The 71,553-nt window shown below is 41.3% G+C and overlaps 3 protein-coding genes across 6 annotated transcripts; 1 reads left to right on the top strand and 2 right to left on the bottom strand.

The window, feature by feature from the left end:
* Window positions 1–12,569: 12,569 nt before the first annotated feature.
* On the bottom strand, window positions 12,570–20,438 carry LOC101960165 (acyl-coenzyme A thioesterase 1). Of its 2 annotated transcripts, XM_078050498.1 has the most exons (4): window positions 19,719–20,438; window positions 17,174–17,376; window positions 13,958–14,145; window positions 12,570–13,845 (listed from the first exon to the last, which is right to left on the bottom strand). In XM_078050498.1, exons 1-4 carry the CDS (start codon window positions 20,302–20,304, stop codon window positions 13,467–13,469), a joined length of 1,356 nt encoding a protein of 451 aa, XP_077906624.1. In that variant the 5' UTR covers window positions 20,305–20,438; the 3' UTR covers window positions 12,570–13,466. The 2 variants fall into 2 exon arrangements, with proteins under 2 accessions (XP_077906624.1, XP_077906623.1); XM_078050497.1 differs by having other exon boundaries at window positions 12,570–14,145; window positions 19,719–20,417.
* Window positions 20,439–27,199: 6,761 nt separating this feature from the next.
* Heatr4 (HEAT repeat containing 4) lies at window positions 27,200–68,919 on the top strand. Its single transcript, XM_078050499.1, has 16 exons — window positions 27,200–28,135; window positions 29,572–29,762; window positions 30,255–30,395; window positions 35,805–36,008; window positions 38,297–38,440; window positions 49,974–50,135; window positions 51,342–51,502; window positions 51,932–52,036; window positions 53,966–54,084; window positions 56,520–56,700; window positions 57,326–57,395; window positions 58,664–58,853; window positions 59,467–59,545; window positions 60,317–60,476; window positions 62,144–62,202; window positions 68,595–68,919. The coding sequence occupies exons 1-16, from the start codon at window positions 27,270–27,272 to the stop codon at window positions 68,751–68,753; spliced, it is 2,991 nt and encodes a 996-aa protein (XP_077906625.1). The 5' UTR covers window positions 27,200–27,269; the 3' UTR covers window positions 68,754–68,919.
* Window positions 27,724–64,371, bottom strand: Riox1 (ribosomal oxygenase 1). Of its 3 annotated transcripts, XM_078050495.1 has the most exons (4): window positions 62,140–64,371; window positions 61,131–61,303; window positions 56,569–56,679; window positions 27,724–28,037 (listed from the first exon to the last, which is right to left on the bottom strand). In XM_078050495.1, exon 1 carries the CDS (start codon window positions 64,286–64,288, stop codon window positions 62,330–62,332), a length of 1,959 nt encoding a protein of 652 aa, XP_077906621.1. In that variant the 5' UTR covers window positions 64,289–64,371; the 3' UTR covers window positions 27,724–28,037; window positions 56,569–56,679; window positions 61,131–61,303; window positions 62,140–62,329. The 3 variants fall into 3 exon arrangements, with proteins under 3 accessions (XP_077906621.1, XP_077906622.1, XP_077906620.1); XM_078050496.1 differs by lacking the exon at window positions 56,569–56,679; XM_078050494.1 differs by lacking the exon at window positions 27,724–28,037 and having other exon boundaries at window positions 55,849–56,679.
* Window positions 68,920–71,553: the final 2,634 nt, after the last annotated feature.

Genomic DNA, 71,553 nt, shown 5'->3' with positions numbered 1-71,553 from the left:
AGGTCGCAGCCCTCATAACCCAATCGCTTCCTTAAAGCCCTACCTTTGAACATTGCTGCCTTGGAGAACAAACCTTCAACATATGAGTTTTTGGAGGACACTTTACATCCAACCATAACACTGCTTCTACAAGACCAATGCTCTTTAGCTTCCGCTTATGAGAACATGTGGCATTTATCTTTCTGTGCCTCGCTTATGTCACTTAACCTAATACCCTCCAGGCATATCTATGCTGCCACAAATCATAGGATTTCGTTCTTTTATAGATGAATAAAATTCCATTGTGCATATTTTTTTAAGAATTTTTTTTAATATTTATTTTTTAGTTTTCAGTGGACACAACATCTTTGTTGGTATGTGGTGCTGAGGATTGAACCCGGGCCGCATGAATGCCAGGTGAGTGCGCTACCGCTTGAGCCACATCCCCAGCTCTGTGCATATTTTTTTAAATATGTATTTTTTAGTTGTAGTTGGACACAATACCTTTATTTATTTATTTTTATGTGGTGCTGAGGATCGAACCCGGGGCCTCGCACATGCTAGACGAGCACTCTACTGCTGAGCCACAAGCCCAGCCCTCCGTTGTGCGTATTATATACCTTGACCAAAACTGGACATCACTTATTTATATATCTAAAAACTTGAATATATACATTTTTAGAAGGAGAAAAATTTTCTTAAAATTGATCGATTTTTAGTCCTTTAGAGCAGTTGAGATTTTTAAAGAATTGAGTGCAGAAAATAGAAAGCTGCCCTGTTTTCCTCATACATTTCCCCTATTATACACATCTTGCTTTAGTGTGGCACATCTGTAATAAATGATGGATCAGAATTGATACTCTATTAACCAAAGTTTATAACATATTCAGATTCATGTTTTATGCTGTATATTATGTGGGTGTTGACAACATATAAAGATGATGCTACCATAGTTTCACTGCCCTAAAATCACCTATTTCACCTATTCCTTCATTTCTTCCTCCTTTCACCCCAAACTCCCAGAAATCACTGATATTCTTACTCTTTCCATGATTTTGCCTTTTCCAGAATGTCATATAGTTGGAATCATACAGTATGTCTTGTAGCCTTTTCAGATTGCCTTCTCTTATTAATACACACTTAAATTTCTTTGATATTTTTGTGGCAAGACTAACTTACAAAATTTAAATGAGTATGTACAGACAATTATAATAACTGGTCCACATTCACGTGATGGATTGTTCCTAAAGGACCATCAACAAAAAGGAGACACTCCACATTGAAGACCATTATCTGTTGCTGTGGCTTGATTAAATGTCCCACCAAGGTCCATGTGCTAAAGACAGTCCCCAGCCCATGGCACTATTGGGAGGCAGTGGAAATGTTAAGAGATAGGATCTGGTGGGACATTTTTAGGTGATTGAAGTCTTGCCCTCGTAGGTGATTGAGGGACCTCAGTTTCTTCTTTCTTTCTTTTGCCCCGTGGCCCATTGTGAGGTGAGCAGTTTTGCTCTACCATATGCTCCCGCCATGATGTGCTGCTTCACCCCAGGCCTAAATCATGGACTAGAATCTCTGAAACCAGGAACCAAAATAGACCTTTTCTCTTTATAAGTTTATTATCTCATGTGTTTGTTATAGTAGGGGAAACCTGACTACCACATGTGTTGCTCCTTTGGAAATGAAAAGAGTTTGATGTTTGTAGGTTGGTGTTGCTTGATAAGTGAATATTTTAAGAAGACCTATTTAAGACATGAAATACATCATATGTTGAGGAAGGATGGTCAGGAAATCAGTCTAGCCAGAGCACAGGTAAACTTTAGAAACTGGGTCAGAAGTTTAGAAAAATAGTACAGAAGTAGTCAGATCTCCTGAAGTCAGTATCATTGATTTCTCTCATTAAAAGGATAAAATGGAGAGAGGTGGTAAAAATATAACATGGACAGATTATGCTAGCCATTTTGGTAGAATAGACCTTCACCCACTGTTCTGTTTATAGGAGTCTTTTGGGGATATCTGAGACAGTTCCAAATGGTGGTCAGCAAGTAAGATTGCAAGGAACAAAGAGGGTCTTAAGCTAAGACATGCAGTCTTGCTGAAACAAGGTGCTTGCACTTTTTTGCTCTTTCTCTTTTTGTGTCTCTCTTTCACTCCTTCCTCCCTTTCTTTCTTCTTTTCTTCCTCCCTTCCTTCTCTTTTGTATCACTTTTTTTAAAGTTAAACATTGAATAGAGTAGATAAATGTGTAAAATACACCAGCTTTAAAGAAAAATAATATGACCAACACTGGTATTGGAATTAGAATATTACCTTTACCTCTGAAATTCCTAATCCCACTTAGTAATCACCATCTTCAATTTTGTGCTTATTAATTTCTTAGTTTTCTTTATAGTTTTATCATGTTTGTAACTTTTTAAAAAAATATTTATTTTTTAGGTGTAGATGGACATCACACAATGCCTTTTTTTATGTGGTGCTGAGGATCGAACCCGGGTCCCGCCCATGCGAGGCAAGCGCTCTACCGCTGAGCCACAATCCCAGCCCCCACATTTGTATCTTTAAACAATTTTTTTCAGTTTTGCAAAAGTTATATATTTTTTCTCAACCTGATCAAAGTTTTTATTTAGCTGAATTCAAATGTTATTTGTGTGTCTAATTTTTTTTCAGTGCTGGGAATCACTGAAAAAGAAAGTCCTCATACGGGCTAGGCAAGTGCTTTATCACTGAGCTTTACCCTTGGCTTGAGCATGACTAATTTTTAAAACATCTTCATATGGTTTGATTTACACCATATAATTCACTTAAAGTGTAAAATTCTGTGTTTTTAAGTGTATTTCCAAGATTGTAGAACCGTCACCATTACCTAATTCTGCCACATTTTCATCACTCCAGAAAGAACCCTGTGCTTTTTAGAGGTCATGGTCACCTTGACCATTCAGTTCTCTCTGCTCCCAGCCTTAGGCAACCATTAATCTACTTTCTCTATACATAGATTAGTTTTTTTTTCTGTACATTTCTTGGAAATACAGTCAGACAAAAATGTAGTCTTTTATGTCTGGCTTCTTTGACTTACATGTTTTCAAGGGGTGTCTGTGTTACATCATATAGTTGTGTATCAGTGTTTCATTCCTTCTTTTTAAAAAAAAATATATATTTTTTTAGTTATAGATAGACACAATACTTTTATTTTATTTGTTTATCTTTATGTGGTGCTGAGGATCGAACCCAGGACCCCACATGTGCTAATCAAGTGCTCTACAATGGAGTTACTGTTATGCCAGATTCGTGGGACCCCAATAGACCTCTAGGAGCTGAATCCGATGCACTCACACAAGAGTCTTTATTGCAAGCCCGAGCCTGGACTCACAACCGTTCCCGATGCAGCGGTCCCAGGGAGTGAGTCCTGGTCCTTTGTTCAGTGAGATTTTATAGGTTTTGGGGGGATATTCTATGCGTCACAACATCACACAGCAAATCATTCCACAGGGAAGTCAAACAACAACTCTTAACATTGATTAGCACATTCAATGGTAGGAACAAGTTGGGTAAGGGTGATTGGTTAGTACAAGAGGGGGATTCCTTTGAACTGATTGGTTTAGGCCACCAGGGGTGTACGTGCTAACTACATGGCTTCCCAACATGTTATCAACCACCATAGAGTACTGGGGAGTCATCTGGCATTCCAGGTATTTTCCCTGTCTCATGTTGATTGGAGGTTGCTAGGGGGGTTGCTATGGGTCCTCACCTAGCCTAACTGAGTCAGGGACACCTGGCACAGCAGATCTCTCCTGTTATTTACAGACAAACAACTCAGCAGGGTGGGTATGTGCTTAGGAGTGCATGGTGGGTCTTTCCAAGGACAAGGGCAACGCCCCCTTCCTTAGGACAGGCCTTGAAGTAGAAGCTGCTGTTATTTATTTAATTTTAAAAATGGAGTCACATCAGTTTCTCACTACAAACCCAGCCCAATTAATTCCCTATTATTACCAAATAATATTCCATTGGTTAGATATGATATGCAACTTTTAATGATTCATTCATTGGTTGCTGGTCATTTGGGTTGTATCCACTTCTTGGTTATCATGAGCAATGCTGTGATGAACGTTCGTGTACACGTTTTTATACAGTCATGTGTTCTCATTTCTCTTGGATTTATACCTAGGACTAGAATTTCTGGGTTCTATATTAAGGTGGTGTTTAATCTTTGAGAATAATGGCAGATTTGCAAAGTGGCTGCAAAACATTGCAATCTCACCAGCATTGTATGGGAGGTATTTTGTCTTTTTTGTTAGACCAGGACGCAAGAAAAGACCACTGACTCCAATTAAAATCAAATTAAAGCAAGCTTATTATTTCGACCGGCCGGGCTGCCTCTCCCTCCCAAAATGGTGGGAACAAGACAGCAATTCTAGCTTTCTTGCAGCCCAGCTTTATAGCCCAGAAAGTTACACAAAGGGGGGGTTACAGATAACAGAACTCTGACGAGCTTAACACTGATGGTAGTTTACATTTTTTGCTGGCCCCAACATCAGAATTTATGAGAACCATTAGAGCCTCAGAGAGGGTCGTTGTCTGGCCAGGGAAGGCCAATATTTATGAGGCATCACTAAAGTTTCAGAGAAGGCTGCTATCTGGTCAGAGAGCCAGGCATGGGTGAGTTCAAGTCACGGGCAGACATTTCAAGCTGGTTCAGAATTTGCAGTAATTTATAGTAAAGTCGAAATTACCTTTTCACAGCTTTGTGGTGAGATGGCTCCCAATTTTAAGAAAAGATCAGGTTGGGTCTATCATTTTTATTACTGAGTTGTAAGAGTTCTGTATTGTGATATGATATATACTTGGGGAGGGTTGGTTCATCCATAGTTCCTGGCTTATAACTTCCTTTCCAAGATTGGACATAAAAACTAGAATTTCCCTTCACTGTGGCAGATCACTGAAATTCTCCCCTTGCCTTTCTGTCTTGGAGCTGACCATACAGACATTCTCTGACCTCCTTTGCCTAGTATAAGAGCATAAAACCCTCCTTTCAGAAAAGATCTTTTTCCTGTATCCTAGAAGGAGGAATGTTGTACAGAGAGTCTAAGAAGAATCCAAACAGACACACTACTCAGTCTGTTAGCATTAGGTCATACTGTTTTTGTCCAATCACATTTCAGCACAGTTTTCCATGCTCCTATCAAGTTTATGAAATGAAGTCTCCATAAAAACCTAAAAGGACTAGGTTTGGAGAGCTTCTGATAGCTGAGCACATAGAGGTTCCTGTAGGGTGACCCTACTGCAAAGGGCACAGAAGGTCCACTCTCTTCCCTGATTGCCTTGCTCTTTGTTTCCTTTATAATAAACATAAACATTTCCTTGCTTTCTATGGCCACTCAAGCAAATTAATTAAGCTCAAGGAGGCAGGGTGGTCAGAAAATTCCAGTTTATACCATATTGGTTGGAAGCACAGGGGCTTGTGATTGACATCTAAAGTGGATGATGACTCTTGAGGACTGAGCTTTCCACATGTGTGATCTGACACTGATGGTGTCAGAATTGAATTCCATCAGAGGACAACCAGGTGATTATGTCCACTGCAGAACTGGTAGTTTGCTGGGTGTGTAACGCCACACGCATCTGGTGTCAGAAATTGAGTCTGTGTTGGATTTTCCTCTATATTATCAGATTTATATATTCTATGTTCCTTAGCAGACATATGATCTGCAAATAATTTTTCCCATTCTGTGGATTATCTTTTCACTTTATTAATACATTTCTTGAAGCACCAAAATTTTTCATTCTGATGAAGTCCAGCTTACTTATTTTTGTGTGTTCTGGTTGTATCTAATTGAAGACAACTTTACTAATTTTTCTGAAGTTTGCTTTTTTTTTCTTAAAGAGAGAGAGAACTTTTAATATTTATTGTTTAGTTTTTGCGGACATAACATCTTTGTTTGTATGTGATGCTGAGGACCGAACCCGGGCCACATGCATGCCAGGTGAGCACGCTACTGCTTGAGCCACATCCCTAGCCCCAAGAAGTTTGCTTTTTTTAATTCAACAATAGTTTCCCATGATTCATCTATTTCATATTCTGGGTCACTGTAATTCATTACTTTTCACTATTTTATCACATTGTATCTTTTTAATAATCCACAATTTATTTATCCATTCTACTGTTAATAGACATGATAAGTCACTTGCTGGCGTAGTGTGTTATGAATATTTGTGCTTTTGCCTCCTGGTGCCATCTAAGAAGAACTCTAGAATGAATGTACCGAGTGTAATCTGCAGGCCTCTGGGTGAAGATCAAAACAATTCTCATAATGATCCTGTTATTTGCCTATTTCGTTGTGTTGCACTGGTGTTTAAAAAGCAATGATGGACAAAGCTATGGCTGCTTTAGCATGAACAAAGATGCCAAAGTCTGCATCCCTTACCAGCAGCATTGGTAGGGGAAAAGAAAAAAGCCAATTTTATTGAGGAATATTCTTGATGAAGGTGTAAAATTTACTGGTTTTATTAAAACTTCACCTTTTGGGATACATCTTTATAATGTTGTTTGGCAAATTAAGAAGCCCATGTAAGTCACTTCTGCTATACAGAATGACAGTAATCTTGATTAAAAGTGCTTGTGAAGTTGGATTGTAAGAGGAAATAGCCTCTTTTTCATAGATCACCAATTTACTTGATTGAATGATTGACATAAAGGCTTGGGTAGTAGGCAGGCTTTCCTCAAAATAGAACCCAGTGAGCTTGTTACTGCAAAGAAAACAACTGTATTACCAATGATGACATCTGAGCTTTCAAGAGAAAATTAGAATTTCAGAAATCTTATATCCCACATCATCATCTTGACAGACTCTGATACTTATGTTTATTGTTTTTCTTTTAATGAGATCAGTACTGCTAATGAGGATCAGGAATGAATATTAAATATGTGATTTTTTTATGTGGTGAAATGAAATGTTTCAGTTTAGCAATTTGGGGGTCATTTTATGCTCATAAGAAACAGCTGGCTGCCATGGTCTACTTATCTAGGCAATCCCACCTTTACTCACTCCCTGACCTGAGAATTTATTTTCTTTCTTCTCAGATCATCAAATGCTTTTAGACGATTTTTCATGGAAGAATTGAAATTGTTTTCTATGGGAGAATTGATCAAGATACCTTGTTGTAGGGACAGATGGGGCAAGGCATCAAAGATAGCAGGAAACAGTTTTATTTGGCTGCAGTCAGGTTCAGAGGGCACAGCTTTTGCTGTAATCAATCAACTCCCTGAACCCCAAGTTCAGATAGTTTCAGAATTTTATACCTAGCATGTAAAGGGAAGGGCTCAGAAGTTCACAGTCTGTAGAAGTTCACATAAAAGCAGCTTTTTCTTTCACTGTTCTTGGCAAGTTAACCCTTCAAGGACAACTCCTGAGAAGGGAGATCTTCTTCTCCCCTTTCTTTTTTCCAGCTGCCAGCTGTTACCATGGAGCCCAACTGGTAACTTCTCTTAGAAATGTAGACATCTCTGTGAAACCCAGCTCAAGTCCAAAGGCCTTGTTACATATTTCTACAAACTACTATACTGGATACATGTTTGTGAAAAACTAGTAAGGGGTGTCCAGCACTTGGAGCACCAATTTCTTCCAGGCTAGCAGCCAAGTAAAATAAGGCAACATGAAAATAGAAGTTCACCTACATTGAACTCTTTTGTAGAGACTCTTTTGTTGACAGTCCTAAAATCAGCCATGGTGAAGATGGAGAAATTCTGGAGAAACCCAGTTAAGATTTTCTGTGGAGAAAGGGGGTGCCACTACAACCTAACCCAGAAAAGGAAGCCCGTATATTTAAAAAAATATATTTTTTAGTTGTTGATGGACCTTTATTTTATTTATTCATATGCAGTGCTGAGAATTGAACCCAGTGCCTCACACGTGCTAGGCAAGTGCTCTACAACTGAGCTACAGTTCAAGACCTCATTTTTTAACTTATTAGTATTTAATGGATATATATTTTATAATTTAATTGTTAGACTGAATTCATAGCACATATTAACAGAAAATGAACATGAAAATGACAATTCAGTCTTTATTCTGTCACTTTCCAGTTTGCTGAGTATTGATATCCAGCATGTAAGAGGAGGGGCTCAGAAGTTCACAGTCTGCAGAAGTTCACATAAAAGCAGCTTTTTATATTCCCAGCCCAAAGGTGTCCTCAGAGATTCATTCCTGTAGACCTAATTGCCATTTGGCATCTTCACTTGGATGTGCAACAGGCACTCAAGCATAACACAGCAAAAATTGAAAGCTGATTTTTCTCAAACTTGCACTTTTCCCAGTATTCTCTGTCTCAGCAAGGAACACATCCATTCATCCATTTGTTCAGGGAAAATAAACTTGGAGTTAGTCTTGTTTTCTCTCTTTTCCATTAACATTCTATCCAAAAGGCAGTTCTGGAGCTCTACTTTGTAAAATATCTGACCACTTTCTTTTTTTTTTTCTTACAGGTACTAGGGATTGAACTTGGGGACACTCAACCACTGAGCCATATCCCCAACCTTATTTTGAATTTTATTAGAGACAGGGTCTCACTGAGTTGCTTAGTGCCTTGCTTCTGCTGAGGCTGGTTTTGAACTTGCGATTCTCCTGCCTCAGGCTCCTGAGCCACTGGTATTACAGGCGTGTGCCCCTCCCACTCGGCTCTGTCTGACCACTTTCTGCATCACCTGTATTGCTAAGCACACAGACCTATGATGACCAATAGAGTATGGCAAGAGAGATGCTATGTAGCTCCCAAGACTAGGTCAAAGGAAGGCCATGCGATTGTACCTTGCTGACTTGGGATACTCATTCTTGGAACTCAATGCCAGTAACCAGTAAAAAAGCTCAAGTGGAGAGAAACAGAGAACCTTCCCTAACCCACAGCCCTGCCAGTTGATAGCCAGCACAACCTCCCTACCCTGAAAGCATATCCTCCAACTCCCTGTCAAACTGCCCCAGCCAATGTCACTTGGAACAGAGGTGATCCATTCCTACTAAAGTCTATCCAATTGGCAGTCTTGAGAAAAAAAATAAATGGATATTGTTTTAAGCCAACACATTGGTAAAATATTGTTACATAGATAACTGAAATAAACCTCAAACATAAATCACCTAAAATAAGAACACTCACTTTTTTTGTTTTCATTTCCACACTTTGGACAGGGCTCCCCAGGGACAACTCTTCTCCGCTCCAGCATGTTTGAGGCATTTGCTGGGAAGAGTCAAACATGTGGGTCTGGAATCATTTGGGATTTTTTTTTTTTTTTTACTCACATTATCTGGCAGCGGGGCTGTGATAACTCAGTTTCACCTCCCTTGGAGTCCCAGCAGTTGGCCTCTCCTTTACCTTAGGCTCCCTACAGCACCAAAACCTGAAGGCAGTCACCCTTCAGATGTGGTGGCTCAGGATTATGAGAGCATGTTTCCAACAACCAAGTCAGACCTTCATGGCCTTTGTACCCAGCCTCGGAAGCCACACAGCACCACTTCTGTTCTGCTCCACTGATTGTCAAAGTCACAGTGTGGCCATAGATCTACTACTACTTGTGGGAATATATGAAAGAATCTACAAGTCTGCTATAAAACTACCATAAATAATTTTACTCTGATTTGTTAAATATGGTTTTCTTGGTATTTACCCTGCCTTGAGTATGTGGCTTAATACTTTTGGCAGTTTAGAGAGTTGAAACTTTGCAAAAAAGTATATATGGAGTCAAATAGATATTCGATCCACTCACTTGAACTTTGAAGACATTCAAATAGCTGCTATTTGTCTCCTTGGTGTCCCCTCCTAAAGTGTCTCCTCAGTCACTTGGCTAAATTGTAGTTTACAGATTCATAAGATTACATATAAACATAAATGAAAAATTTTGAAATGTTTTTTCCACGGTGTTACTAGAAAGCTTTAGTTATCTGAGTGGGTAATCCTAATTTTGTGCATTTGCCAGATATCCAATTCAGATCCATTATTCTTTTATGAACTAGTAAGTTTTATATTATCATACCTATCACATAGCTAAATTTATAGAATGAAAGCTACATACTCTTTGTATCATGTTGGGCATGCTTAGTATGTGCAAGGCCCTGGATTTAATCCCTAGTACTTTGTATTTCACAAATTAATTTTGCTTTGACCATCTTTAATAGAAATGGAAGTGACTGTTGAGAGAATTTTTTTTTTCAACAGAAAACTGTAGTACATCCTCATGGATATATCAGATTCTAGGTTTTGTTATATACTTATAAACTAGACTAGATCCTGAATTCTAGTTTTTTCCCCAATATCTGGCTCCCACTGTTTAATATTTCCAAATTTTCTCCCCAACTTCTGGCTCAGTAGTACTGAAAACAGATACTAACTTTTCCCAAAGGCCTACAAGCTAAAGTTGGAAAGCTTGAGATATACCTTAGAAAAAAAATCACAACACTTCTTGTACTGGTTACCTTGTGGGCTGCTCAGAAAGTATATTGGAACACCTGATGCAAACCACAAATCAGAAAAATCTGCCAGATTGCCTGTCCTCATGTCACCATCTGAAGATACTTAGAGAATATCTAGAAATCTTTCTCAGTGACTGTCCTCTGGACTCAGAAACTGGGTGTAAAGTTCTTTCTAAACATTAGTCATTTTGATCCCATAGAAATGCCTTTGATTGCACGAATTATATGGAGACTTAACTTTAGTGGACACCCAACTTTAGTGGAAGCCTACCTACAAACACTGCCTCACAAAATAAGGTATACCTCTCTTTAACTGTACTGACCCATACCTTGGGTTGAAAGACCAGTTCAATGGCTTATGGGACAATCCCATCAACGTACTCTGGATGGTGAAAATTTTAGGCAGGGGAATGATGGAATTTAAGGCATGCTACTATAAAATATGGTAACTTTGCATTTGAGAAAACAGAAGATGCAGGTCATAAAACCTAGACAGGTCAATTTCTGACTTGCTCCCACACTTTTCCCCTGAAGTAGATCATAAGACCTTCATTCAAGCAGTACCCTTCCTGTTACAGTTGGATGTGAGGTGTTCCCCAGAGGCTAACATGTGAGACAGTGCAAGAAAGTTTAGAGGAGAAATGATTAAGTTATGAATCAACCCAATCAGTTAATCGACCCCCTGATGGGATTAACTAAGAGGTAACTGAAGGTCGGTAGGGTATGGCTGGAGAAGGTGGGTCTTTGGGAGTGTGTATATTTTATATCTGGGGTATATATTTTATATCTGGCGAGTAGAGTCTCTCTCTCCTTTCTGATCATCATGTGAGCCACTTTCATCTGCCACACTCTTCCGCCATGAGGTTCTGCCTTATCTCAAGCCCCGAGGAATGGAAGAATGAAGCTGGCTGTCTATGGATTGAGACCTCTAAAACCATGAGCCCTAAATAAACGTTTCTCCTCTACAATTGTTCTGGACAAGTCTTTTAGTCACAACAGTGAAAAAGATGACTAAAACACTCCCTATACCTGGAAAAAAAGGAACAACCTTACTCTGAAGACAGAAGGACACAGAATAATCTTTTAAATAGGACTTACAAAGTCCATCCCCAAACCTGGTTAATTACCATTATATCACACCCCCTTTATTCAAACATATTTCTCCACACCTATACATTACCTCATCAAAGTGCATAAAAATACTCAGATTTCTATGTTCCTTTGGCACTTCATTTCTAAAGACCCCCATATCATGCAAAACCTATGTTAAATAAGTTCATGTACTTTTCTCATGATGATCTATCTTCTGTTGTAGGGGACTCAGCCAGGAACCTAGCAATGGATGAGGGCAAGAAATCCTTCCTCCCCTACATGCTGAATATCAAGCACTGACTTTTGGGGAGAGAACAGTGGCAAGCATCTAAATAAGACATCCTTCTTTCTGCCCCGGAATCTAAACCACCCTAAAACTTGCAATCTCAGATAATTAGCAAATAACAAAGCATAGATATTCAGAAATATATTTACAGGCAACGAAGCCCCTGATAGATCTAGTCCACATGGGTTCTGGAACTAGACAAAAATAAGATGACTCCTGTGGTTTATTTAAGGGGGCACATCAAAGGCAGGGATAAGGTTTCAAAAGGGGAGTTTTGCTTCCAAATATTTTGCAGTCAGCAGGTTGATTGACATCTTGGCAGGTCACACCCATCTCAGGTGCTATGAAGGCTCTGGCAGAGCAAGAAAGAGATTCACACTGTCCCTGGACAATTGACCAGAGGAAATGTCCACTGGCTATTCCCAGATACCATATGTCTCTATCCATGAGGTTTCCATGCAATCCATGGACAGCTCAAGACAACTGATTTAGCAGATTACTTTGGCCTTAAAAAGTTGTGGACAGCTTTTGCCTGCACACATCCTTTATTTGCCTCACAGATCAGTTATAAGCATTAGTGCTGAGCTTCATACAGGTGTTCTGGAGGCTCTGTTTTCCTCCCCAGCCACTCCTTTCCTTCCCAGAATAAAATGTTTGTCAGTCCCATGTGTTGCTGTGGCATAGGGTTTATGTCAGATAGAAGGTCCTCTTTTCCCTAATATTTACTTGTTTTGTAAAATCAATATTCCTGTTAAAATATATTTGTGCAATAAAAAGCATTTTTATTTACACATAGTATATTAAAGCATAACATCTAAAAAGATACATAATAATATATCCCAAATATGACTTCCAGGAATGAGGGTGATAGAGGGGACAATATCCTATGGAAAGTGAATGAGCCCCAGTTATTGGCTGATACTACAGTGTAGGAAAAAGCTACTCCTGGGAAACAGTCCTTGCCAAAAGGTGAGGATGTGAACAGCCTTATACTCAGCTCTGACATCAATAGTAATCAGATGTTCTAGTAAATGGGTTTTCTGGATACAGCAGGATAGCAGCAGGAAGTTCCTCACACTGTAACAGCAGGATAACTACAAAAATGTTTCTAGCTCTGTAACTTTATAGTACACAAAGAAGCCTCTTCATAACTCACAAGCCTTGAACAATTTACAAAGCTTCTGTAGTTAAACTTCCTGATAATGAGACCCTATATAATAAACATGCTGAGCTAGTTCTGTGTCACTATTTCTCCATCAGAGGGCAGTGTACCACCTGGCCCCAGCCTTGCTTAAAAATGTCTCTGTGTTTTTCTTAATCTCTCATAGCCCTTACTCAAGATCCTTTGCTGTTGCTGCATGGGTAGCAGCAGTATTCTAAGAAATGAAAGAGACAATTGCTTTGTCTATAATGGTCCAATTTTTAATTTAATAAATGTGTATATACTTAAGGCTCCCTTTTTAATTCCTGATATCATTTTTTGGATAGGCACTTTTTTTTTTTTTTGAGGTATTGGGGATTAAACCTAGGGCCTTGTGCATGCTAGGCAAGTGCTCTACCATTGAGCTACAACCCCAGCCCTTGGATAGACACTATTTTGAATAGTAATATTTAAAGAGAACAGTATGCAACTTAGAAGAGTTATAATAATAACTCCTCTAATCAGATGAACTAATCTTAACTGGTGTTCTTAGAATATATTCAAGTCTTATCCTCCAAACCTTCAGATAATGGGTTAAATTTTTGGAAGAGCCCTCCTTAACTCTTACCACCCAGGTGTTTGTGAAAGAAAGCCTGGAGTTGTTCCCACACATCCAGCTGGGCCATGGCATGAGCCCTGGGCTCCCCTCCATAGACAATAGGACCACCCACCAAGACATGATGGGCAGCCCTGCACAGGGGCCAGTAAGGGGGCTCAATGTAGTGCCCTGCTTCTGGGTAACAGATGATCTGGGGCTTCTCCTTCCCATGGGCCTGCAAGCGTTTAGAGGCCTCATTCGAATAGAACTCGCTCTTCCAGTTGTGGTCATCCTGACCCACAAGGAACAGAAAGGTGGTATCAGACCTCTCCACGGGAATAAAGCTCTTCTGGTCTTCCAAAGGACTTTTCAGGGCTTCCACAACATCCATGATGCCATCTTTGGTCATCTTGACTCGATCTCTCATGATACCCACAGGGGGCAGCGTCTCGTCCTTGTAGTGTATGCTTGCCCCAACAACGGCCACAGAGCCATTGATTATGACTGCAGCCGTGATGCCCTTCAGGAAAGAGGATATGGCAAGGCCAAGTTCTCCCCCTTTGGAATTCCCAAGAAGCCCAATACCTGGACCCTTTACCTGAAAATGGACAGAAGAAAAAGAAGAAGAATAAATCTCCCACCCATGTCATAGAGTGAACAGTGACCATGCGGGAAATCAGCTGGATCTGAGCCTGAATCTGAGCTCTACCTTCTCTCCAGGTTGTCACCTAGGGAACTCTACATATGCTTCCTCCCTACCTTATAAGAGCAACCTAAAGGGAGGAAAATTTTTTATGTGCTCATGTTTCAGAGGTCTCAGTCATGTCCAGCCTACTCCATTGCTCTGACCTGAATCGAGGCAGAACATCATGGTAGAAGGTGTGGCAAAGGAAAGCTGCTCAGCTCAGGACAGCCAGGGGGTGGAGAGAGATCAAGCGAGGAGCCTGTGGCATAATATAATCCCCTAGTGGCCCACTTACCCAGCCATCTCCACCTTCCTAGAGTGACCACCGAGTAATCCATTCAAATTATTAATCTAAGTCATGTGCAGCGGTGCACATCTGTAATCCCAGCGGCTTGGGAGGCTGAGGCAGGAGGATCACAAGTTCAAAGCCAGCCTCTGCAAAAGCGAACTACTAAGAAACTCAGTGAGACCCTGTCTCTAAATAAAATACAAAATAAGGCTGGGGATGCAGCTTAGTGGTCAAGTGCCCTGAGTCCAATCCCTGATATCTCCCTACCCCCGGCCCCCCAAAATCCCTAAAAACAAAGTATTAACCTATCAATGGTAGTTTGGGTTTGTACTATCCCATGGGACTGCTCTTGTCCTATATTCCAAAGTCCTCTATGTTATCAACAGATGGCCCTTTGATAGACCTCTCTCAGCAGTTTTTTTTTTTTAATTTCAGTTGCAGATAGACACAATACCTTTATTTTGTTTATTTATGTGGTGCTGGGGACCAAACCCAGTGCCTCAGCATGCTAGGCAAGTGCTCTACCACTGAGCTGCACCCCAGCCCTCCCAGCAGTCTTTGTTCTTTCTTTGTGGCTTCCGTAACAGCACCCTTACTGGTTTCATGAAAGTAGTAAGAACTAAGTGATATTTTAATCAATCCAGATTGTCAGAGGAAGTAGATGTGACAACATATGGAGTTAAGACATTGGCAAAATAAAATGCCCAATTTAACTTATCTTTGTGTATATCTTATACCTTTTCCACTACACCCAGTCACCTTTTCTTCTTCTTTATTATAATTCTTATTACGGTACTAGGGGATTGAATCCAGGGGCACTTTACCACTGAGTGACATCCCCAATCCTTTTTTATTTTCACAAGGGTCTCTAAAAGTTGCTTAGGGCCACAAAAAGCTGCTGAGGCTGGCCTCAAACTTGAGATCTTCCTGCCTCTATCTCCTGAGGAGCTGGGATTACAGGTGTATACCATCACACCTGGCTCCTGTAAGCTTTCTAATCACCTTCACCCTTGACAAGAAAAGGAGGTGAAGAGGACATTCCAAGAAGATGGCATGGCAAAAGCAGAGGGAAGAAAGCCCGTGCTCTGGGAACTGCAGGGAGTCCTGTGCAGTCACACATAGTGAGGCAGGAGTAGCCTGGCCCGCGTAAAGCCCTTCTCCTGAATGAGGAAACAAATCTTTAGAAAGAGAGCTTCCTTGCCCTTCAAGGAGGGTCACCCCTTGACATTGAACATGAAAAAGTATGTTTTATGACCTAAAAAAATATATACATTCTGGGGCTGGGATGTGGCTCAGTGGTAGAGCACTCGCCTAGCATGTGTGAGGCACGGGTTTGATCCCTGGCACCACGTAAAAAAATAAATAAATAAAATTAAAGGTATTGTGTCCATCTACAACATTATATACACACACTCACACACACACACACACACATACATACACACACACAAATAAATAAATAAATATAAATATATACACACATTCTTCCTGCTTTAGAAACTACATAATTGGTATGAGGGTGTGTGTGTGTGTGTGTGTGTGTGTGTGTGTGTGTGTGTTTAACTGGGGATTGAACCCAGTGGCGTTCTACTACTAAGTCACATCCCCAGCCCTTTATTTTTATTTTGAGCCAGGGGCTCACTAAATTGCCCAGGCTGCCTTTGAACTTGTAATCTCCTACCTCAGCATCCAGAGTTGCTGATATTATAGGTGTGCATCATGGTGCCTGGTCATATTACCTTTCTTTTTCTCTCTCTTTTTGTACCAGGGATTGAATCCAGGCCTGATTAACAAATGAGCTACACGCCACATCCCCAGACTTTTGAAATTTTTTTTCTTTGGAAACAGGATCTCACTAAGTTACTTAGAGCCTTGATAAGTTGCTAACGCTGGCTTTGAACTTGTGATCCTCCTGCCTCAGCCTCCTGAGCCACTGGGATTACAAGTGTGTGTCACCACGCCCAGCCACATCACCTTTTCCAAGAGCTCCAGTGCTTCCATCCATATTGTGCCCTGATTGAATTATAAAATTAGCAAGGACTGCCTCCTCATTCTTGGCTACATTGAGTCTAAAAACCATAAACTATTCCAGGAACCCAGGTGTTGGCTGTCAATTTCCCCCTTTAAGGCTATACCTGTGCTCTCACAGGGGTATGGGGGAGAGAAAGTGGCTGAGTACAAAGACTTACAAGCAGGCGTCTCCTGGGGAAGGTCATGGCTTCTTCTTACCATTTACTTCCTGACAATCTCAAGGTTCTCAAAGGTACCCTATGAAATACTAAAACAAACTGGAATTCAGAATTCCAGAATACCAACTAGCAAGCTCTTTACTAACAGGAAATGTGATAATGTAGAACTGCACAGAAGTATCCCTGAGAAGTGTCTATGCAAGGCAGTGGCTGCTGGGTTAGGAGAGGCCCCCAAGAATGGGCTGTGGGGCTGGGGTTGTGGTTCAGTGGTAGAGTGCTCGACTAGCACGTGTGAGACCCTGAGTTTGATCCTCAGCACCACATATAAATAAATAAAATAAAGATATTTTGTCCAACTATAACTAAAAAATAAACATTAAAAAAAAAGAATGGGCTGATTTCTGTGAAACCAATAGCACCTATGGGGTGGGAAGCAGCCCACAAAACTAAGAAGAGATCTAACCTCAGGGTGATGGAGCAGGTAGTTCACAGCTTCCTCAAAGTACTCCAGGTGCACAGTCTCTAGGCTCCGGGGAAGGTCATCATAGCCATAATAAGCCAAAGCCATCACAGCGAAACCCTTGCCAGCCAGCAGACTAGCTCGGTACTCCAGAAGGCCACCTCCAAGTCCAAACAGGTCCACAATCCCAGGATAGGGCCCAGGTTCTTGGGGAGATAAAAAAACAGAACAGAAAAGGGAGTTATAAAATAAGCAAGGATTATCTCCTCATCCTTTTAAATCTTTGCAGTGCCATCAAAAGCCATATATTACCTACTGGGAGATGAACAACTTTCCACTATCAAAAATGCTTAAAGACCTCTGGTATCCAAACATCCAGAGAGTGGCCTAGGCTAAATCCACGTTCCCCTCTGTATCAAAAAAGCCCCAAGGATTTTCACAAAGACCTTGTATTTCTTTTGAGATCAAAAACACGTTATGGCCCCGTGATACAGCAACTGGCTAGCATAAGTGATGCCCTGGGTGTAACAGCATTGAAAAAAAATACACACACACATACACACACAAATGAACAATAAGAGCAACAAACATATGGCCTTTCCTAATCCCCAAAATTGGACAATGCCAAATGCCAGAGAATGCACAGCCACTGGAACTGTCATATAATGATTGTGATGCAAAATAGTGCAGTCTGTGAAGAAATCAGTTGGCAGTTTCCTCTAAAGGCCGATGTATTCTTCCCATATGATCCCAAAATCCCATGCCTAGGTCTTTACTCAAGAGAAATAAAAACTGTCTTCACACAAAAGCTTGTGTGGAAGTGTTTGTAGCAGCCTTATATAATTGCCACAAACTGCAAACAAATGTGCTTTGACTGGTGAATGAATATAAACTGTTCTATATCCATATTTTGCATTACACAGAACAGCTCAAAAAGTCTCAAATGCTATTGGGCACAGACTCAAAATGCTACTTACTAGGGCTGGTGAAGCACTAGACACTAGCAGATGCAAGGCCTTAGGTTCAATCCTCAACCCTACAATAAAAAATAAATAAAAGGCTCCATTTTGCATGATTACATGCATAAGGTATTTTCACTATTTATATAATATGAAAATTTCTCTTTTACATATCCAGTTTAGAGAAAAACACAACACTTGCTAGGCACCATGTAATGTAAGTCTCTGAATCCCTTTGTCCCTTTCCCACCCCCCTTGGTGTGTGTCTTACTATTAGTTTTCTATACACACACACACACACACACACACACACGTACATATATATAATTTACTTTTTGCAGCTGTATTGAGAATTGAACCCAGGGGGCGCCTTAACACTGAGCTACATCTCCAGCCTTTGCTGAGGCTATCCTAGAATGACCCATCCTTCTAGGCCACCATGGCCTACCAGTTTTCTTGATAATATCACCACTTACATAAGTACATATGCACCTTAAATAACATTTTGCTTCTCTTGCCTGCCTTGTGAATTTTATCTCAATGCAAAGATACTGAATGTGTTCTGGTATTTGATTATTTCACCTAACACTGTGGGGAACAGGTTGATTCTTGCAGCTGTGGTTCATTCCCTTTGCTAGAAACAGCTCCACCTATCCATCACTTTCACTGTTGGTGGATATTCCGGCTCTCGCCAAATATGCCTCTGGGTGTACATGTACCAGAACAAGTAGAAAGCCACATTCAACTAGGTAACTGCAGAAAATTTTTTTCCCAGAGTAGCTGAACACTGTGACTGCTTCTGCTGCGTACATGAGTTTCTTTCTTCCAGGTACTTGGTAACAATTGGTCATGTCAGAGTTCTAAATCTTTGCCACTCATGAAGTTATGAGATGCATTCTGTATTTTTATTTTTGCATCTCCTTCATTACTAATGAGGCTAAGCATCCTTTCTTTTTTTTTCACTGATCAATAACTTTATGTATATAAAAATTCCCAATAATCTCCTTAGATTCCCAGTTGACGGGAAGAGGACTTCCTCCTATTATAACAGGTAATTTACATAAACCTTAACATATTGTGGGAATGGGGAGAAAAGTTGTAAAACTGAGAAACTTTTAAAGAACATTAAAAAGTTGAAACTACCTACATATGGGGATTTTTTTTGTTGGTTTTTTTTTTTTTTAGTTGCTAATGGACCTTTGTTATTTGTTTATATGTGGTGTTGAGAATTGAACCCAGTGCTTCACACATGCTAGGAAAGCTCTCCAACACTCAGCTACAACCCCAGCCCACTACAGATGCTTTTTAAAATTATTAGAAGTGTCTTTCCCCTTTCCTTAGGATGTCTTTTAGCTGATGAGCCCTGGAATTGAAGAATCTCTCAGATTTAGAGCAACAGGTCCATCTCCCAGGCAGTTTTTCTCTCAGATTTGGAGCATCAGGGCCACCTCCCCAGGCAGCTTCTCTTTCAATTCCTATCGTCTTAACTCTGACCTCTGGGATGTTGGGATCTACCTCTTTCCTAGGCGAAATAACAGAGACAAGAGACAGTGCTAGACCGGAACAATGAGGACCAGGTGGGGGCTCACCTGGTGGCAGGAACAGCGTGGCCCGCACCCTGCCCTCCCGCACCGGCACCCGCCGCACACCGGGCGGCACGAAGTGGCGCTCGTGCAGCGCGTGGGCCAGCTGCTGCCCGGCGTTGGGCTCATGGCCGTCCAGCACCTCCAGCTCCACCACGAAGGGCGTTTGCACGTCCCGCTTCACCAGGCGCCAAAACGCCTTATCAGGCTCCATTGCCCAGATCAGCCCCATGGGCTCCAGGCCCGCGAAGCTGCCGCCCAGCGCGGGCGCGCGCTCCAAGTCCAGCTTGCCCTCCGCGTCCGCGCGGTAGCGCGCGTGGGCGCGGAAGAGCGCGCCCTTCTCGTCGCGCAGGGACGCGCGCAGCGTGACCGGCTGTTCGGGGGCCAGGCCTTGCACGGCGATGTGCAGCGGCTCGTCCCAGCAGCAGCGCCCCGAGGGCTTCAGGCTTAGTGTCGCAGTTGTCCGTGAAGAAGCCCAAGTGCTGCGGCCACCCAGCCTAAGCAGAGGAGGCCCTGACAGCCGCGCCCAATTCTTCAGGCCCCATTGGCACAACCCGCACGCTCGCAGGACAGAGAGCGAAGAGGCAACCATTTTGCACCTTAACTCAGTCTTCGCAACTGAACCGGAGAAGGGAGAAAGTTAGAGGTCCTCTAGTGGCCGGCTGCCTGATGCAAGCTAAGTGCCCACCCGGCCCAGCCTCTCATTTGTCGGAGAGGCGAAGGGCGGAGCCCTGCCAATCAGAAAACGAAAATAGTTACTCATGGAATTTCTTAAGACCGCCTCCACTAAAAACTGCTTTATGATGAAGAATAACTTCCTAGTTCTGCTTCTCAGGCTGTCTTTGGCCCAGGAAAAGTGTGCTGGACCAGGGCTGGCTTTTAAAGAAACCTGGCGCCTAGCAAAGCCTAATAGCCGAGAGAAATGTAGGACTGGAATCCAGTTTTATCACTTTATTGGATAACTGGCATTCGTTACTACTCCTAAGCCTTTTCTTTCCAAATATGCACATTTTTTGCTTGTGTGTTATCTGTCAGTGCTTATCCTTCACATAGGTCCTCCGTCTAAGGGTCTTGACATCTTACTAGCCAGCTATGTGACCTCTGAGCTGCAATCCATAGAGGTGCAAAAATAGCCAAATGATGTAATAGGAATTATGATTTTGTTATACTGGGTTGTCATTTTGCTCCGTTAGGTGAACTTTACCTCCTGTTCATCCTAGATTTCTCATCTTTTTCATTGTTTCATAAATTATTGATTATGTTTTTCATCAAACTTAAGCTTTAAGCCACTTCCAAGGCCTGTTAAGATTTTACATTAGTAATTTCATAACCTTGTTATTGGAGAAACCTGGATATGTATAAGCTGTGTTTACTTCTGCTCCCAAATAAGACCATCCTACAAGTCTTCTCAGCAAACCTATTCCAAGTTGTCTTGAGGCCTAATGGTCGTTAATCACACAACTCCCTTCAGCTCCAATTAGTCTTGTATTGATTCTATGAGATACTTCCAGTATTTTATGCATAGAGTCTCAGGATTTAAAGAAAGGAAATAATATAGCTAATTTGTGGGGAGTTGGGGGTACTGGGAACTGAAGACAGGGAATAATTTAATTCTTAATCCTTACAAGAATTATATGAGGTGGGTCTATGTCGGACAGATTAGACAAAGGGGAATGAAGGAAAAGAAAGGGAGGGGGATGGGAATAGAAAAGACAGTAGAATGAATCAGACATAGCTTTCCTATGTTCATATATAAACATGACCAGTGTAATTCTACATCATGTACAACCACAAGAATGGAAAGTTAGGGCTGGGGTTGTAGCTCAGCGGTAGAGCGCTTGCCTAGCACATTCAAGGTCCTGGGTTCGATCCTCAGCACCACATAAAAATAAATAAATATATTGTGTCCAACTAAAAAATAAATAAATAAAAGAATGGGAAGTTATACTCCATGTATGTATGATATGTCAAAATACACTACTGTCATGCATATCTAAAAAGTATTTTTAAAAAGAAGGGCTGGGGTTGTGGCTCAGTGGTAGAGTGCTTGCCTTGCATGGTGCGAGGCTCTGGGTTCAATCCTTAGCACCACATAAAAATAAACAAACAAAATAAAAGTACTGTGTCCATTTACAACTGAAAAACAGGATTTTTTTTAAAAAAGGACTATATGAGGGGTTAACTGATTTGTTGAACATCACACATCTAGAAAACGGGAGTATTGGGATTCATACCTTTACAAACAGATTCCCCAGCCTATGCTCTGAACCATTATGCTTTATTTGCCTCTCACATAATGATATTCTATGTTGAGTATTTGGAAAATACACTCATATATTGGAGCATTCTGTATAAAAAAAATAGTAAAAGATGCATTCTCTTTGACTCAATCCCACTCCGAGGAATAGTGTCTAAGTAAATATTTACAAATGTGTGTAAATAGGTGGCTACCAGGAAGCTCATCATGGTATTTCTTTTTTGTTTATTTGTTTTGCGGTCCTGGGGACTGAACCCAGGGGTGCTCTATCACTGAACTACATCCTCAGCCCTTTTTATTTTTTGAGACAGAATTACTACTATATGATCCAACAGGTCCACTTCTGGGTATACACCCAAAATAACTGAAAGCAGAGACTTTCATATAAATGTGAGTCTACTGATATCTATTCACAGTAATTCTGTTTAACTTTCTGAGGAATGTACAAGGTTTTGATTTTAGTCCTGTCGTCTTTCGACCCTTCTCTTTCCATCCTAGAGAAAGCATCCTCTGCCCTTTTTCAGCAGCCCAGGGTCTGAGTACAGTTTGTGCCTAGGCACTGACGTCGGTACTCAGGCTGGTCCCAAATGCCAGTCTTGCTGGGAAACAAAAGATATGACCATCTGAAAAGTATGACCTGGGCCAACGAGACCCAATAAATGTCACAAACAGATACCTTTATCTTGGCATTTTCCATCCAGAAGAGGGCAGATTATCGGGTTTATATGAACACTCCTTAAATGATTGACATGTCTACATGGAGAATTGAGCAGTAATCTGACCCCTAGTTTGAAGTACTTAAAAGAGACAGGGGCAAATGAACATAGAGATGTCAAGCTGTTATACTGCTTTTAATTATCTATCAGACATATACAGGCCCAAGTGAAGAGTCACTGCTTTTTAGCAAAAGCAGACTCTGGGTCCCTGAGATCCCTGATGTATAAACTCCTTATGGAAAAAAAAAAATTAAACTGCCTAGCTCTAGAGGTTTATTTTTCAAAAAGCTAAGAAATCCACTAAGCCACCAATCAATAAGTATGATATAATTTCTCAAAACTCAGTTTATAGAAGGAAATTGAATCAATAGTCAAAGATACCCCCAACTGAATCCACAGGTTCCATCAGGAAACTCAAGAAATTCTGAAGAGTTGGTTGCTTGGTGACCAATATAAACAACTTTTAAATCTAAGAAGCCAAAGAAGACTGAAGGCACAAGACCTTGCTTTCCTTTAAGGACTGTACTGTAGGAGGCCATTTTTCAGGTAATTTCAAAATACTGCAGGCTGCACCAGGATTAAAAAGGTTTTCATGAGCATTCACTGAATGAGGCAGCCTGGGGCAGTTTCAGACTCTGGATGATTAGGTGACAAAGAGTCAGTATTACTTCAGATACCAACCAAGACTAGGATCTTAATCAAGCTCTCTCTGGACCCTGATTTGGAGTCCAGAGAGAGCTTGAATGAAGCATTGGAACAGATCATCTTTATGGCAGAATTTCCAAAATAATCTCTGGAGACAGCTATTTAACTGTGTGAATACATAATGAGAAATGGAAACTAGAAAGTTGAGGGGGTGGAAATGAGGGGAACTTTTGGAATAGAGGGAGGAGGTACTTTGCAGCTTGCACAGAATTTTCACAAGTTTCTGGTATCATATCAACACTAAATTTCAGCTTCCTATCAACACTAAATTAGGACAGGTATCAGACTCTCCATTTTCAGATTGGCAAACCATTTTTTGAAGGTGTCATGGTTGGGAAGTGCAGAATCTGGCCTTATGACTCTAAGACTGACAATGATGAGCCTTTTCTGACCAAAAGTTACATTCTGCCAATCTGTTGAAAATATTTCAGTTACCTTCATCTTGGCATTTTCCATCCAGAAGAGGGCAGATTATCAGGTTTAAAATAGACTTTTCATGTGTTTCCTTCCTTTTTGATTAGCCACTCTATCAGATGAAAACTACTATTCCTTAAGAATATAACTGCTAATGATAGTATGGTATTCTTTCTGTTTACATTTTTACTGTTTTGGTTTGGATATGAGATGTTGCTCAAAAGCTCCTGTGTAAATATAGGGCATACAATGATTAGATTATGAGAGCTATATCCTAATCCATGGATTAATCCAGTTAGTGGGTTAGTAATTTGAATGAATTACTGGATGATAACTGTAAACAGATGAGGTATGGCTGGACAAAGTGCTTCACTGGGGGTGTGCCTTGAGGATTACATATTTTCTCCCTGGCTACTTGAGTTCTCTCTCTGCTCCTTGGCTGCCCTGAGGCAAGCAGCTCTCCTCTGCCATGATGTTCTACTTCATCTCCAGCCCAGAGCAATAGAGTCAGCTCACCATGGACTGAGACCTCTGAAACCAAGAGCCAAAATAAACATTTCTCCTCTAAGTTGTTCTAGTCCTCAGTTTTAGACACAGTGATAAAATGCTAGCACTGTTACCAAGGTTTCTTATGTCACATGTTAAAAGACATATATCTGGGGACAACCTTGATCACCCCACACAGGCAGTCATCCTGGCAATCATCCTCTTTCTGTTTTTAAAGTGTTTGGAATCAAAATGCTTCAGCATAAGCAGCAAGATACACATCATTGTGCAAGAATTTGAAATTTTTATTAGAGCACATGTTAAGTCAGAAGAACACAAATAGTGTTCTCATGTGACAGTTCATTTTCAATCAGACCAAGTAGGCACTCTTTCAGGAAAAATATCTCCTGTGCCCAGCCTCTACCTTTGCCCTAATTTCTCTATTTTGACTAACTACTGAGTGCCCTTGTGGCACGAGGCCTTCACAGTTGTGAAAAATTAAACAACCAAAGTTAATTTTATGTGCAAAAATATCCTGCAAGAATATCAAAATAATCCCGTGTGACATAATCTGAGGGAAGTTATCAGTTCTGGTCTAGAAGCATCTAGATGAAAATTGACCCTTAATAGAAACACCACAAGGTCAGATTTATTATTTGGAAGACAGGAGGATAAATCAAACCCTAGAGCCAGAAGGTATGTATTTCATGTTGTGGAGAAAGAGTCATACCTGGTCTGTGGGTGCACACTGGGGCAGTCCAGGATGGGCAGAGGTTGGTAAGACTGAGATAGATAGAATGTTAAAGAATAGTGGTACCTGCTCCTGGGAGTGCCAGGTTAGCATGTTGAGGTGGTGAGGAGAGGAGCTTGAGCTAAGGCCAGAGTGGCACAGAGATTAACTACACTGAAGCTACAGTCCTGCAGACTGGGTTTGCAGCCTGACTCCCCTACTTATGGGCCATGTAAACAATTCATCTTGGTGAGCCTCAGCTTCTTCCAGGATCATACCTTCTGCTACGCCCCTCCCCTGACTCAGGCAAAGGCAAGGCCCTACTGAGGTGGATGGCACAAGGCGTCCATCCTCTAGAGGAGCGCAGTGTGTTTCTGGGAATGGGCTGGTTTGGTTTTGTATTCCTTTAATAAGTATAGTTGCGACTTCTCATATGACCATTAAGTACAAAGGAAAAAACATGACTTTCTCAATTAATGCAACTACTTCTAAAGAATAAATCTGTTTGCTCTAAATGCAATGATTCAGCTGTGGAATGTAAATTGTTAATGTTTAATGAAAAACCCCCTGTAGGAAAAACAGTCAAGGAAGTTTTTGAGAAATTAAATTAAAATCTAGAGAAGAAGAATTAATGTTAAGAAGACAGATTAGTGCTTAGTACTGGGCAACTTGTTCTTGTTCCTGTGCACAATGGTTTGGTGCTCTTACTCTTGTTTGATTAAAATTAATAGCCTCTCTTTTCAAGTTAACCACTTGCCATAACCGTGGCGCCAATTCTAGTCAGTTAAGTCAAGAAAGAATAGTCAAGGTACAGGTCAATAGTCTGGGACATTATTAAAAACTAACTAAGCAGAAACAGCTCAAAGCAAAATGCGAACTGAAAGAAAAAATGCTTGCTCATGCATATGCCAAGATACATTCTTCTTATCTAATTGTAGCTACGTAATATTTTGTTTCTTTGAATAATGATTCCTGTTTTGTAACCACAAAGTACTGTGAGCCTGCCAAAATGAAAAGTATATATGATTAACTTCACAAGTAAAGATTGGGATTCAGCACCTTCACTTTTGTGTCTGTGTTGTTTCTCCACCCCCTTTCGCCGACTCCTGAGACCCCCTGTTGGAGCTGGACTCCGACAACCTTCCCTCTGTGAAGCCCTTAGCAAAATACTCTACGATTTTCAACTATCATTATTAGACCAAGAGAGTATTTCCAAAGGAAATACAAAACAAAATACTAAAAGTATTTGTTTTCTACGGTGCTTTCCATTTTAGTTAAAACCTGGAGAGAGCCAATAGTTAAGGAAGAGATGAAGCTATTTATCCAGTTGAAAAAATGTGCTATTCCTCAAATATTTTAATGATGAAGATTATATAGCAATATGGAAAAGTACTGGGTAACTTGAAGAGCAGAAAAGACAGCAGATGTGGGTAGTTCAGTTAGAGAGCCGAATATTTAACAACATGAGGTGTTACAGGAGTAATAGTTAAACTAAGTGGTATGAATTAGGAATGATATCAATTTGGGTGTGACTGGGCCTGGATAGAAAAAGTTATGGGCATGTATGGGAATTGAGTTGTCCTAAGAGAAGAGATAGAATTTGTGTCAAGAATGGAAGAAAAGGCCATTTCATGCAGAAGGCACAAGAGGAAGCTTGTGGAGGAATACTCAAAGAGCAGCTAGGGGATCCAGCTGGCTTTTGCAGAGTTTACCAGTCAGAACAAAGTCCTAAGCTGGGGTCCTGCTCATGTTGAACCCTGAATGCCAGGCTGAGTTGTTTGAACTTTATGCTGTAAGCTATTTTTGTGTGACGGAGTTGGGAGCGGGGATCTTGCTATATTGTCCATGGTACCCTTCAACTCCTGGCTCAAGCAATGCTCCTGTTTGGGAGCAGGGACCCAGGCATATGACATCATCCTAGCTTACTATAAGCCTTTTGAACAGAGAAAAAGCAATGTCTGAAGACAATTAGAAATGGGAAACTATTGGGGACAGATATAAATACTGGGTCTGATACAAGGAAATACTTTATATGTTGCACTATTTCTTCTGTCCTTCTAATCTGCTTGGCTTTCTCACCCCACCCCATTCCTTTTCTCATCTATCTTCCAAGATAGGCTCTTTCTGTACATGAGTCTGATTTCTACAGACCTCCACCAGTTCGTCCCATCCTCTTAACAGGTTCCTGTCACAGCTGCAGGCCCTGCCTCTGGACCAGGCAGCATAGAAGAAAGCTTTGGCTAGGAAATATGATTGGGACCCAAAAAGAAAAGACCTTCTTCTCTCATCAGTACCCTGAGTCACTCCCCCCACGGCTGGGATGGGGCATGACTCTTGGCTTCTCAAAACTGAACCAAGAGGTCTGTGCATCTGTCTCCAATGTGCCACCCGTCTTCCACTTTGGCCCTCAGCGCTGTGCAAAGCTCAAGAACCAGTATCTGAAGAAGGCTGCTGCCAACCTTACCTTCTCTCAGGAGGTGATGTGGCAGCGAGGCCTGCCAAGCATGCCTTACAGCCAGTATAGCTTTGACCATATCTATGACACAGATGACATCGTCCCACCTTCCCAGATCAGGAAGGCCCAATGTGAGAAACCTGTCAGTGTCAAGTCCCTGAGAACAGAGGACATCTCCCAGGCTATGAAAACAGCAAGCCCTGACAATCTTGTCAAGAAGCAGAAGAAATCAAAGCCAGCAAGCACAATCCAGAGAGCATCTCCCCATCTCCCCCTTTATTCCCAAAAGGATCCAGATTTGCTGAGTCCACCGCCTTCTCCAGATGTGAACCTGGAGGAAAGGGAACTGTGGCTTCCCCCTCATGAGAAGGAGGCCAGAGACTGGGAGGCCATCGTGCTGGAAAAGCTGAACAAGCGCACAGCCCGGTGGATCCAGAGCAAGCGTCCTGCGAGGCCTGGGGTATCACCCAATAAGTGGCAGACGTTCCTGCGTCAGCAGTATGACTGGAGCCACATCCGGGATGAGCTCACCTCCAAAAGCGACCTGGAGCTCCTGAAACAGCTGGAGGCAGAAGAGACAGCAGAGTTTGAGCCTCCAGTTATCATCCAGCCCTCCAAGGAAGAAAAGCAGCCAGAGTTGCGGCTTCCGGTTTACTACAGGTAGGCTGACCAGGCCCCAGGTGTGCCACTGAGGATCCCTAGCTCCCCTTCAAGGACTCCCAGGTGGGCTCACACTCTTTATTTTATCTTATTAATTTTTTGTGTTGCTGGGGATGGAACTCAGGGCTTACCACACACTCTAGGCAAGGGTCTACCCCTGAGCTACACCTCCAGCATACATTCCTTATTTTGCAATGTATTCTACTATCAACCTCATGCTCTCTACTACCAACCATTCTCTGCGATCTCTTCAAAGTAATTTTCTCAGCCTTTGCACTACTGACATTCTGGGTTAAACACATGTTTTGTTTTGTTTTGTTTTAAGGAGCTGTCCTATGCATTGTAGGATGTTAGCAGCATCTCTGGCATTTCCCCGCTAGATGCTAGTAGCACCCCCAAGTTGTGACGACCAAAGACGACTCAAACACTATCAAATGTTTCTGAGGGATAAAAATCACCTCCATTTGTGAACCACCACCTTAAAGGAAAGAGATTGGTTCTTGGCCTTCCCCAGCAGATGTAGCTATCCAACTGCTATTCCAGTTACCATTCGGGTGTTCCCAGAAATGTATCCATGGTGAAAGTAAGGAAGGCAGACACCTCACAGCACTGAGGTCTGACTCTGTCTCACTCTGTACAAAGCCAGGTGTCACTGACTCAAAACCCAGGCAGCTGCAGGGCAGAGAACCAGTCACAAGTGGATATGTATCTATTTATTTATTCATTTATTGGACAAATATAAATTACATTCTTGCTATTTTCAGATAGTCTGCTGGAACTTCAATATAAAAGAACAGATGTGTACCTTTAATAAGATTATAGCCTGTCAACTGGGTGGACAGATATTAAATAACTACCCACACTTTTAGGGTGAGGTAATGTAAGAGGTGAGGTCCCTTCTTTAAGTCCTTTTAAACTCTAAGGGAACCAATGTTTTAAAAAGTGGGGAGGGGGCAGCATTATGCTGCCAGGCCTGGTGGTGTATGCCTGTCATCCCAGCTACTTGAGAGGTTGTGACAGGAAGATGGCAAGTTCAAGGTCAGCTGGGCAACTTAGCAAGATCCTGTCTTAAAATAAAAATAATAAAAAAGGCTGGGGATATAGCTTAGTGGCAGAGCTCTTGCCCACCATGTGTGAGGCCCTGTGTTCAATCCCGCTGGGGCAGGCTGTGGCTTATGTTGGAAGCATGGCCACCCTACAGTGCTGCCAGTGGCTGCAGAAGGTGTGGCCCCATCCGTGGAGGTAAAAGGTAGCTGAAGACAAGCCTTCTGATGGCTCCATATTCAACTGGCATCTTAGGGACAAAGTTAATAGTTAAATACAGGTGTTCAGTCGCTCACATGTGTGGGAGCTGAGCCTAAGAGCTGTGGTGAATCATAAATCTAATGGAAAGTGGGGTACCTTTCCCATTTTCCCCCTCTCTCACCTCTGCCAAGATTGCCCAATTACTCCCCACAAGTGCAGACAGTTGAAAGCATGCCTGGCAGAAATACCACAGCTGAGGATATCGAGGAAAAGAGAAGCATCATCCAGCCCCCAAAGGAGAGCTGCTTCCGACAGGTGAATCCTGCAGCTGGAGAGTTTGCTTACTCCACAGACAACAAGTTTGAGCAAGAGATTTACTTTGGTAATTGCGCCAGCCCCTATGGGGGAGGTAGAGGTGGGTGTGGACCAAGGAAATGAAGATGGCTGGGGGATACAAAGGGAGGTGAGGCCCTGGATGTCCTGGGGATTTCATGCTACAGCTCCTGGGTACCAGCACAGGAGTTGCAGCGGTGGTGTCTGATGGGAAGGAACCAGTTCTCTTCCCCACTACCATATCCCTTCACCTTACTAAGGAGGGAGTGGAAGATGGGATTGTAACTTAAGCAGGATTTGACTCTGGAAGCACCCTACCTCTTCTCTGCCCACCTTTTTCCCTTTGCTCACTTTGAGATTATTCTGCCACTAAGATGTTAAATTGGAAAAAAACCTTCAAAGGATGTCCCACAGCATGGTAATCTTGGGTCCTAGGGCTTAGATTAAGGCAAAAGGAAATTTGGCCTGATCTTGGTGAAGAGAAACCAGGAAGAGAGAAAAGAGGAAGGTTCTGGGGGACTCACTGATTCTTTGTTCACAGATAAAGTCCAGATCATCCATAAGATTGGTGCAAAGAGAGACCAGATTTTCCTGGAAAACCTCAATCGGTACAACAAGCAGTTATCTAAGGTCTTCCCTGAGACTCCAGAAAAGTGGAGTTCCCAGCCTATTCCTGAAGCACGTAAGCAGGAAGCTGATATTGGGGGTAATGATGGAAGTGTGGCTTTTCTTTAGGGTCTCTAGTCAAGGGGTTGGAGCACTCCTAGGAATACGGGAGCTCCCTTTCTACCAACCAAAAGTCATCTTGTAAAATTACAAAATACTAACTGCAATTAGGAAGAGCCTTGGTGGAACATACATTCGATTGAATTAGATATAACTTAGATGTAACCAAGTGTTTCATGGCCAATAATTACAAATAAGAAAGGTCCCATTTTAATGCTTCAAGAGGAAGTGCATCCTCACTACCTACTGTGCCCTCTCCCCTTTGGCTAGCTCTTCTTTTCCACTACACTCAGGCCCATACCTGCCTCAGACCCTAAGGTGTTCCTTTGTTGTAAGTTTCTGTTTTATGTTATTTTTTTTTAAAGGAGGACACATTATTTTATTTTTATGTGGTGCTGAGGATCAAACCCAGTGCCTCATGCATGCTAGACAAACACTCTACCACTGAGCCACAATCCCAGCCCTTTTATTTTATTCTTTATTCTGTTAGACAAAGAGGGTAGAAGGAAGGAAGATGACAAGAAATGAGCTTATGAAATAAAATGAGCCCTCCATCCAAAAGGCTGTGTCTCCATTTCCCATGCCTCTTTTCTTTCCAGTATCACTGTTCAGATGATGAAACTAAAGACACTATGAGAATATGCAGAAACTAAAGCAGTGGTGATCCATTCTTTTTTACCAGCCCCAAACCCCTGTCTCTAGTGCCACCTGGATAGGCAGGAGCCTTTAGGGTAAAGGAGGTACAAGTGACAGCAGGTATGGGCAACTGCCCCAAGACTCCCACGCTCCTTCTTTGTTGAGGATTACCATTATGACACAGTGGAGAAGGTACTCCCACAAAACCTCAGATCTGATCTTGGCAAGTCATCTTCTGGGGCTTCAGCTACCTTATTAAAATGGGGCTGATCATTCCCACAGCAAGGCACTTTTGCAGTACTTAGATGAGGTGGTTTTGTGAATATGTTTTGTAAACCTCAAGTGCTGTGCAAACTCAAGGCATTACTATTAGTATACCATCTTCCCCATAAGTCAGCTCCATTCTTCTTGTCTTTTCCTGAGAACTAGCAAATCCATAAAGACAGAAAGTAGATTGGTAGTTGCCAGGAAGGCTGGGGAAGTTGAGAAGTGGTAGAATGCTTGCCTAGCATGCACAAGGCTCTGGGTTCCATCGAAAGAAAGAAAGGAAGGAAGGAAGGGAGGGAGGGAGGGAGGGAGGAAGGAAGGAAGGAAGGAAGGAAGGAAGGAAGGAAGGAAGGAAGGAAGGAAGGAAGGAAGGAAGGAAGGAAGGAGTCAGAAGCTGGAGGGAGAGAGGAAGAAATGAGGACAGGGTTTCTGTAAGGGGTGAGGAAAATATTCTAAAAATAGAGTTGTTTGTAGAATAGCCAAAGCAATTTAAGAAGAAAAAAAAAAACAATGTTGGAAAGCATGACAATACTTGATGTCAAATAATACTACAGAGCTATAGTAACAAAAACTGCATCATATTGGCATAAAAACAAATATACAGACCAATGGTACAGAATAGAAGATACAAAGACAACCAACACATCAACAGTCATTAACAAAGGTGCCAAAAACATACATTGGAGAAAAGACAGCCTTTTTAAACAAATGGTGCAGGAACAACTGGTTATCCATATGTAGATGATTGAAGACCCTTTTCTCTCACCCTGCACAAAAATCAACTCAAAATAGATCAAAGACCTTGGAATAAACCAGAAACTATGCAACTCCTATTAGAAAATGTAAGGTCAATACTCCAGCTTTTAGGCACAGCCAATGACTTTCTTAATAAGATCCTTAAAGCTCAGGAAATAATGCCAAGAATTAATAAATGGGACAGCATCAAATTTAAAAGCTTCTGCACAGCAAAGGAAATAATTAGGAATATGAAGAGAGAACCTACATAATGGGAGAAAAATCTTTTTTTTTTTTAAAGCGAGAGTGAGAGTGGAGAGAGAGAGAGAGAGAGAGAGAGAGAGAATTTTTTTTTTTAATATTTATTTTTTAGTTCTCGGCGGACACAACATCTTTGTTTGCATGTGGTGCTGAGGATCGAACCCGGGCCGCACGCATGCCAGGCGAGCGCGCTACCGCTTGAGCCACATCCCCAGCCCGGGAGAAAAATCTTTGCTAGTTACTCTTCTGACAGAGGATTAACATCTAGAAGATATAAAGAACTCAAAAACATTTACACCAAAAAATAATCAAATAACCCAATTAATAAATGGACAAATAAACAGACACTTCTCAAAAGAAATACAAAAGGCTAATAAGTACATGAAAAAATGTTCAATGTCATTAGCAATTAGGGAAGTGCAAATCATCTCATACCAGTCTAAATGGCAGTCATCAAGAATACAAATAACAGGGCTGGGGATGTGGCTCAAGTGGTAGCGCGCTCACCTGGCATGCGATCCTCAGCACCACATACAAACAAAGATGTTGTGTCTGCCGAAAAACTAAAAAATAAATATTAAAAAAAATTATCTCAAAAAAAAAAAAAGAATACAAATAATAATTGGGCTGGGATTATGGCTCGGCGGTAGAGCACTCGCCTAAGCACATGCAAGGCCCCGGGTTCCATCCTCAGCACCACATAAAAATAAATTAAAAAATAAATAAATAAAAAGATATTGTGTCCAGCTGCAACTAAAAAATATTTTTTAAAATACGAATAATAATAAATAATACATATTAATAAATAGTAATACATAATAATAAATGCTGGAGAGGATGTGGAGAAAAAGGAACACTTTCACATTGTTGATGGGACTGTAAATTAGTACAATAACTATGGAAATCAGTATGGGGAGGTTCCCCAGAAGCCTAGGCATGGACCCACCATATGACCCAAATATACTACTCCTTGGCATTTTCCCTGAAGAATTAAAGTTATCTTACTACACTGATACATAAACACCCATGTTTATAGCAGCACAACTCATAATAGCCAAGCTGTGGAACTAGCCTAAGTGTCCATCAATAGATGAATGAATAAAGAAAATGTGCTATATATTCACAATGGAGTTTTATTCAGCCATAAATAGAAATGAAATTATGGCATTTGCAAGAAAATGGATGGAAGTAAAGACTATCATGTTAAGTGAAATAAATCAAACTCAGAAGGTTAAGGGTCTTATGTTTTCTCTCATATGTAGATGGTAGAGAGGAAAAAGGAAAAGAACGGTGGGGTGGATCTCCTAAAACTCAAAAGGAGATCAGTAGAAGAAAAGGGACCAAAGGGCTCGGGTGGGTAGGGAAGGGGAAAGTGCTGAAGAGCAATGGTGGTCAAATTATATTATTATGTGGTGCGCATACATATGAATATGTAACAACAAATTCCTTCAATATGTACAACTACAATGCACCGATTTAAAAATGTGGAAAAAATAAAAACTGAGCCGGGCACAGTGGTGTACGCTTGTAACCCCAGAAGCTCATGAGGCTGAGGGAGAATTGCAAGTTCAAAGCCAGCCTCGGCAATGGTGAGGCACTAAGCAAGTCATTGAGATCCTGTCTCTAAATAAAATACAAAAAAAATAGGGCTGGAGGGGCTGGGGTTGTGGTTCAGGGTAGAGTGCTTGCCTAGCACGAGCAAGGTCCTGGGTTCAATCCTCAGCATCACGTAAAAATAAAAGTATTGTGTCCAACTACAACTAAAAAATTAAAAAAAAAAAAAAGGGCTGGGGATGTGGCTCAGTGGTTGAGTACTCCTGAATTAAATCCTCAGTAGGTTTGTGATACATGTCCTAGCTATAAGGCATCATCTGTTTCTGCCAATAAAGTACAAAGCTTCTTCTGTCCCATAGAAATGAGAGTTGCTTCTTTGCCTGCCCCAGTGGATGACTTCATGAGGGAATTAAATGTGTTTCCATCTCCCTAGAACACAAAGGATTGGAAACAAACATTGGCAGTTCTATTTGTTTATTCCCAAACTTTCTCACCATAAATCCATTTTAACTGTTGATCAGTGGGGCATAGGAGGAATGGGGAGGGATTTCAGGAGAGATTTCAAGCAAGCTGAGAGAAGTTGGGCGTGTCATGTGACTCTATCTATTCTGCTGGAGTGAACTGACTGAAGGTAGTTGTACAGCTCTAGGCTGCACCCCACCCTACACTGCAAAAGAAAGCCTTCAGCCCATGGTTTGGGAGGTCCATCTGGAAGACACACATGTCTGGCCACCTTTGCTAATCTATTCTGGAGTCTCATAGCACTTGTCACATCAGAAGAAATAAATTGTTTTTTCTTTTCTTGTTGTTTTTGCAGTACAGGGGATTGAACCCTGAGCCTCCTTGTTCATGCTAGGTACATCCCTCAAACCCCTTTTTCTTTTTTCTTCTTCTTTTTTTTGGGGGGGTAGGGGGGCAGTACTGAGGACTGAACCCAGGAGCATTCTACTGCTAAGCTGTATCTCCAGCCATTTTTTTTTCCCTTTTTTAATCTTATTTTGAGACAGGATCTTACTCATTTCCTGAGGCTGGCCTCAAACTTGTGGTCTTTCTGCCTTAGCCTCCTGAGCTGCTGAGATTACAGGTGGATGCCACTATACTCAGCAAAAGAAAATGTTATACCCTCCTTCCTCAAAGGAAAGAACTGATTTAGAGAAAATCTAAAGGTGTTAAGTAAGAAATCTTGGAGGAAAGAGTGACAATGACAGATTAGAATATGAGACTGATAGGTAATGTGGCAAATAATCAATTTAATAAGTTTGTAAATGTTTTTATTGTCCCTTCCCCCTCTTCACACAGCTTCTCTTCTAAGAAAGAGGCTTTCTGAATCTGTTTGACACCATGGAGAACATTGAAGTCCAGAAAATATAACAACTGTAACCATTTTATATGCAACTATAATTATATTTATAAATATGTATGGCTTCTCAAATTTCTGACTGCCATTTATCATCACTATAAAAACTCCAGAGATCCTAAAATCTTTGAATTGTAGAAACCATTCCTTCCCCCAAATGTAAAGCATTAGGAAGAAAACAATAAATTTGGAATTAATGGCCAGTTATACTCTAAATAGCACTATCTCAAATATTTAAATTTATGAGCAAACTTTTTAACACATAATTATGTTCCCAATGATTTATTAGACCTGTAAAAAAGATTTGTATATAATCTCCATATCCCAATCTCTAAATTTCTGTCATCTTCATCATGGCCAATCATAGTCGGCCATCAGGATTTTTCGTAATTTCCTTTGTGACCACACCCAGCTCCCTGTTATTAAGGGAAAGTTCTCTCTAAAGAGCTTTGCTTGGTGTTAGAAGGAACAGGAATGGGATACTAGGCGGGGACCACTGCATGGGAGGACCTATGGCAGTCAGGTGAGAAGACTTCACACTGCCACGTCACTCAGCTTGTAGGCCCGTGAAAGGAGCCCAGCGCTGGACTGCTTTGCCCACCCCTGTCAAGGATCTGCTGCTGCAGGTGGGTGAGGAGGAAGTGCCTGTTAAGACCAAAGGATTGAAGAAGCAGGCAAAATCGCTGCAGGAGGAAGTGACTTGGCAACTCATGGTTCTGCAGAAGATGCTGCAGGAGTGGAAGACTGCCTGGGGGCTAAGTAAGTGAGGTCCTGGGATAACGGTGTGCATTTGTGAGCAGGTGGATCTCACCTTGGACTAGTGTTCTTCAGTCTTTGTTTCCTCAGTCCATCCCTTTCTTGTGAAATGTACAAATCTGGTTTGCCTCACTAAGGCTAGACTGGATGAGAGCCTTCCTCCATATAGCAGTGTTAGGTGAATGTTAGTTACATACATTTGGATGCTTTTTACATGAATAGATGACACTTCAATAATTTGTGGAAACTTAGCCAGGCATGGTGGTGCACACCTGTAGTCCCAGTGGCTCAGGAGGCTGAGGCAGGAGGATTGAAAGTCCAAGGCCAGTGTCAGTAAATTCTTAGCAAGACCCTGTCTCAAATAAAAAATAAAAAGGGCTGGGGATGTGGCTTGGCGATTAAGTACCCCTGGGTTCAATCCCTGGTACCAAAAAATAATAAATATTATTATCTTTCCTAATAATTATTATAATTATTTATGGAAACTCACTACACTAAGAAATACTCAAAGGCAGAAATTTTATGATCGACAAATTATACAACTGTTGTATTAATAACAATTGTTATAAAGTATATAAAATACATGTCCAAGCTTTGGTAGTGTACAAGAAAAAATGTAGTTGACTGTGGTATAAACAACTTCATTTGTGGAGTTGAGGTTGTCTACATCTAATTTTCCTTCAAAAGATCTATGAGTGGAAGGTTCAGCGCCTGGGGCAGAGTAATAGCTTAAAAAGGACTTTTTGGAGGCTTCAAGGCCTGCTGGCTTTCAGAACATGAGATTAGTAAAAACAGGAGAGGTATTCTAGATAAACTGGGCCAGATAACAAAAAAGATCAAAAAGAGATTTTGATGAAAAGCTACACTAGTTGGAGTGCCTACAGATCATGGGAGTATTAAAATGAAAAGTAGCAACTCTGCAAAGAAAGCAGTTAGCAACTAAAATGAGAAAAATGTGGAAAGCCAGAAAAAAGAGCCTCCAATTTGCAGGTAAATGGATAGAGTTGTAGAATATAATGCTAAGTAAAGTTAGCTAATTCCAAAAAACCAAATGCCAAATATTTTCTCAATTTAAGAATGCTGATTCATAATGTGGTTGGAGGTGTTGGGGGGGTGATGGGAGAATTAGATGAACTCTAGATAGGGGAAAGGGGAGGGAAGGAGGGGGGTAGAAAAGATGGTAGAATGAGATGGACATCATTACCCTAAGCACATGTATGAAGATACAAATGGTGTGACTCTACTGTGTGTATAACCAAAGATCTAAAAAATTGTGCTCTATATGTGTAATGTGAATTGTAATGCATTCTGCTGTCATATATAACAAAAATTTTAAAAAAAGAGCCCCCAAAGGCAAGGAAACTTAATGATAACCACCATAATTAACATCAATGGGCACTGAACCACCATAATATCAATGGGCACTGCCTAGTATTCAGGAAGCTCTGGGTTCAATCCCTAGTGATACACATACACACAAATTAATATCTGTCAGACTTTCCCTAGCTTGCCAGGCATTTTTCTTTTCTTTTTTTTAATATTTTTTTTTTTTTTTTTTTAGTTTTCAGCGGACACAACATCTTTATTTGTATGTGGAGCTGAGGATCAAACCCAGAGACACGCGCATGCCAGGCGAGCTACCGCTTGAGCCACATCCCCAGCCCTGCCAGGCATTTTTCTAAATACCTTGTCTAGTTAGTGCATAGCCCTCAAAGTAATTCAATGTTAGGTTCTAGTGTTATATCTTTATTATAAATGTGATGTCTCAGGCTCTGAGAGGTTAAGTAATTTATCCAAGGTCTCACAGCTAATAACTGTGTTTACAAATCAGCTATCTCTGATAACAGAAAACCCTTATCACTATGGTTTAGTTTTGTTTTATGTTTGTTTTTTGAGATGGAGATCTTGCTGTGTTGCTTATGCTTATCTTGAACTTGTGGGCTCAAGTGATCCTCTTGCCTCAGCCTCAGTAGCTGGGACTATAGATGGTGCACCACTGTGCCCAGTCAACCACTAGGCTTTACCACCCCATTTATTTTTCAGGTGTAACAATGAAATTACTTAAGCAAAGACTAATAGACTATAGGATGGGACTGGAGGGAATGTACCTGAGAGGTCCACGGATCATCAGAAAAATAACTTCCCTAATGAACCCAAATCTGAATTCTTTATTCTGAGTTAATATTTTGTTTGAATTATTCTAGAGAAAGGGGACTCCTTGTCATCTGCCTGTAGCCCAATATCTACTGCTGACAGGTGGTTCTCTTTTCATTTTCCTCACTGTGACACAGTGGTTGAGTGGCACCATGAGACAGTGGAGAGCCTGAAGCGGGGATTGGTAAGCATGTATGATGATACTCGGATCCAAGCCATCATCACGTGTGCCACAGCTATTGTGGAACGGCCCCGGTGTGCCACCAGCCAGAAGGACTCAGGTGAGAGCTAGACTGAACTGCTTAAGAATGCCCACAAGTCAAGAGGCCAAAGAACACCTGAACTGGCGGGACCTTGGTGCTTATATGAGATCATTTACAAAGGTGGAAACCCAAGGCCCAGAGGCCTGAATTTAGTTTACCAGTAATAGAGATGAGATTCCTGACTTCTAGCCCAGTGCTTTTTTTTTTTTTTTCATTGCTGGATATGGAACCCAGGGCTTGCTAAGCATGTGATTTCCCACTTGTGCTTCTCCATGTCATCTCCTTTTGTTTGCTCACTGGCTTGCAAAGAAGTTTGCAATGTCCCATCTTGAGATCCATTCATAACAGCCAATATACATATATATATATTTTTTTTTTATTTTTTTTTTTAATTTTTGGCCAGGCACGGTGGCACATGCCTGTAATCCCAGTGGCTCAGGAGGCTGAAGCAGGAAGATTGTGGGTTCAAAGCGAGTTTCAGCAACTTAGCAAGGCCCTGAGCAACTCAGTGAGACCCTGTCTCTAAATAAAATATTTTAAAAACTGGGATGTGGCTCAGTGATTAAACACTCCTGGGTTCAATTCCTAGTCCCCCTGCTTCCCCACCAAACACACACACACACACACACACACACACACACACACACACACACTTTAGTTCTTCTTTGGAGAGCATCTCTCTCTTTTTTTTTTTTTTTAAAGAGAGAGTGAGAGAGGAAAGAGAGTGAGAGAGAGAGAGAGAGAATTTTTAATATTTATTTTTTAGTTCTCGGCAGACACAACATCTTTGTTGGTATGTGGTGCTGAGAATCGAACCCGGGCCGCACACATGCCAAGCGAGCACACTACTGCTTGAGCCACATCCCCAGCCCCTGGAGAGCATCTCTCAAATTCAGTATTTCCAAAACTGAACTCATCATCCTCAACACAGATCCCTCCTTCCCATATTTCAAATCTCAATCAGTCATGGTGGTGCACACCTGTAGTCCCAGTGGCTCAGGAGGCTGAGGCAGCCAGTTTTCAAGTTGGGGCCCTGGGAATCATCCTATGTAAAATCCTTCCTCTTCTAAAACCAGATCACTAAATTCTATGCACTCTGTCTCCTAAATATTTTTTCAGTTTTTAATTACAAAAGAAATAAAAAGACCAGGCATGGTACATGCCTATAATCCCAGTGACTTGGGAGGCTGAGACAGGAGGATCATAAATTCAAGGCCAGCCTCAGCAATTTAGTGATGCTCTAAGCAACTTAGCAAGACCCTGTCTCAAAAAAGAAAAGGGGCACTGGGGAAGTGGCTCAAGCGGTAGCACGCTCGACTGGCATGCGTGCGGCCCGGGTTCGATCCTCAGCACCACATAGAAGAAAAAAAAAGGTGTTGTGTCCGCCAAAAAAAAACTAAAAAATAAATATTAAAAGTTCTGTCTCTCTCTAGAAAAAAAAAAAAAGGAAAGGACTAGGGAAATGGCTCAGTAGTAAAGTATCCCTGAGTTCAATCCCTGCTACATAAACACACACACACACACAAAAAAAAGTGTCATTATTAGTCAACATAGAGGAATATAAAGAGAGGTAACTGCCTTGCCCAACTCACTTCCCATTCCCATTCCCACTGTGTAGGTTAGCCAGTGTTAACAGTTGGGGTGCTTCACCTTGTTATGTTTTTACAATTATATGCCAACACCCATGTAGACTTTTCTATTTATTACAAAAATCAGTTGCATTTTTTTTTAAACTGGGGATTAAACCTAGGGGCACTTAAACATTGAGTCACACCCCCAACCCTTTTTTTATATTTTATTTTGAGACAGGGTCTCACTAAATTGCTGAGGCTGGCTTTAAACTTTTGATCCTCCTGCCTTCAGCCTCCAGAGCTGCTGGGATTACAGGCAAGAGTGCCTGGCAAGTGTTGAATTTTATCACACATATTCTATTTTTTTCCCTTTAATTTGTGCATCTAGACAAATCCTGCTGTATTATCTTTTCGTATATCTCTATTTTTATGTGGTGTTAAGGATGGAACCCAGTGCCTCACACATGCTATGCAAGCGCTCTACCACTGAACCACAACCCCAGCCCCTGCAGTAAATTCTTAAGTCCTACTGGATCTTGATTTTATTATTCTTTTATTATTCTACCGGGTTTAATTTATTAACACTTTAGAATCTTTTTATTACCTAAATGAATTGGTAGTTTTGTTTCTACTTATACATTGTTTGTTACTTTTTAGGGTTTTTATTCTCTAAAACAAAAAATTTTTGGCATAGGCAATTGGACCCAGGGTGTCTTAACCACTGAGCCACATCCCCAGCCCTTAGGGCCTTGCTAAATTGCTGAGGCTGGCCTTGAACTTTCGGTCCTCCTGCCTCAGCCTCCAGAGCCACTGGAATTATAGGCGTTTACCACCATCCTAGGCCTTTTTAAAAAAAAAAAAAAAAGAAAGAAATGAGGGGGTGGGGCTGGGGTTGTGGCTCAGCAGCAGAGCACTTGCCTAGCATGTGCAAGGCATTGGGTTCAATCCTCAGCACCACATAAAAATAAATAAATAAAAATAAAGGTATTATGTCCAACTACAAAAAAAAAAAAAAAAAAGGAAAGATATGTTAAGCTGGGCATGGTGCTTGCTTGTCATCCCAGGAATTTGTGGAGTGGAGGCAGGATAGTCACTTGAACCCAAGAGTTCAAGGCCAATCTGGGTAACACAGCAGGACTCTTACCTCAAAAGAATGGAAAAAGAGAATAAAGTACCAGCTGGGGTCCACCTATAATCCCAGCAACTTGTTAGGCTGAGGCAGGAGGATCACCAGTTCAAAGCCAATCTCAGCAACTTGAAAAAAATAAAAATAAAAAGAGCTGGGGATATAGCTCAGGGAAAAGGCATCCCTGGGTTCAATCTCCAGTACAAAAACAAACAACAACAACAACAACAAAAAAAAAAAACCCACAGGACCCAAGGACAAATTTTTCAAAGGATATGAAACCTTCCCTACTCCTCCTTTTTAAAAAAATCTTTTATTTTTATGTGGTGTTACAGATTGAACCCAGTGTCTCATATGTGCAAGACAAGCTCTCTACCGATGAGCCACAACCCTAATCCCTCAATTATCCTTTTTGTGTGTGTATGTGTGTGGACGGTTAACAGGGATTGAACTCAGGAGCACTTGGCTACTAAGCCACATTCCCAGCCCTCTTTAGTATTTTATTTTAGAGGCAGGGTCTCACTGAGTTGCTTAGTGCCTCGGTTTTGCTGAGGCTAGTTTTGAGTTCATGATCCTGCTGCCTCAGCCTCCAGAGCCACTGGAATTACAGGTGAGTGCCTCTGCGCCCAGCCAAGTATCCTCTCTTGACATCACCTTTTCCACAAAGCCTACATGGTTTGTGCTGAGGGCCATTACCAAGTAGGAATGACGCATCGAAATTTCCTTGCCAAGCGTACCCCATGCTGCTTAGAGGACATTTGATGGAACACTGCATGCATGCTTTAATGAGGTGACCTTGCTCAAGGACCAAGGCAGATCCAGGTTTAGAGCTGATCAGGTTTGAGGAAGTAACCGGCTCCTTGAGTTTAAGGCGTTGCCAGTTTAAGATAATGGGTTTTAGGGAAGTTGGAAGTTGAAGATTATTGCTGGGATTAGGGTGTTCCTGCTGCTTGTTCCCGTTGAGTTCTCGTGAGATTAAAATGGGATTTGGAGATAGCCTCGTGGAGTAGGTGGTTTGTGCGGGAGACAGCAGAACGCGTTTGCCCCTGGACCTGTGTGGAGGTGGTGTGAGAGCTGGAATAAAGAATTGCTGTTTGAACCTACAAAGCTGTGAGTGCCTCGTGATTCTGGTGCCAAGCCGAGACATTGGCCTTGGCATTTTGGTGGCCCGTACGCGGAACGTCTGAAATTTGGAGGTGAGTAAAATCGCTCCCCCCTGAGAGAAGGCGAGAGAATGGGTGACCATTTCAAAAAACAATGTGTTCTTGTTTTGATTTATTTCGTTTTTGTTTCAAGCTGCCTATCCCTAGAAATTTCTCAGGCAAACTGGGAAAAATGGTTGGCTCAAGGTTTGAAGTTTGTTAGCCCCGAGAAAGAGAAAATTGATACAGTGAATTTTTATTCAGTTTTTGTTTCATTCAGTTGTGGTTTTGTTTTGTGTTATCTTATTGGATTGCGTTATCTTTATAGAAGATTAGAAATTATTAAAAAAGAAGCCGAAAAAGTGTTAAGTAAATTGTTAGAGATTCAGACCATGGAGGAAGACATTTTAGGTCAAGCAAAAGAGAAGGTCTCTCGAGCTAGTCAGAGAAAGGGAGAAAATTTAAAGGAAAAGGGGTTATTAGAAAAAAGGCCACAACAAGAGGCTGTCACTAACTCCGTTTTACCAGAGGGTGTAATTCAACCAACAGCCCCACCGATGGAGACAGCTGAGTGGCCCTCAAACCCCATAGTTGATAGATGGGATCCTGAGACAGGACCTCAAAGATTAGCATGCCCTGTATTTGAACAGGCAGGAGGGCGGCGAATTCACCGTATTTTAGAATTTAACACAGTGAAGCAGTTAAAGGAGGCTGTAACAACCTATGGTCCTCAAGCCCCCTTCACGGTAAGCATGGTGGAGTCCATTACTAACTTGGACATGACGCCAGCAGATTGGGCTAGCATGTGTAAATCTGTGCTAAATGGAGGACAATATTTGTTATGGAAGGTTGCCAATGAGGAATTTTGCATGGAGACAGCTAGGCGAAATGCAGCAGCCGGTTACCCTCAAAGAAGTCTTGAAATGTTATTAGGAAAGGGACCTTATGAGGGTCAGCGGCAACAAATGGAATATGATCCTGCTGTATATGTACAGATTGCTGCAGACGCAGTTAGGGCATGGAAGACTTTACAAGGACATGGAGATTTACAAGGTCAGCTATCTAAGGTAATACAGAGACCTAATGAACCTTACGCTGACTTTGTAGATAGGCTTATTCAAACGGCTGCCAAAATTTTTGGTGACACAGAACAAGCAATGCCATTAATAAAACAACTGGCTTATGACCAAGCAAATCGTTGCTGCAGAGAGGTTATTAGACCATGGAGACATGAAGATTTAAACACATATATTAAATTATGTAGAGATGTTAATGAACAAGGGCAAGTCTTGGCAGCTGCAGTACAACAGGCTTTAGATGCCAGGCTAGAAACATGCTATAATTGTGAACAAACAGGACATTTTAAAAGGAGTTGCCCCATAAGAGGAGGGTTTAACAAAACTAGAAATCAAAGGAATAGAATACCGGGTATTTGCCCACGATGCCGTAAAGGGAGACATTGGGCTAATGAATGCCGTTCTCAAACCACCATAGAAGGTACTCCCTTATCAAAAAACGGACAAGGATCAGGTATTTACCCACGATATCGTGGAGAAAGGCACCAGGCTTCATTGCCAAAAAACGGACCGGGGGGCCCAATGCTCCGGGGCCCACAACCACAAATATACGGGGCAGTGGAGGAACCCAGAAACCCCATCAGGGTGGTGCCCAGGACACATTGTCCATTAAATCCCTCATCAGACAAACCCGAGGGAGCACAGGGTTGGACATCTGCGCCTCTGCCAGAGCAGTATTAACTCCAGAGATGGGAGTTCAAATCATTCCCACAGGAGTAAAAGGACCTCTTCCCCAAGGAACAGTAGGCTTATTGTTGGGACGTAGTTCATCTACATTAAAAGGACTTATGATAAGTCCTGGGGTAATTGATCCCGATTATGTAGGTGAAATAAAAATTATAGCTAGTTCTCCAGGAGGTATATCAGTAATTTCACCTGGAGATAGAATAGCACAGTTGTTAATACTACCCAGCCTACATAATAAGTTCTCTAGTCTTAATGTAGAAAGAGGTTCCAAGGGATTAGGCTCCACAGGTGTAGATTGGGCTATGTTGTCTTTAAATTTAGATTCTCGCCCAATGTTAAAACTAAATATTCAGGGTCGTGACTTTAATGGACTGCTGGACACAGGTGCTGACCTTAGCATCATATCTCTTCAAGAATGGCCAAAACATTGGCCATTACAACAAGCCACTCAAACGCTTCGAGGCCTAGGAGTGGCGACTAATCCCCATAGAAGTGCTATGGTATTAGATTGGAAGGATCCTGAAGGATGTGAAGGAACTATACAGCCATATGTTTTGGATCACCTTCCTATTAATTTATGGGGACGAGATGTCCTAGATCAACTAGGTTTGATGTTAACAAATAACATCAATCCTAATGTGCCCACTACTAGGGCTAGACAAGGTATCAGGAAAGAAAAAAGATTAGGAAAACAAGAACAAGGTATAGCAGCGCCAATTCAAATAGATCAAGGAACAGACAGACATGGGTTGGATTTTCAGAAAGGGCCACTGAGACAATCAAAATTACTTGGAAATCAGAAAGACCAGTGTGGGTTCCTCAGTGGCCCCTGACTAAAGAAAAGATACAAGTAGCCCATGATCTGGTCAAACAACAATTAGCGGAAGGACATTTACAACCTTCCGTATCTCCCCATAATACTCCCATTTTTGTTATCAAAAAGAAATCGGGTAAATGGAGATTATTACAAGATTTAAGAGCAATTAATAATGAGATGGTTATTATGGGACCTGCTCAATCAGGGATTCCTCAATTGTCTGCTTTACCAAAAACGTGGCATGTTTTAGCTATAGACATTAAAGATTGCTTTTTTTCGATTCCAATTCATTCCGAGGATAGTCCACGTTTTGCATTTACTATCCCTGCATTAAATCATGAAGGTCCTGATGAGAGATATGAATGGAAAGTACTCCCTCAAGGAATGGCTAACAGTCTAACTATGTGTCAAATATATGTTAATAAAGCAATCCAGCCACTTAGAAATCAAAATCCTGAACTAAAAATATTTCACTATATGGATGATGTATTATTGGCACATAAAGATAAAAACACATTGCTGGAATGTTATGCCACACTTACAAACTTGTTAAAAAATTATAATCTAGAGATAGGAATAGACAAAGTACAATTAAATTTTCCAATTAATTATTTAGGAGTTCTATTATCCTCAACCATGGTCCGTCCACCTAAAATTCAAATACGAGTAGATCAACTCAAATCACTTAATGACTTTCAAAAGTTGTTGGGAGATATAAATTGGATAAGGCCTTATCTAGGCATACCAACAGGAGAGTTGGGACCTTTATTTGATATTCTAAAAGGTCCATCAGATCCAAATTCACCCCGAATGTTAACTCCTAAAGCTAGAAAGGCATTAAAAATTATTGAGACATATATGGAAAATATGCATTTAGATAGAATTGATATAAGTTTGCCTTTATTATTTATTGTACTACCAACAAGAAATATTCCTACAGGAGTATTTTGGCAGGAAGGTCCATTATTGTGGATACATTTATCTTATTCTCCTAACACTATTCTTACTAGGTATCCTGAGGCTATAGGACAATTAATACTCAAAGGTATAAGAGCAGCAAAGGCAGTGTTCGGAATTTCTCCCAATAAAATTATTACTCCATATACTATGGAGCAAATTGATGAGTTAGCTAATGAATTAAATACTTGGGCAATAATCATGTGTAAATCGAATGTTTCATTTGATAATCATTTACCATCTAATCCTTTGTTGTCTTTTTGGTCTAAGCATCCTGTAGTTTTTCCTAAAATGACAAGAAAAACACCTATCATGAATGCTCCAAATATATTCACTGATGGGTCTAATAATGGTACAGCTGCAGTAGTTACCCCTGATCAAACTTTTACATTTTTAGTTCCCAAACAGTCAGCTCAAAAGGTAGAGCTTAATGCAGTTCTACAAGTTTTTGTGATGTTCAAAGATTCTGTATTTAATTTATTCTCTTGTGAGGAAATGGACATATTGATAGACTCTTCCACTTTGAACTGCCTGCAGAACCTGACTGGACTATTTATCAGTTGCATGCATTGTGATCTATCGTCTGGTGCAGCGAATGGTGGTAATGCTGGCATATTTTTGCTGATGGTGTCACCAGTGATGCAATTTCCTTGCCAGCGCACCCCATGTTAATTGTGGTAATGCTGGCATCTTTGCTGATGGTGTCACCAGTGATGCAATTTTTCCAAAGGAGCCGTCAATTGGCTTGGTGTCGTGGCATTTCTGTATCTTCCTCCCTTCTACTAGTGATGGTCTAAAATTTGGGGGCCAACAGAGGTGAGGCAAGAACCTCACCCCCCCACTGGCACCAAGGTTAAATTTGGGGGCCAACAGAGGTGAGGCAAGAACCTCACACCCCCACTGGTGCTTAGGCCTATCCACAAGCATGGCTGAATGCTGGACCGGTAGTCAGCGACGGGTTGATCTGATTGCAGTGGATTCAACCTAAGACAGGGGACTGACGCCTAGAGGTCAGTACATCCGATGACGGGTAAGAACCATATGTTGAATTGGACAACCTACCAGGCACGGTCCTAAGCCGCATTGCTTGTTGTTTAATTAATCAGAAGGGGGGAGATGCTGAGGGCCATTACCAAGTAGGAATGACGCATCGAAATTTCCTTGCCAAGCGTACCCCATGCTGCTTAGAGGACATTTGATGGAACACTGCATGCATGCTTTAATGAGGTGACCTTGCTCAAGGACCAAGGCAGATCCAGGTTTAGAGCTGATCAGGTTTGAGGAAGTAACCGGCTCCTTGAGTTTAAGGCGTTGCCAGTTTAAGATAATGGGTTTTAGGGAAGTTGGAAGTTGAAGATTATTGCTGGGATTAGGGTGTTCCTGCTGCTTGTTCCCGTTGAGTTCTCGTGAGATTAAAATGGGATTTGGAGATAGCCTCGTGGAGTAGGTGGTTTGTGCGGGAGACAGCAGAACGCGTTTGCCCCTGGACCTGTGTGGAGGTGGTGTGAGAGCTGGAATAAAGAATTGCTGTTTGAACCTACAAAGCTGTGAGTGCCTCGTGATTCTGGTGCCAAGCCGAGACATTGGCCTTGGCAGTTTGTTTGCCCCTTCTTCACTGTGGTAGTATCCTAGGCCCACTTCTGTCCTCCTATTTAACCCTGGGTCATATTAATCTGATTACATTTCTGCTATCCCTACCAGAAAAGGAATTCCTTAAGAGCAGGTGCTAAATTTACTTCTACAAACCTGTCAGATTTTTAAAGTTTCACTCACTTATTTCATGCTGAGTTCCAGACCCGAGCATTTTCCCTCCAGGTTTTCAAATTTGTTGCTCCCTCTGCTGGAAAACTGTCTCCTCACCTGATAAAATGCTCTAGTGACCCTTCAGTTTTCAGCTAAGACACTTCCCAGAGGAGCCTTCCCTGCCTACCACCCAGACTTGGCTCACTGTCCCAGCTATCTACTTCCACACATACACATTCTTACTCTATCTGCTTATTTCCTTGAGGATTAAATGGGATGACATATTTTCAGTGCCTGGCATATAAATCCTTCAATGAGTAGCAATAAGCTTATACCCAAATCTTCCACATACAGTCATGTGTCAACAACAGATATATGTTCTGAGAGATGGGCAATTACTCAGTTTCATGACTGTGCAACACTGTGGAATAGACTTGAGAAAAACAGATACAATTTTACTAGAAGTAGACTCTTATGGAGCCCCCAGTGAAGATGTCTTCATCACTAACTGTACAAAGAGCACCTTTGTCTTTCTCAGAAGTGTGCCTTTCAGGTGATCCCTTTCACATATTCCCAGTGTCTAGATTTTGATTTCTCTTGTTAACTTCCCAGAGAAACTTAGCGTATTTTTCGAATACTCAATTAACTTCTATTTGCTTTCCTAAAATATACATCTATAGGTTAGGACCAAACATTTTTTGGACTTTTTTCAGACTTTGAAATATTTGTAAATCTAGAGATAAACCCAAGATATCTCATTATATATGAATTCCAAGCTAAAACATGGAATTCATTTGTTTTAAATGCACCTTATACACATAGCCTGAGGGTAGTATTATATAATCATTTTAATATATCTGCATTTTGTTCAAACTCATAATATGAGGTCAGACGTGGAAATTTCCTTTTGTCATGTCATTGCTCAGTTTCCAACTTTGGAGTATTTCAGATTTAGGGATCAAAGGTGCTCAGCCCAATTGTAGTCTGTTCTTAACAGATGGCAGTATTGGTCCATGGCATTAATGATAAAGACACATTAGAAATCCTAAAATCTGAGTCACAGGCTCAGCTCTGACACTTCTTGGAAAGTCAGCTAACCTGTCTGAGCTTCAACTTCCTCATCTAAAGAATGTGGACAAAGGGGTCACAAAGCTCTTCCCCCTTATTTGAGCTTAAGTGCCCACCTGCTCCCCTGATAAGATCATTTTTTAATTTGTGGTGCTGGAGATGAAAACCAGAGCCTTGCACAGGCTAAGCAGCTTCCACCGAGCTACAAACTATCTTTATAGATAAAATTGTTTATGATGAAATGAAGCCTGGTGATGGTTCAGTGGGACTAGGAAGAACTATAAATGAAATATAAGTACCTGATAAGGACACCATGCTTTGGGCCTCCCTGGATGCTGTAATGCATCACAGGCACACCCTTTGTGGATCCTAGAATTCCATCTATAGAGTTATTAGAAGAGATAATAGTGTCTGTGGAGCAAAAGTGTACCCTGAGCTACCCTCAGAGCACTTCACGGAATGCTATGCAATCTCAAGAACTCCAACCAAAAGGAATGCCAAACACTGCTGCCCTATTGACAAACTGTGCTCGTTTCCATATCCTCCTGAAGAATAGTGCCATGTGTGGCCTATGACAGTTTTGTGAAGTTGAATGTTTATAGTTAAACCCAAGATTCCTGGTGAGTTCTGCAGTGATACCTCCCTTGCCTACTTCAACCAGGGTTGAAGTACTGAATGAGATGGTGTAAAAACACTATATAAAAAAATGGCAAAGCACTGCATAAGTATAATTGCTATAATTAAAAATATAGGGCTAGGGTTGTGGCTCATTGGTAGAGCATTTGCCTCACAGGAGGACTGGGTTTGATCCTCAGCACCACATAAATAAAGGTATTGTGTCCATCTACAACTAAAAATTAATATATATATAAAGTCTCATGGGGTAAAATAAGTTGATTCTTGTTACTAAAGCTAATGGTAAAGGTCACCACAGCCTAGATGGAAACATTCTTTGGCGTGGAACTTTAGAGCCCAGATAATAAAGGTGAAGGAGGGCTGGGGATGTGGCTCAAGCAGTAGCGCTCTTGCCTGGCATGCATGCAGCCCAGGTTCGATCCTCAGCACCACATACCAACAAAGATGTTGTGTCTGCCAAAAACTAAAAAATAAATATTAAAATTTTATCTCTCTCTCTCTAAAAAAAAAAAAAAGATATAAAAAATAAAATAAAGGCAAAGGAGCTGGCATGACAGTGTCCTGCCCTTCACAGGCCCAGCAAAACAATTAAGTACCAGCAAGCATCTGCAACTTGTGCTGAGGCAGAACACCATGTGGCTAGGAAGGAAGCTGTGCTGGAGTGAAAAGCAAAGAGCTACTACTTTTACCTGGCTCTCTTTTGGTTACAGACAAGGAAACTGTGAAAGCCCCCTTTGTCCCAGATGTGCCAGAGGTTCTACAGCCTGCCCTGAAGGCTGCTCTTTGTGACAAGAATGCCAATGTGAAGATGGCAGCAGCAATATGCCAATATGTCATGCAGTCACATAATCCTCTGGCACAGGACATCATGCACATTGCCCTTCTGAAAGGTAACCGTGTAGAAAGAAGGGATAAAGACAGGGTGTCTCACCATCAGCTTTCCCACCCTTTTACCCCAAACTGTCATGTTGTGATGTCTGCCCTTTTGGGTTTGGGGTTATGTTGGAACATTCAGAAATAATTTCTTCATAGGTACTGCTAATTGATACCTGGACCAATCTTTTCATAGATGCATGCCTTAAAATAGATGGAACCAGAGGACATTATATTAAGTGAAATAAGCTAGACACAGAAATAAAAGTACCATGTTTTCTCTCATATGCAAAAGTTAGTAAAAAACAAAGTCAACCTCAATGTAGAAATATGAGAATAGAGTTACTAGAAGTTGGTGAGTGGTTGGGGGGAACAAAACATGGAAAACAGGAGGCTGGATTTGATCAGTGCATATGATATATAATATGAAAATTCCTTGCTAACCCCCACTATGTGTAATACATGTTCATTGAAAATTCAAGAAAAAAAAAAATCAGGGCTGGGGCTGTGGCTTGGCGGTAGCACACTTGCCTGGCATGTGTGAAGCACTGGGTTCAATTCTCAGCACCAAGTATAAATAAATAAAATAAAGGTCTAGTGACAACTAAAAAAAAAATTTTTTAAATGGCCTCTTTCATACCACCTGATTTTTTTTTATAATATTATTAAGTGCATTTTGAAAATTTAAGAAAACCACCACCTGACTATCATACTTCCATTTTTTTTGTAGAGTTAACTTCCAGGTATTATCTGTACACACTGTTGGAGTTATTTAATCAAAAAGGCTGTGTCAGGGGAGAGGCCCAATATACTTAACTGCTCTGAGAAACAAGCCTTACAGGGGGTAGCTGGATGACTGGTTTGGCATTCTGCAGACAGACTTTCAACTGCTTAATTCCTCCATCTTAGGAAAGCCTCCCTCTCTAGTTTTCCCAACCTCCAAGAAGGAAGGCCTTATGCCTGTTACCTAACAATAGTCTTTAGTATTTAACTTTCAGGTTGTAAATTTCAGTTTATATCTAAAATGTTGATATGCTCCATTTAAATATGGTTTAATTATGGGATTGATACACCCCATTTAAATATGGTTTACACATGGGACTGGGGCACAGGGAAGTGAGGCGTCAGGCAGGCAGTGATCTTTGGTACCCATCTCTGGAAGAAAACAGATCACCATCTGCATTCATGTTTTTTTTTTTTTTTTTTTTGCTCCACTGTGGCAGGCAATAGTGTGGACAGCTGGGTTGCAGCTCAGTGCTTGGCTCTGGATGGTATTGCCACTTACCCAGTGATTAGTAGGATCTTCTACCAGCTGTTCAACAAGAAGAATAAGGACACTGAGGACCAGGCCTGTATTCTCCTGAGATATCTCAATGAAAAGACAGTATGTGTCCATTACAGGGTTGGAGAAGGAAACTAAGTTTTGGGGAATTATGATCAATGCATGTAAAGTGTCCAAACTAGAGGAGGTTTCTATGTTTTGCTGCTAAGATAATCAATCACAAATATAGGTAAAATAGGCTAAGTGTGGGTAAACCTGGGTACAGAGGTATATATATATACAGGGAGCTGTGACAACAAATAGCTAAGAAAGAATTGGGTTGCAAATGATTCTAACAATAAACAAGAAAAGTGGTAACATGAAGAATTTGCTTCTGATAGCAGCTTACCATTGAAAACTACACAGACCTATAATTGTGATAAGCTTGGGATATCAATCATGCTAGATGCCATATTAGGATTTAACTTCTTCAAGATTCTAGTATTTCTAAAGGTAATCATGAATGTCCATACAAGTCTTTCATTTCCTCAGACCCTGATACACAACATGCTTGCTGTGGAACTGAATAGCCAACGATGGAGGGATCGGATCCTGGCCTGCAGGGCTTTTTCCCAGATCAATGGAAATGTCTCCTTAGTAAGTCTTATCTTTATTTGCTCCAGGACAGAAAGCCTAAGCAAGGTTGGATGAGGAAGCCTTTCTGTTTTGCTGCTAATATTCCAATCTCACCACATAGATCTCTATCTCACACTGCTGTCTCTTAGTCATAATTATCTTCAAATATCAACATGTCATTCTGTGACTTAAACTACTTCTTATCAGTGTGGTGGCAATCCACAATCTGTATAATACAGCCACAATAAAGCACAAAAGCTAAGAGGAAGAGCTTAGAAACTTATAGTATTCTGACACTGTTCAGTATCAATGGAGTTTATAAAACTATCAGTTAATGACATTTTTCCATCCCACCTCAGCCCTAACACTGATTCTTCAAAAGTTTGAGAAGCACTGAGTTAAAAAAAAAAAAGGACACAACAAACCAACTAAATGTTTGCACAGTTTCTTTGAGTGTTTAGCACACACACATAAAATATGATCCCTGCTTTCAAAAAACCGATATTGCAGTTGGAAGCAACAAGACAAACAAGCACAAATATTCGAGAGCAAGCAATAAATGTAAAGTTCTTTTTTTTGGTAAAGTATTTTTTAAAAACATTTCAGAGAGAAATATTAGTGTGGACTGAATTTATCTGCTAAATTTCTACAACTGGAGAGGAGATTCTAGGCAAGGGAAATCCTGACCTCCTTTTTACCATTATTTTCAAATCATTAGCTGTCCAAATGGGATCTTTTCCAGGATGGCCCAGGATTACACTGCCATTCCTACTAGAAGTAAACAGCCTCCATTTTTTTACTCCTCATATTTTAATATGGAAAACATAAATCAGGCCATTCAGAATAATTGCCTGATGATGTTTGAAATGGCTTAATTCTTTGCTGTTGTTTGTTTGGGTTGAGTCACAATTTAAAAAAAAATTATTAGTGCATAATTATACATAATATTGGGATTCACTGTTACACATACATACATGTGTACAACCTAAAAGACTGAGTTAATTCTGCCTCAAGTGCAGGAGTATCTTGCTGCATCACCTGGGAGCTTGCTATAGAGATGCAAAATCTCACCTCAGGTCAAACCAGTCAGAACCTGCATTGTTACAATATCTGAATTCATTTGCACATTCCCATTATTGGAATTTGTCATTCAGGATTACCAACCCCAAATACACAAACAATCAGAGCTAGCAATGTACAAGATAAAGGTGATGAGAATTTCATGGCAGACTACTGTAATTATGAAAGGCAGTATGTATGAGTTCTTTCACTCATTCACTAAACAAGCAGTTTCTGGGTATCCTACAGTCTCTAGGCATTGTGGATGCAAAGGCAATATATTTTTGCATGGCAAGTGTTATATAAATAGCTAAAACAAAAGCAGCTGTAAGGTATAATGGTAGTTCCCTATGCTCACAGAGATAGAGAAGACTTCACTCGGGAGGTACTTTTTGAGCTAAATCCTAAAGAGCAGGAAAACATCCGAGCAGGGGTGGAAAAGTGAGATGTTGCAGACAAGAATAGCTTTGGGCACATGTATACCATCATTAACAAATTGTAGCAATCTTTGTTCTTTTCCTTCTGAGAAACATGCTGATAGAGTGATCAACTATTCTGGTTTGTCCAGAACATGAAACCTTCAGTACTAAAATTAGGCAAGTCCCAGGCAAACAGGGATGAGTTGTTTACTTCAAATTTTAAGTCTCTCACAAAGATCCTATTGGTCCTGACATTCTGACACTATACAGAATTTCAGAGGGTGAGTGTGAGAAACAGACCTGTATTTGAGTCCTGGCTCTAGCACTTACCAGAGCCTCTATTGTGTCATCTGTAAATGGAAATAACATCTTCCTCAGTGGATTGTTCAAAAGATTAAGGGGTGGGGGGAAGCACAATGTCAAGTACAAAATTCATGTTCAATAAATAATAGCCAATTACACCTGATTACAGGATATGAAACGTAAATTGATCCAGCTTATGTGGGATGACTGGAATAATGAAGTGAGGCAAGCAGCTGCCCAAGCACTGGGGCAAATGAGCCTTGGGAAAGAAGTACATGACACAATCAGGTAAGATCTAGTCAACAAGAGAAACTCTTCTATTCTTAGAAGTGTTTAGGAACCCTTGGATCTAACCAGCATTTGTTGAGCTCAGCATAGTAATAGGTCCAGCTATGAAAAGTCCCTAAAAGAAAAGTCCCTAAAGAAACTAGCAATGGGGCTGGGGATGTGGCTCAAGCGGTAGCGCGCTCGCCTGGCATGCGTGCGGCCCGGGTTCGATCCTCAGCACCACATACCAACAAAGATGTTGTGTCTGCCGAGAACTAAAAAATAAATATTAAAAATTCTCTCTCTCTCTCTCCTCTCTCTTAAAAAAAAAAAAAAAGAAGGAAACTAGCAATATGGCTATGGAAAGAAGCACCAGGTGCCCACTAATGTGAGGCAATATTTTGGGTATTTGAGGGAGTTCGAAGTATGACACAATTCTGATGAACACAGGCAAGATACACAAATGCTTAATTTAAAATAGTATATCATCAGAGGCCACCTCAGAGACAGCATTGTTTGGACCACATATGTTGAAGTCTACAGGAAAAATGAAGGCTTTAATTGAAAATGTTTCAAACTCCTAATGGACAATGAGCTGAAAAAAACTCCTGGTTCAGCTGGTTTGGGAGGGCTGAATTTGGCTAGTAGAAAACAACACTATTTAGTAAATACCTGGCTTTAGTATTCAAAGGTGTACTTTTTAACGTAGAGGATTAAGCAATAATGGAAGCACCATAACTTTGTTTTGCTTTTATGAGATGGTCAGTTCTGGAGCCTCCTATAACATACTGAATTCTGACATGTTTTTCACATTTAGCCAGGATGTTGAAGCCTCCGATCTTGAAAACATTTGTAAGATTTCAGATCATAGAAAGGACATTTGTGGATTTTACTGTGCATTTTAAAATTCTTAACACTAATTTATCTGTACAAATGTTTTATATACATATATTTGGATATAAAACAGTTTAAAAAATTATCTGTGAATGACAATGAGGGTATTGTTATCTTCATTTGTTTTCAGTGAGCATTTACTATTCAGTATGGGTCAGCTGGTATAATGTAAGTTGTTGGAATAAAATATTTGAGATTAGAATCTTCTTGCCTCTAATAGAACTTTTATCTTAGATTCTCTCATTTTTGAAGTGGAGCTTTGAATAGGAACCAGTTGATGTTCACTGCTGCAATTCCATATGCTTTCCATTAGAGGGAAGTTGAGAACCAGGATGGCTGCTTGTACCTCATATTGCATCCAATGCTGAGGAAACAAATGTACTTTTCAAGTGGTGACAGATTGAATTATTGAATTAAATCACTTAAATATAAACCAGATATGCCATCTTTCTTTATTTTCAGTTTAATAAATGGCATCATAAAAATGACTCATTGCTAAGTTGATAATACTTCTGGAAATGTCAGCATAATGGAGTTTAAAAATTTTTTAATATTGGTCAAAATATTTATAATGAAACACTATTAAGTAGGACTATGACTTTCCTATATATTATTTATCATTGGTCAGAATGCTGTTCTGATGAATTAATATAATGCAATGTAATCCTTAGGTGTTACTGGAAAGCAGAGAACTGCCTTTCTCATCTAGGGCTTATAAGGTCATTTATAAGTGCTAAATAAACTTTCATGATTTTCTATTTGTGATAAATTCAGCTAATAGTTAATGCCAGAATTTCTTACCATGAGTAAATATTTGAATTTTTTAAAATTTAAATCTAGTGAAGAAAAGTTATACTTCCTGGAAGGATTAGAAGATAAGTAGAAAGACACTTTAAGTTACTAAAAATGTTTATTGTTCTCCTAAATATTAACAAAAATTATTTGAGATAACTTACATAGTTTGGTTATTTGGCTTAGGTTTAAACTGTGGCATGCTGTTGGTTGATATTGTTTCTAATTGTTTGATATGGTTTAAAAATTCTGCCTTTTAAGAAATTCAGAAAATCCATCTGACACATATTTTGGGCTCCTAAGAAATTTATATTTGCATCAGTATTGAATTTTGGCTAGTGCTCCAATGTAAGGAAGTTGCTATTTTAAAATAAAGCAAACTATTATTTCCCTTGGGAAAAAAATTAAAAATAAAATAATATATCATATTTAAAACTAGAACAAATGGCATATACCAAGACTGCCATAGAAAAATTGATTACTCAGTATGAGCAAGAGAAGGCCATTTCACAGAGAATGGGTAAGACAGTCATTCTGGGCTGGGAGTCAATTGCTGAACTATGCATCACACATATGATAGCAATGCAAGAGAGAACCTGTCACAAGGGGTGAAAGTTGACACTTAATTCTGTCATTCAGCACAGTTGAGTGCCAGGATGAGGCTGGATAACAGAGTCTACAGAGCTAAAAATTTATCCTGAGGGTGAATGGATGAGTGGGCGGCACTGGAAGTTTAAGGAGGGGAAATAAAAGCAACTTGTGCCTTATAGGATTAAGCTGGGTCTAGGAAATCCCCAGAAGCGTGTAGAAGCCCTCTACCTGATAGGTGGGCTCAAGCTCATGACCGCCAAGCTTCTCCCAAGCTTTCTGCGCTGTTTCTCTGATGATTTCATAGCAGTTCGGCAGGCAGCCTGTTTGGCAGCTGGTGCCCTGCAGATCCGCAACAAGATGGTAAGTAAAGGAAACACGTTCTCATCTTACCTGATAGACTTGAAGAAGGCCTACCTTCCCCTCTTGTGCACAGTATACTCTCTTTCTGTGGGGACACTAAATGAGACTTCAGAATCAAGAAGTCATATCAATCAGTATGGAGGACCTTTTAGCTCCCAGCTAGTCCAATCTTCACTCTAGAGAATACCTCTGAATCCTGTTAACTAGCTTCTCAATATCTGGGTGCTGATGGGCTTTAGGATCAATTCCAGTGAATGGAGTTTTAATCCCAAGTTATTAGGGGAAAATCTGATTGGGTATTCATAAGAAATCTGGGACTCGGGTATAACTCAGCAGTAGAACCCATGCTTAGCATGTGCGAGGCTCTGGGTTCAATTCCCAGCACCCTACACACACAAAGTCTGTATGGCCATAGATCTGTGGGTTGAGAAAAATCAATCCAAAAAGCAGATAATCCAACTAATACACTGTGTATAGGCTGGTAAGTTAAAATTCCAGCTTGTTTGTCCCTAGAATTGATAGGTCATTTTTCAGTTAAAGCACTTTGTAAATAAGTGGGCTCCTGGTTTCTGGTCCATTCTTGTTTTGGTTCTCCCCTTTCAATACTGCTTCTTATCCATCCCAGGTGATTGAATGCCTCGTGAATCTGATGCACCAAGATCCATACTGGAAAATCAAGGCTTTTGCCATTCGAGGTATTACAAAAATTATGGCCCCAACTTTAAATACTGTCTCCTGTGCTAATATAGATGATGCCTAAAGGCTCTCTAGTAATTGGGTTGGAATGTAGGGAATGATGATCTTAGCTTCTCAGAAGTTCCTTGCATGAGGAAGAAAAAAATACTCTTCCTCATCTTAATTTTTAATCAAGAATCCCAAATCTAGATCTATGAATGACTTGTTAAAGCAAAGGGCAGCAAGACAGTTCCTAACAACAACACAAAGTTCCAAATAGTTATTTACTGTTTGATACATCTTGCTTTCCCTGGAGGTTTCAACTATAGCACTTTGCAAAAGTCAGACGATGCCCTCTGATATTCCGAGTTTCTCTTTAGGATCTTTGGCATTGCTTCTCTTATTGGCAGTCTTTGGTAGGTCTCTAACATAACCAAACCTGGTAAGTGAAATAACTGCACCTCCCTTCCCCCTCTCTCTGCCTTGATTAGGCTGATCTTCCAAGTTATCTGTCCCACATTTCATCCCTAAATAAGCAAATTACACTTTGTTCATATCCTAATGGGCAAGCATGGGATGAAACAGCCCTTGCATAAGAATCCTTTAGCGATAATACCTTAATCCAATCCATACCAAATACTTTTATAAATGTATTTTTTAAAATATTTATTATTTATTTATTTAATTTTTTAGGTGGACACAATATCTTTATTTTTTTTTTTTATGTGGTGTTGAGGATCGAACCCAGCACCCGGCACATGCCAGGTGAGCACGCTACCACTTGAGCCACATCCCCAGGCCCATGCCAAATACTTTTTAAGTTATATATTTTTTGGACAGTGCAGGGGATCAAACACAGGGCCTCACGCATGCTAGGCAAGGGCTTTACCACTTAGCTACACCCACAGTTCTCTAAAAAGTTCTTTTTAAAAAGAAGTATTACTTTTTCTTTGTGTATGTGTCTATGTTTTTTTAAACATTAATTTTTTTTTTTAGAGAGAGAATTCTTAATATTTATTTATTTTAGTTTTTGGCGGACACAACTTCTTTGTTTGTATGTGGTGCTGAGGATCGAACCCGGGCCGCACGCATGTCAGGCAAGCGCGCTACCGCTTGAGCCACATCCCCAGCCCCTAAACATTAAATTTTAAACCTTAAAATTCTAATGGTGATTGACTGCCATACAAAAGGGAAGATGTTTGCAATATTCAATTTATTTCTGGATGCTAGGATACAGCCAACTCAGGCTTCAGTGACGGTGAAACATGCTGCTCTCTCATCTCTGCAGCTTTGGGACAGATTGGGCAAGCAAGTCCCCAACTGACTGATCTCCTGCTCTGGGCTATCCACTATGAAGAGTCACCAGGTGTACGACTAGAAGCTTGCCGTAGCATCCTAGCCCTCAAACTTCAAGGGGCCCATGTCAGGGATACCTTCCTAGATGTGCTGCTCCTGGAGGAACACGAGGCTGTTTTAAAGTAAGCACTAAATCTCTGGTCTCTGCCATAGCTTCCTCAACTGCTAACTCTCCCATTTTTTTTCACTGAAAATTTTTCTCTGCCTTTCACTCTCCGTAGTGGAAAAGGTAATGTGCCAATCACCTACTTATCCAAAAATCCAGCCTAAGATAGATTGGCAAGTTCATGTTCTCTCCTGCAGGTAATTTCTGGGTTATTCATAAATTCAACTAATATTTATCAAGTGCCTATTTTAGAATACAAAAAAAAAAAATCACACTAGGGTTTAAGTTCCAGTTCTATCGTGTAATAGGTATTTAAGCCTGGGGAAGACACTTAAACTTTGAGCCCATTTTTCAAGTATCAAATGCAGATGACAGTCTACATTATAGAGACAATGAGATTACTTTTAGGTAGGATCTATCATAAAGGCACGAAATACATGTACCTTCAAATATATCATTTCAAAAACTGCACCATATCTATATAAGCTGTGTCACACCATTTTTTTCAAAGGTGGCTCAGCAAAACTGTAGTTAAGACTGGAATTTAAGATTCTTGACTAATTCTAAATTCCATATTTTCCATCCCCACATGCTGTAAGGGTATAACCACTAAAAAGTACTTCTTTCAGGGAAATTTATCATGCAATGAAGATACTCAACTTAGAAAATGAAGGAAACCAAGAAATGATTCAGGAAATCAAGAACAGGGTAAGAAAATTCAAGCAGTGTTTACAAAAGAAAATTCAGAGCTCTCAAGAGTTCCTCAAATCCTTTTTCTCCCTAAGCATGTACATATGCTTTCCCCTATCACAGACATACTTTCTACAACTCCAGACACATATATTATATTGTATGAAGATACAAAACATCTCTGCAGAATTGGGTTATAAAATCCTAATAATAAAGACAACAAAACAAAAATTCTGGTAGTCTTTATCAAGTAGCCCTCAAAATCAGGGTTTACTATTATTTGTTTTACTGATCCCCTCCCTTCTCCCTCCCCGCCTCCACCATCCCTTAAACCCAAAGTGTTCTCTCTTTTTTGCATATAGGCATAAAGAAAGAAGAGGGACCAAACTGAGCCTCCTAGATTTTCTTTTTCCTCCTCAATTTTCCTTAATTTCTAATCTGGGCTCTTTCACCAAAGGAACTCTGTAACTAAAAGGGTTGCTCTAGCTTTTCAAAGCTCTTAGATGAAATGAAGGGATAGAAAAGAATGTTAAAAAGGTAGTTGACAAAACCAACTTCATACCAAGCAGCATCTCTTAACAGGCTCATCATGCCCTCCTAATAGCTGAAGCAACCATTTTCATTAGCAGGTGCAAAAATTTCTATTCAATAGCACAAGAGAACAACATTCTTAGATATTCATAGATCACCTAATACAAATAAGCATGATACAATAGCTAACCTTATTAATACTTTTGGATGACTTACTGCCTAATGTATTTTTTAAAAACATTATTTATTCAAATCTAGATTGAATCACTAAGCCAAAAAGACTTGCTGACACAGAAAATATTCACAATGGAGATGGCCGTAAGAAAAGTGAAGGATGAAGCAAAACATATTTACTCACAACCCAAAAAGGGAAAAGAACCACTGACACTCCAAACTTTTATTCAAGAAACTTTTCAGAGTAAGTTTCCTAGGGGTGAATCCTATGCTTTGACTCCTTTAATAAACCCATTCCAGGATCTAGATGTTTTGGGACTTAGTTGGGGAGCCCTGTGAGGCAAAAGTCAGCAAAGTCTTACTCCCCCCTTCTTGGTTACCAACTACTGAGTCTTCCTATTATTCCTGACAGGTTTTCATTCACTTTCTGTTTCTTTTTTTTTTTTTTTTTTTGGGGGGGGGGGACATACAGCTTTATTTGAACTGACTGAAAAAATTCAAATAAAGGGCATGAGGATACATTAGCTGGGCATGATAGCACACTTCTATCCCAGCTACTTGGGAGGCTAAGGCAAGAGAATGGCAAATTGGAGGGTAGCCTAGGCCAACTTAGCAAGACCTCACCTCCAAATAAAATAAAAAGGGCTGGGCGAAATCCCTAATACCCCCCCCCCACACACACACACCACAAAATTACCTCTGAAAAGTAAGTTGGAGGGGAGCTATCATTTTTATTTTATATACATCTTTGCTTTTATAACTTTTAGAAAAAGATTACAAAAGTTCTCAACCTTAAAAAACTGAAACTGCCAGATATAATGACAGGATCTTAAAGAGTTCCAGACACAATCTAAATGATAAGGGTGCAGATATCAAGCTGTTACCAAAATATACTTACAAAATCTGTGTGTCCGAGTGTAGCAGCAGCCTCAGATCACTCAGCCAGCTGCCTAACAGCCACCACCCCAAACCCAGGTCTTCTGGTTCCAAGGCTCTTTCTGGTACATCAGGCTCTTTTCCACCAACCATGAGAGAATATTCACTTGCCAGATTTTGGGAAGTTTCTTCCAACTGCCAGAAAAAAAATGAGAGTGGAAAGTAACTTGAACACCAGCCTTCCCTCCAGGCCAGTTTGCTATAAGTTGGTTGATAAAGGACTGTGAAGGCACAAGTAGGTGACATGCTGCCCTTTAGGGAGCAGAACCAGCCACTGATTCAAGCAAGCAATGAACAGGATACATACTCTTAGTTGACCATGATAGTGGAAAATGACTTTTCTACTAGGATTGTGCTGTTTGGAGTTCAAGTACTGTAATTAAAATGAGTAAAATACTTCCAAAGTTAAAGAAAGGTCCCCAATCAAATGCAATTTTTTTCTTTATTGAATCTGTGCGTATGTGGTACTGGGGACTGAATCCAGGGCCTTGTGCACATGTACTCCACTGCTGAGCTATACCCCTAGCCCTCTCTTTAAAAAGTTTAACATTCTACATTTTATATCCTGCAATCACTCCAGGTTGCTTTTCATGTCAACCATTATAGATTTTATCTGCCCCATCCCCACAACCCACATCTTCAAACCAAGCCACATAAGAATCTAGCCTCAGAAAAGGGAAACATTCTTTGGTACTTTAATAACTCTTCTAATGTTCATACAAACTTAATAAGAAAACAGAATACTGATCCCAACTGCCCTCCCCCACACACCATTTGATGAAAGAGAACTCAAATGAAAGATATAACTTCCAAACAAAAACTTCTAATGTCTCAAGCAGAATGATATAGCCAGTGCTACACAACACACTGAAGCCAGAGGGGGATGAAGCTGGTGCTCTAAAATGATTAGGCATTAAGGTTACTTCTGTAGAAATAGCTCATTTTCCTCCTCCATTTTTTTACTTTTGTACCTAGATGAAGTGGTTCCTTCTAGAAGACTGTCTGAGATTTGTGACGTTGAAGCAGTCATAAAGGTAAATAAGTAAATGTGACCATACTGATGGTCATCAAGGTAAGAACGCCAGTTTTTAAAAAAAAGTGAACTGGTGGCAGTGGTAGTGGACAATCACTACTGCTTTGTTTCCAACAATCAACAAGAAACTAGTTTAGAGCTAGAGGCATCTTGGTGAGCAGCAGCCCCTTATCATACAACATGGTTGCCAAGGAAAGCTGATCCTCCACACTGTCACAAGGCAGATCCCCTACTCTTACAAATTCTGGGTAGGAGCGAAGCAAGAGTTCCATGGCATCAGCTTGCTGCGGGTATATTTCCAAGCACTTGGGTTCCTCCAGATGATAAACACGAGAGTTTTCCACCGTGTAATAGAGAAATAAATGGCCCCCTTCACCCACCAGGCGAGCTATCCCATCCTGAAGCATGTGGACTTCTGTTTCTGTTGTCAACTGGGCTCCCACGTTTACAGGTTCTCCAGCCTCCCAGCGAATTGGAAGCCCATAAACACTTAATGCCCTCTCCCTATCAGTCAACACGGGGGGTAGTGAATCATGGATGAAATCTTTGGCTCGCTGGTCAGCCACAGCATCAACAGGAGCAAAGTGTCCCAGACGGGCAACTAAGACCCGGACCTTCTCCATGAAAGCGGTTCTTCTTGGATCCTTAGAATCCGAATGCTGGGCCCCCATGTAATCCATGAAGTCTCGAGGTAGACCTCTCCGAAATTCTACATTTTCTTCCATTGCGGCCTGCACAGCCAGAGGGAGTATGGCCTCTAGGAAGTCGCCCCAGGTATTCCGCTGGTACGTGGACACGGTGAGGTGCAGAGAGTGGACTCCATCCTGGCATTCAGCCTGGTGAATGAAGCCGCGAGGAAAATAGAGCAAATCTCCAGGCTCCAGCACAGTCTGCAGCACAGGCTCACCAAGGTCCTCCTGGCTGAAGTTGGGGCTAGATGTCAGGGCCAGTTCCTCGTTTGGCACCCGAGGACGATAGACACGCCAGAGTTTCCTACCTTCCAGTTGCAGCACGAAAGCCTCGATGTCGTCATAGTGGGGGGCAAAGCCCTGAGAGTTGGGTGGCGTGAGATAAACGTTGGAGCCTGCCATGCTTCCAAACTGCTCCTGAAGAACAGCCAAAAACTGCCACACGGTGGCTGAGAAAGCCTGAGGGCAGAGAAGGCGCAAGGAGCAGCCTGCCTGGTACAGGGACCAGGCAGCGGCGGGCAGGGCTCGGCCCGGGGGATTCAGGGTCTCTCGCCGCCCATTGATGTAGCGCGCAGCGTCTAAGTGCTGCCCGAACTGCACCTCCTCGTTGCGGAGCATGGAGTCCAAATCGGCAGTAGAGAAAAGGCCCTGGTAGTAGGTGTGGTCCTGCCGCCGCACCAGCACCGCCTCCCGCTCCCAAAGGCGCCGGTAGAAATGTTCCGGCGGCATGGGCGCGATAAGCCACTCAAAGAGGCGCGCCGCCCGCCGTCTGCTGCTAGGGATGCGGCTCAGCTCAGCCAAGACGCGCTGCAGCGGAGAGTCCCAGGGCAGCTCCCTACCCGCGTTTTCCACCTGAGAGCCCAACAGCGTCGCAGGCGTCCAGGGTGGTGCAGCGGCTCCTAAGGGCTGGGAAGCACATAGCCGAGCTGAGGTGTCCACCGCTCGGGTGGGTGCAGCAGTTACCTCTACCAGGCGCGCAGGTGGCGCCGAAGCCGGCCCCAGGCGCGCGGGCGGGGTCTGCGCCTCCACCAAATGCGCCGGCGGGGTCTGCAAGGAACGCGCGGCGGGCGAGGCCTCCAACAGCTCAGCAGGCCCGAGGTGGCCGTATGGCTCTCTCCGGGCCGTCTCTGGACTGGCCGCCGCCGCCGCTCCACCAGGCAGCGAGTCCCCCAGATCGTCCGCCGTCGACTCCACTCTGGAGTCCTCCGAGTCTTCGCTCGGCAGCGCCTGAGCCCTCAGAGCGGCCATGCGGGACGCAATATTTCTCCTCAGCTGCCTTCGGATCTTCCTGGGCCTCAAGGACAGGGCCAAGACCGACCCGCTGTGTGGCTGGGGCTGGCGCCGGCGCCTCAACCTCCCGCGCCTCAACAACCCAGCGCTAGCCCGGAGCCCGTCCATTGCAAGACCGCTCTCCCAGGCCGCTTAAGTTGGAGAAACGAGCCCAGCCGGGCAGTGGCTGCAGTGCACTCTGGGAAGGGGGCGTGGCCTTCAACCTCTGCTGCGTTGGCCACGCCCACCTCGTATCTACAGGGCTTCTCCTGCTCGCCTTAGTTAAGAAAAATTACTTTCTGTAAATGCGCGACTTCACACTACAGAGGCAGAATCCTTAACAATTAACAGAGATTCCATACTTAGAGACCAATTTTTAAAAAATTGCTAGGCACTTCAGGAGAAAGAATATTGGCTAGTTCTTTGCTTGTAGTCTGAATACATAGCGTATTCGCAAAAGAGTCTTTTTTTTTTTTTTGGTTGTAGATGGACACAATACCTTTATTTCATTTGTTTATTTTTATGTGGTGCTGAGGATCGAACCCAGGTCCTTACCTGTGCTAGGCAAGTACTCTACCACTGAGCCACAACCCCAGCCCAAAAGAGTCTTTAATATACGTTCGCCAATAGCTTCCCACTAGAAAGTGAACAATCCTTGTTTTCAAAGAATGCGCTCAGGCAAAGTTCGAGATTCTATACAAATTCCAGTCCAACCGATCCTTTTACCCTGTAGATAACATCATTGAATGAAGCCCTAAGAGGTCCTCCAGCCAACTTCCCTTGCTCCTTTCTCCATTGCAAATCCTTGTAGTCGCATCCTCTCTGAAAAAGAAGTTAGTAAATTCTCTGTGGCATTCTTTATATCTGCCCTTTCTTCCCCACCTGTCTGAGATTTTGTTTCATTAGCTACAACTTCGCTCCAGAATCCTCAAACTCTACCTCCTCTGATTCTTAAATCGACTTCTTAAATCTGGGCTTCTCATTTAACAGGCAATGTGGTTAGTAGGTGGAGGATGGAATTGTTGAGAACATGGTTATTGTCTTTATGTACCTTTGTTGCTTTATACATAAGCAACAAAGATTACTCATCTTCATTTGAATCACATAAGATAAATTCCCAGAAATAGAATTGCTGGATCAAAGGGCAATATAATTTTTGTGATTTTTTAATAGGATTTTACCAAACTGCTCTCTAAATGGCTTTATTTACCAAATCACCCTGCAAAAGGGTGCAAGCAATTATAAGCATATAAGACTACAAAGCCTCTAGGGCTTTTTTTGCTATTCTGTTTGAATTTACAACATGCGTCTTCTCATTCACACTCCTATCCAAACACTTGTCAAAGGTTTTAAATTTTACCCCTACCCATGTCTTAACACCCTGGCCTTCTTTATTTCCCACATGGTCTATTGGTTCTCAAATGGAGGTGATTTTGCCTCCCTAGGGTCATTTAGCAATGTCATATGGGGGAAGGGAGTTTCTAACACCTGGTAAGTACTGACTAGAAAAGCTGCTAAATATTCCACAATGCAAAGTAAAAACCCCCACAACTAACAATTACACAATAATTCCAATAGTATAATTCCAATAGTGCTGAGGCTGAGAAACCCTGATCTATTACAATTAGCCTTCCAAATAAACTCTTTACCTTTACTCACTCTTTTTCTCTTTCTTATATGCTAATAATGCATATGCCACAGATATATGCCACAAGATTAATTTTTTCAAGTTGTGTTCCCGAACCAGACATCACCCCTGTCAAAACCTATCCATGTATCCACGAAGCAACCCAAGCTCCTGTGCTTACATAAAGTGCTGAAGTCACATAGTGCTAATGTATGCCCTATCAGCCTAAACTCTACTTCTACAAGCTATTTGCCATTCCTTGCTCCAGTCATCCTCTACACATTCTCTCATGCTTTTCCTATAAACGCGGTCTCCCAGTCATCTTTTGTCAAAACCCTAAAATCCATTCATATTTCATCTTCTACCCAAAGCCTCTACCATCTCCCTGATTAAAAGAGTACTTTGACCCTTTCACATGAATTTAATATGTTGTACTTTATATTGGTGAGTTATGTACTTGTTACAGTCCTTTCTAAACTTCCTCAACTGTAAACTCCTTCAAGGAAAGGACTTCCTATACCTTTTTATTTTTTCTATAAAATGGAGATAATAATTGAACCTACTTCTCCATAGGGTTTATGAGGATAAAAAATGCAGGTAAGGCACTTAGCCTCATACAGAGCTAAATAATACTTTATTATTATGGAGCAAAGCCCTATAGGAAGAATAGATGGGTAGAATAGGGATGGGCAAGTCCTTGATTTGGGATGGGTAGCCATGAGGGATGAGTATTAACAATTATTTTTGCATATTTTGCATATGGAAGCATTGGAAGATCAGTGGGAACTATATCAGACAAGGCCATCTTGGGAGGTTGCTCAGGAATTGCTCTATACAAAGATTGTTGGCCAAAGGCTAGAGTGGGGGCCTAAACCAGCCAATGTTCTCCCAAGTCCTATGCCCTACTGCAGGAATACAGTCTGGAAGAAGGGGTATCAGGAGGGAGAGCCCTTATCTTAACTGACACACAAGCTGCATGTGCTGGCAGAACCCTGATATTGGATCCTTTAGAGAAATGAAGAAGGCAGGTCATATTTCATTCGGAGATTGAATTGCCTTTCCAAAGAGAGTGGTTTTCAGGTGACAAAGGACACCTCTGTGTGAACAAGGGAATGTACTGATCTTCTCTGCTTGCAAAGCTGGAGGACCCTCCAAGTTTGCCATTTCTACATGCTGTACAAATGTCTCCTCCTCCTAGACTTTCCTGTGAAATCATCCTTTTCTTTTCCCCACATCTTATGATTTCCTCAAATAATAGTTCCCTTGTGATTGAGCAATAACCTAATCAATAAAACCCTGGAATCTGCCCTAGGGTTTTAGCTTTGGAGTGCTTGGTTCTTACTACTGGCTACAACCCTCCTTATAGGGCGAGAAGTCCCGGGGGTCAAATGGGCATGCCCTACCAGAGTCCACACCCTACCTGCCTTTTAGAACACACACTCTGGGCACCCAAAGCTCTGGCATTTCCCACACAGTTTGGGGTTTGGGTGAACTGGGCTGTCTTCCCAAGCATTGCCAGTATACAGCTGGACTCCAGGAGAGGCCAATAGGTGGTTGTTTGCAGGAGTATGTGAACAGAGCTTGAGTATGTAGCAGACACCTACATACAGTCTGGGGTCTCCAGATGTGTAACTGTGAGATCCTCAGTATGGGTTGGAGTTAGAAATGGGAAGAGATGGGTGAGTCACCAATTAGCTTTCCTATGCCACTCCATTCTGGCAAAGAATCCCAAAGAATTTGAGAACTCAAGCTCAGACCTGGTCTCCTCATCAAGGTAAGTATTTTACTCAACATGTTATTAGATTGATTTATAAAATATTTAAATATTTAGATATAGAGTAAGTTGGCTTCTATTTGTACTTTTGTCCCAGAATGAGATTTCATTTGAGGGCAAGGAGGATTTTTTCTCATTATTCTATGGAGTAATAAGACCTGGATTGACACTAGAACTACCTATACACAACTGGGCATGGTGGCACACACCTGTAATCCCAGTGATTCAGGAGGCTGAGGCAGGAGGACCTCCAGATTGAGACCAACCTCAGCAATTTAGGGAGAACCTCAGCAACATAGTGAGATTCTGTCTCAAAACAAAAAACAGGAAGGACTATGGATATTGGTCAGTGGTAAAGCACCACTAGGTTCAATCCTAAGTGCCCCCACCACCTGAATAAAACAAGGGGAAAAAAACCTACATTTCTGAGGATGCAAGGTGCAAGCACAAAACTGGTCATCACTACATTGCCTTATGAGGTTAAAATAGAGCACCCTGAGTGAAACTACCTCATCAGTACATTCCAGGAATAAGAGTCTTTTCTCACAGCTACAAAAATTTCTCTTGTGAAAAAAAAAAAAACGGGAGAAATTAAAAGATTTAAAATGTCCCACAGTTCGAGCTGGGGCTGTAGCTTAGCATGTGTGAGGCACTGGGTTTAATCCTCAGCACCACATAAAAATAAAGGCATTCTGTCCATCTACAACTACAAAAATTGTTTTTTAAATGTCCCACAATTGCTGCCACGAAGCTTCTTTCTATCCAGATGTGCAAAACACAAGCTAACCTCAAGGATCACCATGAAATGGCCATTCCTTCTCAAGTGAATAATTCAGGCCTATTCGCCACATTAGACTTGTGACTAGGGTCAAGGTAGACAGATCTTGAATTTATAGGTTCTGTCTTCTTATTGATTTTAGTCAATCATAGAGCTGTTCTGACAAACTAGAGCTAAAGAGATTTTTCACTTTGGGTCTGGCTTTTCACATGAGACCACATGTCTGACATACTCATCTGCTATTATTTCTCTGCAGCCTTTGAAGCCCCGCAAGCCGAATCCCTGGTTGCAAAGTCCAGCCTTATACCAAAACACAAAAAACAAAGGTCAGTCACGGCTTGTCAGAGATCTACGAACCATTCGGGAAAAAAAGATTGAAATGGGGCCATTTGAATCTCTTTCTGCCATTCAATAGTTGGATAAATACACAGAGGATTTTTTTCTAGCATCAAGCCTCTAGAAAACTTCTCTTGCTCCAAGACGCAAGCAGCAGCAGACCTGGTCATATTTTGTCTCTTTCATTGAAATTGTACAATCTTCTTGTCACTATGTTTATAAAATAAAACTAATAATTGATTTGATATCTTTCTTTATTTCCCCCCAGTACTGGGGATTCAACCCAGGGCCTCACACAGGCAAGCTCTCTACCTTTGAACGATATCCCCAGCTTTTTGTATTTTATTTTCAGACAGATGTTGCTAAATTGCCTGGGCTGACCTTGAATTTATAACTCTGCCACTATAGCCTCCAGAGCAGCTGGGATTACAGGGGCAATGTGCCACTCACCTACTTTACTTGATTGATTGATTGATTGATTGATTGATTGATTGATTGATTTTTTTGTACTAGCGATTGAACTCAGGGGAGCTTTACCATTGAACTATATCCCCCATCCTTTTTATTTTGAGACAAGGTCTCACTAAGTTGCCAAAGATCTCAATAAATTGTGATACTGGCAACTTGTAATCCTCCTGCCTCAGTCTCCTGAATTGCTGAGATTACAGGTGTATGTCACCGAACTCAGCTTGACCTGATTTATTTTTTTTATTGTAGATGGATACAATACCTTTATTTTATTTATATTTGGTGCTGAGGATCAAATCCAGTGCCTCACACATGCTAGGCAAGCACTCTACCACTGAGCCACAACCCCAGCCCTTGACTTGATTTCTTAATATTCACCATTAACACAGAGATTTAAAGAAGACTGAGATTACATTAGGTGACAGGCTTTACTTTTCAATACCCCAAAGGTCATATATAAGTCCAAGCTCCAAATTTTACTAGAGTAGAAATATCAAAAGACTTAATATTGGCCAAGTGTAGTGGTACATGCCTGTACCTCAGTGGCTTGGTAGGATGAGGCATCAGGATCCCGAATTCGAAGGCAACCTCATCAACTTAGTGAGCCCCTGTCTGAAAATAAAAAGGGCTGGGGGCGGGGGTGGGGGGGGCTGGGGTTGTGGCTCAGTGGCGGAGTGCTTGCTTCACACAAAAGGAAGGAAGAAAGGAAGGGAGGGAGGGAGAGAGGAAGGAAGGAAGGAAGGAAGGAAGGAAGGAAGGAAGGAAGGAAGGAAGGAAGGAAGGAAGGAAGGAAGGAAGGAAGGAAGGAAGGAAGGAAGGAAGGAAGGACTCAATACATTTGCAAGCTATAAGATTTCCCTCTAGACCCCAAACTAGAATTCTGTTTATTTAAGAAAGAAATGGTTCAAGTGACTTTTTTTTTTTTTTAATCTGCTTCCACAGGTCAACATGGAAGCCATATCACAGGACTATAATGGAAAAAAAAAAAAGTCAACACAGTTCTCTCCCCCTTCATACTGAGTGGATGAGTATGAACACATTTAGCTCCTGGGAAAATGATGCCACAGTTTCCCAAGGCCAATTAGCAATTCTCATGAGCTTCAGTATACTTAATACTTAAAAGATTTAGACATTGCAAAAGATTTAGGAACAGCTGCAAACTGTATCATAAGACAGGATTGAGTTAAGAGCACATGATAGCCCCAAAAATAGCCATGGTAAAGAAGATACCCAGAATTCAAAATAGTGTGAATCCAGCTTCCTTTCCTAAATATTGATTGCTATTTATACCCTAAAAAGCATTGAAACATTCAACAGTGAAAATAATGGCAGCATGAACCTCTCTTCTTTTTTCTTTCCCTTAATCACATCCTCTTTTTCAGTGATGTTGTTGTCATTGAAATATAAAAAGTAATATTTCCCCCATGAGGAAATAGGGGGAAATATTACTTTTGATATACTAGCAGCTATGAAACATAGCCAGGAGAGAGCTTTGAGGAATATCAGCTAGCCATAAAACAGAAAATCTTCCCTTTTCTTAATTTTTGCAATCTGTTTTTATTCTCTGTTTTAAATATTTCATCTAAGTAAAATACTAATCTAATGAGCATCCACGTACAGTATATCAAAGTTATTTCTACATCTAACTTGAGGATTCTGGGATCTGGCTCCCATAAGGCAATTGAGACAATGAATAATTCTTTACCAGTACTTTTTCAGCCCCTCTATCTTTGAATTTAATAGTGAAAGGACTTTATTGTGCACTCTTTGCATTGCTGGCAGGAGCTAGAGAGCTGAATTGAACCCTACAGTAAGTGAGCCAGCAAGGCGGTACACAGGGTCTCTTAGGCCATCAGTACTGTGGGAGATGTAACAGCCACAGAAGAAATGGCCCTTGTCCTCGAGGAGTTTACAAGGGGTTTCATAAGACACACAGACAAGAACCTTTCCAGACAATATGCCTAATCCAGTGGAGATTGTGTGGTACACAGCAGATGTGCTGAAGGAGTTCAGGGGAGGAGGGAGATTGGGTTGTCCTGGAAAAGCAGGACAACCCTGGGATCTGAGATAGATGGAGGGGAGGAGGGAGAACCTCCAGGTAAGAGGAAGAACAGGAGAAAGGAATAAGCTTGGCAGGGGTCAGTGACAGCTCTTTTTCCTCTCCTGTTTCCAAAGAGGTTTGCTTGTTTCTTTACCACAGACAGAGAGGCTGGCATCCCTCCCCATCCTTGTGTTTTTTCTAATCTATCCACAAGAATAATGTCATAGGGACAAAAATGCTCCAGAATTCCACGAATCCTTCCTAACGGACTCTACCTGTCCTTCCAGTTCTTTCTTCTCACTGACCATTTCCATTGTCTTCTTTTCACTAGCCCTCCCTTTCTTCTGCCTTCATTAGTTCCACTGGTTGA

Source organism: Ictidomys tridecemlineatus, chromosome 5 (assembly GCF_052094955.1).
Source record: "Ictidomys tridecemlineatus isolate mIctTri1 chromosome 5, mIctTri1.hap1, whole genome shotgun sequence".
Lineage (NCBI taxonomy): Eukaryota > Metazoa > Chordata > Mammalia > Rodentia > Sciuridae > Ictidomys > Ictidomys tridecemlineatus.
This window is presented reverse-complemented; position numbering and strand designations above follow the sequence as displayed.

Coding starts and splice junctions, on each gene's coding strand:
- Riox1 (XM_078050495.1), bottom strand. CDS start 64,288: ATGGACGGGCTCCGGGCTAGCGCTGGGTTGTTGAGGCGCGGGAGGTTG.
- Heatr4 (XM_078050499.1), top strand. CDS start 27,270: ATGATTGGGACCCAAAAAGAAAAGACCTTCTTCTCTCATCAGTACCCT. Junction 36,009..38,296: donor GAAGACTGCCTGGGGGCTAA/GTAAGTGAGGTC, acceptor ACTGTGACACAG/TGGTTGAGTGGCACCATGAG. Junction 57,396..58,663: donor CAAGGCTTTTGCCATTCGAG/GTATTACAAAAA, acceptor TCATCTCTGCAG/CTTTGGGACAGATTGGGCAA.
- LOC101960165 (XM_078050497.1), bottom strand. CDS start 20,304: ATGGTTGCCTCTTCGCTCTCTGTCCTGCGAGCGTGCGGGTTGTGCCAA. Junction 17,377..19,718: donor CACGCTGTTCCTGCCACCAG/GTGAGCCCCCAC, acceptor TATCTCCCCAAG/AACCTGGGCCCTATCCTGGG. Junction 14,146..17,173: donor ACCTGCTCCATCACCCTGAG/GTTAGATCTCTT, acceptor GTCCATTTTCAG/GTAAAGGGTCCAGGTATTGG.